General features: G+C 39.1%; 8 protein-coding genes and 1 pseudogene across 13 annotated transcripts; 4 read left to right on the top strand and 5 right to left on the bottom strand.

Moving 5' to 3' along the window:
* Positions 1-2,479: 2,479 nt before the first annotated feature.
* On the bottom strand, positions 2,480-5,045 carry LOC130713665 (uncharacterized). Its single transcript, XM_057563479.1, has 11 exons — positions 4,887-5,045; positions 4,530-4,797; positions 4,324-4,420; positions 4,123-4,207; positions 4,029-4,032; positions 3,901-3,985; positions 3,600-3,744; positions 3,356-3,495; positions 3,107-3,209; positions 2,798-2,986; positions 2,480-2,716 (listed from the first exon to the last, which is right to left on the bottom strand). Exons 1-11 carry the CDS (start codon positions 5,043-5,045, stop codon positions 2,480-2,482), a joined length of 1,512 nt encoding a protein of 503 aa, XP_057419462.1.
* Positions 5,046-9,010: 3,965 nt separating this feature from the next.
* Positions 9,011-12,367, top strand: LOC130731564 (elongation factor 1-beta 1-like; annotated as a pseudogene).
* Positions 12,368-14,836: 2,469 nt separating this feature from the next.
* On the top strand, positions 14,837-22,852 carry LOC130733340 (probable E3 ubiquitin-protein ligase RHC1A). 4 transcript variants are annotated; one of them, XM_057585485.1, is made up of 3 exons: positions 14,871-14,997; positions 15,478-15,538; positions 21,647-22,852. In XM_057585485.1, the coding sequence occupies exon 3, from the start codon at positions 21,677-21,679 to the stop codon at positions 22,676-22,678; it is 1,002 nt and encodes a 333-aa protein (XP_057441468.1). In that variant the 5' UTR covers positions 14,871-14,997; positions 15,478-15,538; positions 21,647-21,676; the 3' UTR covers positions 22,679-22,852. The 4 variants fall into 4 exon arrangements, with proteins under 4 accessions (XP_057441466.1, XP_057441467.1, XP_057441469.1 ...); XM_057585483.1 differs by lacking the exon at positions 15,478-15,538 and having other exon boundaries at positions 14,837-14,997; XM_057585484.1 differs by lacking the exon at positions 15,478-15,538 and having other exon boundaries at positions 14,843-14,997; positions 21,623-22,852.
* A 1,895-nt stretch (positions 22,853-24,747) lies between these two features.
* LOC130733339 (uncharacterized) lies at positions 24,748-31,962 on the bottom strand. 2 transcript variants are annotated; one of them, XM_057585482.1, is made up of 15 exons: positions 31,564-31,962; positions 31,405-31,445; positions 30,363-30,455; positions 30,015-30,089; positions 29,610-29,659; positions 28,982-29,071; positions 28,770-28,826; positions 28,064-28,133; positions 27,708-27,809; positions 27,585-27,637; positions 26,523-26,545; positions 26,407-26,453; positions 26,192-26,276; positions 25,516-25,644; positions 24,748-25,104 (listed from the first exon to the last, which is right to left on the bottom strand). In XM_057585482.1, the coding sequence occupies exons 1-15, from the start codon at positions 31,841-31,843 to the stop codon at positions 24,905-24,907; spliced, it is 1,395 nt and encodes a 464-aa protein (XP_057441465.1). In that variant the 5' UTR covers positions 31,844-31,962; the 3' UTR covers positions 24,748-24,904. The 2 variants fall into 2 exon arrangements, with proteins under 2 accessions (XP_057441465.1, XP_057441464.1); XM_057585481.1 differs by having other exon boundaries at positions 26,407-26,545; positions 31,564-31,959.
* Positions 31,963-33,242: 1,280 nt separating this feature from the next.
* Positions 33,243-37,420, bottom strand: LOC130733338 (uncharacterized). Its single transcript, XM_057585480.1, has 2 exons — positions 37,244-37,420; positions 33,243-35,321 (listed from the first exon to the last, which is right to left on the bottom strand). Exon 2 carries the CDS (start codon positions 35,299-35,301, stop codon positions 33,343-33,345), a length of 1,959 nt encoding a protein of 652 aa, XP_057441463.1. The 5' UTR covers positions 35,302-35,321; positions 37,244-37,420; the 3' UTR covers positions 33,243-33,342.
* Positions 37,421-38,391: 971 nt separating this feature from the next.
* Positions 38,392-43,169, top strand: LOC130733336 (uncharacterized). Of its 2 annotated transcripts, XM_057585478.1 has the most exons (7): positions 38,392-38,588; positions 39,960-40,185; positions 41,020-41,092; positions 41,208-41,301; positions 41,531-41,647; positions 41,720-41,777; positions 42,395-43,065. In XM_057585478.1, exons 3-7 carry the CDS (start codon positions 41,038-41,040, stop codon positions 42,851-42,853), a joined length of 783 nt encoding a protein of 260 aa, XP_057441461.1. In that variant the 5' UTR covers positions 38,392-38,588; positions 39,960-40,185; positions 41,020-41,037; the 3' UTR covers positions 42,854-43,065. The 2 variants fall into 2 exon arrangements, with proteins under 2 accessions (XP_057441461.1, XP_057441460.1); XM_057585477.1 differs by lacking the exon at positions 39,960-40,185 and having other exon boundaries at positions 42,395-43,169.
* A 78-nt stretch (positions 43,170-43,247) lies between these two features.
* Positions 43,248-44,380, bottom strand: LOC130733337 (ankyrin repeat-containing protein ITN1-like). The gene is made up of 2 exons (XM_057585479.1): positions 44,271-44,380; positions 43,248-44,193 (listed from the first exon to the last, which is right to left on the bottom strand). The coding sequence occupies exons 1-2, from the start codon at positions 44,295-44,297 to the stop codon at positions 43,558-43,560; spliced, it is 663 nt and encodes a 220-aa protein (XP_057441462.1). The 5' UTR covers positions 44,298-44,380; the 3' UTR covers positions 43,248-43,557.
* Positions 44,381-57,035: 12,655 nt separating this feature from the next.
* LOC130713406 (uncharacterized) lies at positions 57,036-61,193 on the top strand. The gene is made up of 4 exons (XM_057563198.1): positions 57,036-57,327; positions 59,133-59,402; positions 60,128-60,456; positions 60,528-61,193. The coding sequence occupies exons 1-4, from the start codon at positions 57,036-57,038 to the stop codon at positions 61,191-61,193; spliced, it is 1,557 nt and encodes a 518-aa protein (XP_057419181.1).
* A 4,992-nt stretch (positions 61,194-66,185) lies between these two features.
* LOC130731563 (uncharacterized) lies at positions 66,186-68,109 on the bottom strand. The gene is made up of 2 exons (XM_057583850.1): positions 67,906-68,109; positions 66,186-67,337 (listed from the first exon to the last, which is right to left on the bottom strand). Exons 1-2 carry the CDS (start codon positions 68,021-68,023, stop codon positions 66,850-66,852), a joined length of 606 nt encoding a protein of 201 aa, XP_057439833.1. The 5' UTR covers positions 68,024-68,109; the 3' UTR covers positions 66,186-66,849.
* Between the last annotated feature and the right edge of the window lie 1,323 nt (positions 68,110-69,432).

Below are 69,432 nucleotides of genomic sequence, written 5' to 3'. Positions count from 1 at the left end.
GTCTGCCAGGCTCCTGGATGCAGCTGAAATCACCAATGGGGGCCAATGATGTGTTAATATCCATACTGTACTCGGTTGTGTTAGGAGGGGGAAGATATAGGAATGGCTCAAGTGTGCTTGTTGTTGATGCATTGCAGGGTATATATAGGCAGCGAATGTGGCTTCTACCATTGAATCGAATTTTGAAACTGAGTTGATGAGTTGAAGCTGATTTCAAAAAGCACCATACTAACCCTCACACTAACTCTATCCTGGACCTATGAACAGTATAAAGCATGCATGTATCGATTGTGCAGAGATTTGTTTGTAGGCAAGGTACAGTAAAATCAGGAAATCAGATCAAGAAAGATCTCAAAGGATGGCTAACAGATGGAGGAAGAGGTACTGCACTACAAACTTAGTCATCATCATTGCAGCCCCCAACTAAGCAGCGTGAGAAATGGTGATAGGAGGCTCAAAGCTAGATAAGCCGTACTCTGAAATTGATTTTGATTTTGATTGTCAACTCCTATGAAACCAAACGCATATGGAACAACTGATGAAGGAGTTTTCCGTTGATAATGTTTCCATAAATAGGTAATGAAAAAAGCATTTCCCCTTTTATAGGAAAATTTCACACTTGCTTCACTACTAAACACTGGAAACACCTCTCTGATGGCAACTAAGGTAATGGAAGAGATAAGAACTAATGAAAACTCTACCACCAACTGGCAACCAGAGGGAAGATAGGCAATGGGCTGCAAACACATAATTAGATTTGGTGTCCTTTGCAGATTTGCACACGTAATAGGTCATATGAGGATGAGGATGAAATCTATATATTCTATATATTTAAATAAGTATATAACTATTTGTATTTACTAATACAATGAAGGCAATGAAGATTCTAGAAGCAATTTGGCATATTCAGTTTCGTTACAGGACAAAATATTCTGTTTTTACTAATGTATAATCTGGGTTTTATTATGAGAGATATAATAGATAATAACGACATTAGTTGGTTGAGGATTTGTCTAACTTTATTTTTCAAATAGATTCAAATAGATTGAGGAATATCTTGATATATTGAAGGTAGATTTAATAATGGACATTGTTTCTTGAGATTGTGATAGAGATAAGGATTCAGACTTGATATGGTATGATGCACTCACTTCATAACAACTAAATACATCAATATATTATATCAAAAAAAAAATTTGGCATAAAATATCAAATTTGTTAGGTCATACAGTATATAAATTAACATTTTAATTTGGATAAGTTTACTTATCTACTCCAATTTAGTAGTTTCCATTAACCCAACATGTGTTACATGCCATGTCCTTGTAAATTTGTAGATTTAAAGTTCTATTCTAGATTTTATTCTATCTACCTAGATATATACGAATTGTAAGGTACATGTGGTAGATATTTTTTAAATCAATAAAACAAATAGTTGGATGGCTTGAGAAAAAACCCACTATGATTTTTTTACTGAGCCAACCTAATGCCATACATGTATTTTTTCATTTCATATTAATTAATTATTATTAATTATTATTATATACAAGTGATAGATAAGAACTTCAAATAAAATAAAACATTAATTAATATTTAGAAAATCCAGACCTGTTTATGTGTACTTAGAACAATAAAATATATACTTTGTGAATGGTGTCAAATCTACTATCTTGATGCTGTCAAAGGGGAAACATCCAGCCATGACATGAATGTGGAAGAATGATGGAAATGGGGAGAAGAGAAAAATTCGATGGGACTGAACAGTAAATCAAGGATGATATATAAGGAAAACAAAGGAGCTTATGCAATCCAACTCACCTGTAAACATAAAAATGTGGGGACACACATGGGGAAACTTCTAGGTGTGGAAGAGGTTTGAGTTCAAGCCAGTATCCCAAGAAATGGTGAGAGTATAACAACAATATGCTGTGAATAGAGGCATATGAAGTTGAAGATGGCTGATGGACTTATATAATGGTGAAGACCTGTATTTATTGTGTCTAATTGTTAGGTGACAATATCAATTCTGTAACTCTGAGGTTGCGGTCAACCATGTTGTTGATCATAAATACTACACACTCCAAACCCATTGAACTAAACTATCATCCAGACAATCTACTATTTCTGGTTGGAATTCATGTAAACAGCAATATCATAAAGAATAAGGAAAGTACAACACATTGTAGCACATAACATTGATATTTATATTAAACTAATTGCCATGTTTTAGTTAGTTACATGACATTTTATACATTACTTCACAGGTGATGGCATACAACAAAATACTTTTCCCAAAACAATGCATCTCTACTTATGCAGGATAAACATTATACAACCAGAAGTTGATAAAAGCCAGACTAATTAAGTACTGTAGCAAATACATAACACCTACACAATAGAACAACACTAATAACATAGGTACTTAAAACAACAATCAGCATGTAAACACATGGGTACACCATCACCATATCAACGATCTTCAATCCATCTCCAATTTCACAGACCTAAGCTTCAATCTCTTAGCAGGATTTTCCAATTCCACCTTAACCCCACTAACTGAACCCTGGCCAGATGAGTGGACAACAGAACCATCACCAGATGAAATGTCATCAAGAGAAACCACATTATGACCTATTTCAGACAGATTTCCAGAATAGTCAGCATCCTTCTCATTGCTTTGCTCACCGAATTTTGTAAATTTTCCAGACCTGATGCACTGGAAGGTAACATTTGCTGTCAAAACAAAACCCATGTGTACAATCTGGAGAGGGAACTGAATTGAGCATATACTGCATACCTTATGTGGGGTAATCACCGCAGAACTATCGCTGAAAGACTCAATAACAGCAGTGTCAACACACATCTTCTTCACCTTATATGAATCATCAAATTTTGACCCATGATCAACTGACTTCTCAATCTTAAATAGAAGCTCTCGTCCAACTATTCTCTTCAACTCAATTGGATAATCATCATCTTTCTTTCCCTGCAATATAAATAAATTAAACAGATGATATAAAATCCTTATGGTAAGGCATCTACCATAAATTAAGGCTACACAAATAAATACTCTTATCTGAATAGATCCCACCTTAGAAGCAATTACCAGCTCCTTGCACGATTTATCCAGCAGTTGTTGGCAGTCTGTGTCAAACAGCACAAATGTAGCATATGAACCATTGTCCTCAACCTCTATCTTGACCCTGAATCTGTTTTGATAACAGTGAAAGTGATTAAGGGAACTTTCAGGGCTATATCAAACTTATTAAGCTGCAAATGCATAGGTAGATGCATTCGTAGACAAATAGAACTCACATAAATAAAAGGACGAATATACAACCTTGGTGTAACTGACAGCACAAAAATGCAGCACGCTCGACAGTAGTAGATATCGTCATCAGATGTGACATCCCTATGGCAGCGGCAAGCAGGATACCACCACTTTTCCCCTTCCATTAGACCAGCAACCCTCGCCCTCACCACAAACACCCCAACCTTCAGTTCAGCATTGGAAATCCATAGAGTAAGCAAATTATCAGACTTACATATATTGAGTCCCTTACAAAGGAAACCCACATAATATTTATACACAATTGTACCTCCTGCATATCGTTCAATTCTGAAATAGTCTTCCTAGGATACATGGATATAAATTCCTCATCTAATGATATCACATTAACATCATCAATAGAACTGTCAGGTTCAGCAAGATCCTTATCAGCATCAATCCCATTGAGAGCCAGCCTTATGTCATAACAAATAACAAATAAGAAAATATAAACTTAGCACAACCAAATGTGTCAATATTGCAATGCATTGATGTCCATTTCACCATAATTGCAATATGTAAAGTATTAAAATCCATAATCCATATATGACTAATTACTTAATACTACACACCGTTCACGGAATGAAACAACTTCAGGTAATGATGGATTCCAAAGGAGGGTGGTTGCATTCATGACGTTCTGTATAACGACCTCCCCTGCATATATTTATTTAATGGTAAATTAGTGGCAGCAGCTAACATGCCTACATCAACACAAACAATGTTAAAATTTAGAAAACAAATAAAAAGAGCATGCCTTTGAATGTCTTGATCTTCGCATATTGCAAAATTACAATAGGCATGCGATGGCAATTGGTTGACATATGTTGTTTCACGGCATCAACAAAATGACCAAATAATGCACAGCTAATTTTACCCCTGCATTAACATATATATATTGAGAAGGGTGAGCATTGTGATACATAACTATTTGAGAGGTATTTAGTACATTCATTAGGATTGGCATGTGATTATAAAATAGATTTAGGAATTACTTTTCATCAGTAAGCTCAAGTTCTACCAGCCTAGTTAAACTCCCTCCTTTAGTATATTGCCTCTCACTTGAAACATTAGTCACCAATCCAATCATATCTAACATTGCCATCAACAAACAAAAAATGATGAGAGTTAGTTGTGTTGACATTACACTATTCATCCTAATAACAGATATGTATGTAGATAATAGAATTAGTAACAATACCAATTATATAGTTGCATTCACCACCAGTAGCCAGGATCTCAGCTGAGTTCTTGAATGAGAAAGCATTCAACGGGATCATTGTATCTTCATCGAGAGTCATTTTTGTTTTGTCATTGAACAGAATCTTGTACTCATGGGTAGAGGCCATGAACTCACCACTGTTAGAGCCAACTCCAAAGTAAGAAAACTTATAGACCTTCCCTTCACTTAACTCAGTCTTGAGTTTGGCCATCATACCCTTCCGTGCAGTTGCTTCTATTTTGCATCCCTGTACATTTAACCAGATATTAATCAAAATAGATTCTTTCCTGTGCATCCATACAAGTAGTAACAAACAGGTAAGTAAATGCTAACAACCTCAGCATCGATGAGAACAACGTTCAGGGCGAAGGGCCTTGATGGTTCATTAACAGGGCAAACCTCCCACATGCGGACCACTCGGGCTCTGATTTTCCATGTACTCTTGCCAGTACGAATGCAGCGTAATGGTTGCAATTGACCACCAGTTCCTGCCATTGCCAGTGTGGAGATTGGTAACGAAATATGGGAAGAAAGGTTGTGTGGATGTTGACTATGGAACGGTATATATAGACCCATTCTGGACTTTAAAAGAATGGAATGGTGCTCACGGGAAGCTGACAACAAAAGGGAGTATAGGGTATAGATTGGGAACCTGTAGGAGAAGCCGAATAGCTGGAAATTGCATGTTGGAAGTACCTTAATAGTGTAGCATGGGCAGATGATAGGGGGGAAATGGCAGATAAAGGGAGATGAAGGGCGTGGATGACAACAAAAGGGAGTATAGGGTATAGATTGGGAACCTGTAGGAGAAGCAGAATAGCTGGAAATTGCAGGTTGGAAGTACCTTAATAGTGTAGCATAGGCAGATGATAGGGGGGAAATGGCAGATAAAGGAAGATGAAGGGCGTGGATGCTCCATGAACACGATGAGTACAAGGAAGCTTCAGATGATAGGAAGAGGAAAGGCAAATAAAAGCAGAGAGTACTGGTGAAATAGGTTACAGCTACACTACAGGAGACGTGTAACATAGGGAGAAAAAGCCTGAGCAGAAACAACCCAATAGGCCCAACAAACTTTAACGTGATAACAAAAAAAAAAGATGGCCATGAACAGTGAAATTGGATTTTGAAACTTAAGTTAGTAGATAAGGGTATCATGTAACTCTACCAATTCAAAATAACTGAGTGGATCTTTTAGGACCATGCTTAAATTCTTTATAAAAAAAATATTACAAAGGCTTAAATGCAATGTTTATATATGCACAGACAAAAGTGGTATAAATCACATAGGAGGAACTGAGGGAAGGATTGCAAAGACTTGGATCGGAGCTTACCGAAGCTGAAAGCTTTACAAATTTGTCTCTTTAGTCCTTTATTTTCCCAAATTTAGAATTCTCATTGCTTTAATTTAGACTGATGTATATGGAAATGACACAGTTGACTATATAGAATTATCACTGCTACAATTAGTAGCACCTTTGCAAGGCCTTCTAATTCTATAATAAAGACAATTTTGTGTAATTCATTCTCACGCAGTTGCACATCCTGGGCAAAATCATGAAGAAGAATCTTAGTGTGAGTGTTAAAAGTGATATTTCAACATTTGACTCCAAGTTCCAAAGATCATTTTGGGGAACTATCAAAAGAATGACACATTATGTGCAGTTGCAACAATAGTGGAGCCTTTTTTAAGACTTTTTGAGCATCATATTGTTGTATGAGTTGCATTGCATTTCCTTCTGAACTAATTTAAAATAATCTATATATTTCTATCTATACAATTGGGAGGTTGTTTCAGTGAGTAGTTGTTACATGTGGCCTTTTTTGTGCATTTGAAGCCTTTGCAATCCATATGTCTCTTAAATTGTATACCTAGCATATAAAATGATTGAGTTTACTGCTTTTCATTAAAACACATTGATATATAATCTATATTCATGGATGATTAAATTACATGGTAAAAAGCTCTCATGACAAAGAAAATTTTACATAAAAATAGTTTCATGTTAAAATTATAAGAAAAATTTTTTTAATAAAATTTCTTTAATTTAAAATATAATTTCATGTTTGAAATGTATATAGTATGCTTTCAATTTTGTAGAAATTAAATGATAAAAAGCTATTACGAGGAAGAACATTTTTCAAGAAAATACTTTAATGCACGACTAATAAAAAGTAAATTTTCATATAATTTAAATATATTTTCCATAATTTGTTTAATAATTTTAAAATCAAATATAAATAAAAGTATGAAAATTTGATAATAAACATATATTGTATGTGGACTAGAATATATATAAAGCGATGAAATATATATTTTACATAGTTAAAAAATCTCACAAGATGAAATATTTTACATCAAAGTATTTTAATGTTAAAACTTATTTGTAATTAAATTTTATTTCATTTCAGTTTCTTTTTCATTATTTTCTAAAATAATGTTAGAAGTATATATATATGTATATATATATATAAGTACGAAAATATGATGATGAAAATATTTCGTTGGAAAATTAGATAACATTAATATATAAGAATATTATTTGCTTTAATTTTTGTATAAATTACAAGATAAAAATATCTCACGGGGAGGAACTGTTACATGAAATGTGTTTGTATTAAAACTAATAAAAAATAAATTCTCATAAATATATATAAAACTATGATTTAATAGTAAAATTATGTTGTACGAGATAAGAAAAAAATTAATTGGTGCATATATATAATATGCACAATTGTTTTAATTTAAATTACATGTTAAAAAGCTTTTACGACAAAATATATTTCATGTGAAAACTAATATTTTTAAAAATTTAATATATTTTCAATGTTTTTCATAATTTTTTAAATAGTTATGTAAAAATCTTATTGAACTCGTGCATGGTCAAGATGCTATGACAATTTACAAGAGATTTGGATATCCTGATTTGTTCATAACTATGACATGCAACGCCAATTGGCTAGAAATCAAGTCGTTTGTTGAGTCAAGAGGATCTCGGTCAGATAAACGTCCAGTTAGTTGCACCGGAACATGAATATCCGAGCTCCAACTCTGCCTTGCAATCTTATGAGGATTCTGAAATCCGAGGTGAGTGATTTACCCTAGAATTTTGATCGACACTAAAAGTTAAAGAATATCTAACCACAAACTATTATTGAAAGTTGGTACTCCAATCATGTTTTTGAGAAATATAGACATAGAAGGTTTATGCAACAGAATCAGGTTAATTTGGATGAACTTGGTGAACATTTTATTGGTGCAACTGTTATCACAGAAACAAATGCTAATGATAAAGTGCATATTTCAAGAATGGACTTAGTTTCTTCTGATTCCAAATTTCCAATTAAATTCAGAAGAAGACAGTTTCAATTACACTATGCTTTGTTATGACCATAAACAAAAACCAAGGACAAACACTATCTTAGGTTGGGCTCTTCCTTCCGAGACATGTCTTCACTCATGGTCAGTTATATGTAGCTCTCTCTAGAGTACGCTCAAGAAAAGGGTCTTAAACATTGTATACTTGATGGGACGAGCAAACAACAGACAAGTACTGTAAATGTTGTGTTTAAGGAAGTATTTGTAAATGTTTGATGTAAACAACACAATTTCATTTATTTATTGCATTTTTCTATTTATATATTATTACACGGTAGAATTATAAATGATAAACTTATTTATAATTTAAAATTACAACTTAAAATTCCGTGCAACGCACGGGTTATCAGACTAGTAAATGAAATGGGTTGACGTAGTGGTTTAGCACTATGTCTCTTAAACAAGTGGCTAAGAGTTTAAATTTCAACTATTGTGAATGAAAAAAAAATTTATTGGTGAACCTCTTACTGCATAGTTTGCTAACCGTGAGGATACATTAGTTATTACAAAAAGTTTTTTTTTTTGAGTAATGCAGGGTTCCAAACAACATTTCTTGAGTATTCCAGGTATCCTAAGTAATCCTTCAGCTCACAAAATCACGTTGAAATCAATCCAAAGTGACTTTTGAGTAACATGAACTCTTCATAAAAGATATAGATATTTATGTTATTTTCGAATCATATAAATGTATCCAAATTTAAATCAGATCACTTTCAATCATTTTTTATCATAAAACTAATTTTGTCAGAATCAATTCTATCCATAATTACTTCTCCCAACACTAAACCAAAATTTCAACCATCATTTTACATTCTCTCAATAACTAAATTTACCACATTTATGATTTCAAATTTTTTTTTACCACATTTATGTTTGTGAGAATCAATTACACACCACATTTAAGATTGCAGAATAAAAAAAAGATACATACCGCAATTATATGTGCAAAAAAATGTCAAATTAAAGATACTATAAGATTGTAAAGAAATGGTACCAAAATTAATGCTCATTTGAACATCAAATCAAATCATGAACGAGTGTATCTGAAGAATAACTCACTACTTGAAAGGAGGACATAAAATTGAAGAATTTGAGAAAATAATCTTGCAGTCTTGGACTTTAGAGAGTGAGATCAGAATTAGGGACTGATCTAGGGTTCATGATTGTGCATGATATAAATATCAATATTTGAACATTGATCAAGTCTCTTCCTTTCTTTTTCTATCTCTAAATTCAACACTCTCCATTTCCACTCTTCAAAGCTCCAATGGCTACTACCTTCTCAAATCTACACACAGAGGGGGGCCTCAAAACCCTCGATGAATTCCTCTCTGGAAAGACCTATATTTCTGGGTAACACTAACATTCTCTCAATTGCTACTATTTTCTTAGAAAAAGATTACATTTTTGCTGTTTCTGAGATTTGGGTGATTCAATTTCCATGTGAGGTTTTTTTCCAATTCAGGGATCATTTGACAAAGTGTATGCAGCTGTTTTGGAAAAGCCAGGTGACTCTTTTCCTCATGCTGCCAGGTGGTATGATGCTGTCTCATCACATCTTGCTGCAAGGTTTGTTTTGTTTAATATTTTTTTTCACATTATTCATATTTTTTTCCCTTTTTTTTCTGCTTCAAATTTATATTTTATTTATATTTAATTTTGTTATTGTTTGCTAATTTTGAAAAAAAATTATTTGTTTAATTTCAATTTTATATGATTAGCTTCCCTGGGAAAGCTCAAGGGGTGAGATTCAGTGGCAATGCTGCTCCAGCTCCAGCTGCAGCTGCGCCTGCCAAAGCGGTATGCATGTGCCTTAATTGGTTTTTATTTGTTGCTTCATGCTTGTTGTTTGTTATTTTTTTTCATGAAAAAACCACAATTTGATTGTTTCATACATGTTTCCATTGTACACCAATAGCACCATGGTTTTATAGTAACAATGTGGATTTGAAATCTGGGTGTACCCTGAGTTGAATTTATTTCGGCAGTAGTTTTCTGAAAGAAATATAGAGTTTGATTTGAAGCTTGTGCTCTCATTATAGTATAGTAATGTAGGTTCTGACCTTTTGCCATGATCAAAGTGTTATCAAATCGGACCATCGCGGTGAGCCAAAAATCCGCTATTTCGGCCGCTATTTGGCGGCGAATAGCGGGAATAGCGCGCTATAGCGGGCAATAGCGGCGTCGCGATTAGCCAAAAATCCGCTACGCTATAGCGGCATAGCGCCGCTATAGCCGCTATTTGATAACACTCATCAAACATATGGGTTCAGATGACAAAATGGGAGTCAAATAAATTCCCAGTGTTTTAGTTTGGTTGATGTGAGGAGAGGTAAAATCACCTTTAGTTTCCATCTTTAGCGAAAATAGAAAGTAATTTATAATTTTACCCTTATAGAAGGTGAAGGAAAATAAGCTGCAAAAACCTTGATTGATATAGCTTGAACTGAAATTAGGAAACTCAGAGACTTTAGCTTGCATGATGTAAAAGTGATGAGGGTCAAAGAAGTGAAGCAACATTGTTACATTGATGATAGAGGGTTGTTAGGATTAATGCATGTAAAGAAATTTTGAAATTTTGAAGAAGCAACTTAGGACATTTTACTCAGCAGACTCTAGAAACCGAGTCATTTTTTTTCCTTCAAATCCCCAATAATAGAGAAATGCCTATATTTTAGAAGAAAGGTAGTTTTAAATGTGAATATTAATATTTATATCCCATTTTACTGTACTTCAAACTTTATTGCTAGAGTACTCTGTTTTCAATTGAGAAGTTAGTTTGACTCAAACAGAATTCCCAAGGAGTTTTTTTGAACATTTAAATGTGCTGAGCCTGAGGCTTCTCGGAGTGTCATTGTTTTTCACCTTTTCTGGTATGAATGATAGTTTTGAGAAGTTGGTTTGGCTAAAACTATCTTATGACGATATCTTTATTTTTTTTATTTTTTCTAACCGCGTTATGGTGCTGAGAGTTTATTTTGAGCTGGACTGATTTCTCAACATATGTCTATTTTTTTATTTGTGTTCAGAAGATGCCTTGGCTCAAACTAAGTTTTTGACGTAGTCTTGTTTATAATATTTTTTTAAAACTGAGTTGAAAAGTCAATTTGAGCCAAATAAGTTTTTCATTGCATATTGCATAGAAAGTGTTTTACAATGTGTTTGGTACCATGTCAAAACCCCATGATCAACCCAGAACTGCCTTTAGGGAGAAGTTTCAATATGTAGCTTTGCAGCTAACGTGCTTTAGAGTTTGTGCATGAAGTAAAAGTAAACACACACTTTGTAAATATTTTTTGGAGTGTAGCAAAAAGAAAAACAAATGAAAACAACAAGCTACTTCAGCTAATTTGATCATTGGCATTTATTTTTGTCAGGATGCTCCTGCGGAGGATGATGATGATCTCGATCTCTTTGGCAATGAAACAGAGTAGGATAAGAAAGCAGCTGAGGAGAGGGAGGCTGCTAAAAAGCCTGCCAAGAAGAAAGAAAGTAATGTCAATTAAAGTTTTTGTGTAGTCCTTTTTTCAATCTATTTTTTTGCTGAAAGAACTCATTAATTGGCATTTTATAGGTGGAAAGTCTTCCGTTTTGCTTGATGTTAAGCCTTGGGATGACGAGACAGACATGAAGAAGCTGGAAGAAGCTGTTCGCAGCATTGAGATGCCCGGTTTATTGTGGGGAGCATGTATGTTGAAATTTCCCATTAACTTTTTCCATGCATATTTGATGCATTTATGTTGTGTACAAATTACGATATGAATAAAATGATATGTTGCAATTGATACAGCCAAACTAGCTCCCGTGGGATATGGAATCAAGAAGCTGCAGATTATGTTGACCATCGTTGATGACCTTGTATCTGTGGACTCCCTCATTGAGGAACGTCTGACAGTTGAGCCGTGCAACGAGTATATCCAAAGCTGTGATATTGTCGCATTCAACAAAATTTAGGGTTTCGTGTTGGACTTGAATTCTAGCCATTTTCAAGCGGCTGATCATTCTGTTATTCCTGTATATACCCTCCTCCCCTTACCTTTCACCTTTCATTTTTGGTCTGTTCCAATGGTGGTTTTATTACAAGAATTGTCAGAAGCAAAAGAGATAGATATTTTAGTGTAACACCAAATGACATTCTTGTAAAAAACTTGATTCATTTGTGGGATTAACATCATTGAAGGATGTCCTTCCATTTCAATATTTTAAAGGTTTCACTTAACAACTCTAACTGAATTGATGGTGTGTTTGCTTTCGCGTGTTTTTCACCAAAAGCTAGTATTTTGAGCTTCAGAACAGAATTGATTCTGCAGAAGTTTTTTCAAACATGCATTGAATCCGTACATGATCCTAAACCCTAAACTCTGCATAATATGTCTTCAGACTGTAATATAAAGTCAGTTTGGTTGTATACTCATTGTAACAAAAATAACTTGGTGATTATATTGTTGTTGGTTTACATTTGTTCAAATTATTGAAGCATCTGTCCCTTTCATTATCACTTTTGTCCTGTGAAGTTATTTTTTTTCCTGGTTAAAAGTTGAATATTTTTTTATAATTTTCATATATGAAAGGGTGGAAGTGATACTGACTTTTGCAACCTCAAATATGAAATATGGTTGACTATTGCATTAGATGACTTGGGCATACAAAGAAAATACCTATATAAGCACCACTTAGGAAAGCTGACCAAATGAGGGAAGACTTCTTCTAACTAAAGAAAATGGAAGAGGAAAACCAAGGAGTTAATATATGATAGGGTTAGATGGCATTGCAATTTTTTTATCCAAGCTATTTTTTTTTCCTTCTAATGTTTGTGATAAAAATCCAAAATCAGTTTATTAACTGAGAGCATCTTTAACGATAATACCCATCAATGTTTCTATACTTTATTTTATATAATTCTTTAGAATTTTTCATATTGTCACATTATTAATATCACTTTAATAACTTTTTACTCAACCCAACAGCTCTTAAAAGTTTATCTAAAAAACTCCACAATACTATTTTATGATGATGTTTCATCTAAGTCTTCATTATAATAAATATTATTATGTTTACTTTTCTATTAAGATAGACTTTGTGTCTATTAGCAAATACTAAAACTAATTTGCGTATAAATTTGAATGTGCTCCAACCGTTGAGACACGGGATTAGAGACTTCACCCTTGGAAATCTCTAATATTATACAAAATTAAATCAAAATTTATAATTTATAATGCAAACAACAAACTTCATTACAAATTCATATTGAAAAAATAGCATTTGAAATATTAAAAAAAATATGTTTGGTTGTTGGTCAAGCAAATGTCCAAATCAGAAACCTTGACTTACATGTTTTATAGGGTGAATGAAGTTAGTTCGGAGGCCTAAACACAATACACGACAAATTAAACTAAAGGAAATAATCACTTGTCGAGGTTTTTAAAGGCCAACTCTTTCATTATATATTTTTGGTAGAAGCTGAGCTATCTACTTCGATGATCCAAGTTTTTTCCTAACTTCAACTTGGGTAGATAAATACATAATTTATGTTACTGGTGACATCCATGATCCAAGTTCTTTCCTAATTTAAATTTAATTCTTATGAATTCAATTTCTTTAAATAATTTATTATCAAACGATATACATTAAACTTTAATAGTAAAAACATAACATCGTGTAATGATTTAAAATTTATTTCAAAAAAAAATGATTTAAAATTAAATAATTATTCTAACTTGCTCAAATTCTTATTTTTATTAATTCAAATCATATTCCATATCTAATTTTTAGTCCAACTTTGAATGTATAAGAGAGGTGGTTCATTTTTGTTAATTTATTGCTCCTTGGGCTTTAACCCTCTTATTTCACCAAAAATTTGATTTCCAATTCCTATCCTATTTTACCCTATTTCAAAATCATTCTTTGATACAAATGCTTATTATATTCACACTTGCGATAGCTTAGCAACACAATTTTTTTTAAAGAGTTATTGAGTTCGATCTACGCAAAATACATTCGAAAAGGTGGGATGAAGAGTCTTAACTATAACGAGCCCGTTTTGTGGATTGGATATGATAGTATAATCATATCCTGCTTTAATCTGTTGTTTGTTGCATCAGCATAATGTGATAATACAATTCTGTCTCTTATCCTGTCTATCAAGTGTAAAAGTTAAATATAATTTTAATGTTTTTTAAATTTTATTATTTTTATCACTTGCCAAATGCCACTACTAAGTCAAACAATTGTTTTTTTTTTTTACATCGAAAAGATAAATTGCACCCGTCAGGATGATACTCCCCCTATCCAACTCATATGTCTCTAGCTCCTGCCACTTGAGCTATCCTACGGGGACAAACAATTGGTTAAATATATCGTTTTTATTTTTAATTAAAATAGGCTCCCTTCGGAAAAAATTAAAATAGAATAATTAATAAAAATTAATTAAATTTTAGTTAAATTTAAATCATAAGCTCATTTATAAAAATAAAAAAATTGAATTTAATAGAATAATCACTTTTTTGAAAAATTAAATTGATTTTTTAAAAATACATCATGGAATTTTTTATTTTAAGGGGAAATTACAGTTAGCTCCCTTGAGGTTTAACATTATTGCACTGACCTCCTTTCTAGTTTGCAAAATGTATCGACCTCTCCTCTTAATTTTCATTGTTTATATCATATCATATAATTATCATGTCCACTTCAAACACTTAACATGATAAGAATCTATTATACTCTTATCCTATCATGCCCTTATTCAACTTAGTAAATATTGTTGGTAGGTCAAACTAAGCTTTTAAACAGGGTAATCAGGACCAAAATTTAAGTAACAAAAATCAAAAGTTATCTACTTGTACCATTTCACACTGATGGAAATTTACAGCATAGTTTAGTCTTTCTTTAATGCAATTTCCATTATCTTTTCCTACCTAAGAAAGTGGTGAAAATCAAGAGACTTTTTTCCTAGGGACAACCCCAGGCCCCAGAACCAGGACAAACACCTCTTCTTCTCTCTCTCTCTCTCTCTCTCTCAGTCTCAGAATCTGAAGCTACTCAGCTCAAAATTTCTTGTTTTTTCCTTTGGTAAGTTCACTCTCATGAATCCTCAACCTCACAGTCTAATCCTATAGTTTTTGTTTGTTATCAATTTTTCTTTATATATATATATATATATATATATATATTCTTTGCCTTCGATTCTGTGTGATTTTGAGTTTAATCTGGTCCTTTGAGTAAATGGGTATTGATTAATTGATACCCCATTTTAAAAAATTGGTGCTTTAATTACAAGTGCTGTGTTTTCTTCTTACCATGATTTTGAGTTGGGGTTTGGTTGTGCTTTTTTTTCTCTACTGTTACTGTTTCTGAGGTTATGGTTACTGATTATGAGTGCTCTTTGCTTCATGCATGGATTTTGATACCCCTTTAGTTATCTTTGGTAAATTTCTTTCATCTCAGTTGGGAGAATTTTGATTTCATTTGTGATGATGATTATGCTCAGAAATTTCCTCCCTTCTGTAACTGTTGGACCTGATTTCTGGACTGTTCTTTGTTGTGTTGAAGGATGGAATTGTAGCTTTTTGTCTGGTAGAAAATGAAAAAACTCGTTGCAATTGGTTGTGGGGTAATTTTGTTCATGTTCATTAATTTTCAATGGATGATTTATATTTTGTAATGTGCAATTATGGTCAAATTTGTTCTGGTGTTCCAATTCCATGGTTTGATCCTGTTAGAAGTCCCACATTGGCTAGAGATAAGACCAATCAAGTGTTTATAAAGGTTGTGCAAACCTCAACTCTTGAGCTAGCTTTTGTGGTTGAGTATAGGCCTCCCAATTTCTAATATGGTATCAGAGCCTATCCTAGATCCATTTGTTGTGGAGACCACCCATATTTGGGCCACCCGTTGTTGATCCCACGTTCCAGTCTGTTCAATCCTGGACGTGAGGGGGTGTGTTAGAAGTCCCACATTGGCTAGAGATAAGGCCAATCAAGTGTTTATAAAGGTTGTGCAAACCTCAACTCTTGAGCTAGCTTTTGTGGTTGAGTATAGGCCTCCCAATTTCTAAATGATATAATTGACTTTATAGTAGCAGCTCCTCTGTTTGTAGTAGACTTCACTTGCCCTTTAGTCGGAAATCATGTAATTGTAAGGATTGTTTTTTATGTGGTTTTGTAAACTGAATACAGCCTTAGTAGAAACCTACTTGATTTATAATCTCCTTTTGTTATAGTTGAAATATTTGGTAATATTATTGATATAAAAAACTGTACAGGGATTCCTCTTCTTATAGAGGGAATTACATAATGTGATTGATCAAAGTCAAAGAAGGAAATCCTTGACTAAAGAGAGAATTAGGGAGAATGAATGAAAATAAGAAACTACCTAAAATAAACTAAGTACAAACAGGAAACAACATAATTATATACAAACAAAAATATAACTGCTAATTAAGAGCATTAAATGCTCTATTTCACAGTCTGTTGACACTCCCCCTCAAGCTGGCCTAAAGATATCCTCCATAGACAGCTTGCTAGTTATGTTGTCAAAGGATTTCTTGGGTAATCCTTTGGTTAGGATGTCTGCCGATTGCTCTGCAGTGGGAACATATGTAATACAAATCTGCCCACTTTCTATCTTCTCTCTGATGAAGTGTTTATCAACTTCGACATGCTTGGTCCTATCATGTAGGACCGGGTTGTGTGCAATAGATATTGCAGACTTGTTGTCACAATAAAGCTTTATTGGAGGAGAATTGAAAACCTTTAATTCCTGTAGAAGCTTTTCCACCCATAATGCCTCACAAATTCCATGAGCAACTGCTCTAAATTCAGCTTCTGCACTACTCCTTGCTACAACGGTTTGTTTTTTACTTCTCCAACTAACCAAGTTTCCTCCAACAAAGGTGCAATAGCCTGATGTTGATCTTCGGTCTGTCACACTCCCTGCCCAGTCTGCATCAGTGTAGGCTTCTACCTGAAGGTGCCCACGGTTTTTATAAAGAAGCCCCTTCCCAGGTGATCCCTTCAAGTATCTTAAGATTCTAAAAACTGCCTCCAAGTGTTCATGACCTGGTGCATGCATAAACTGGCTTACCATGCTTACAGCAAAGGCAATGTCTGGACGGGTGTGAGATAAGTATATTAGCCTTCCCACTAGTCGCTGATACCTTCCTTTGTCCACCATATTTTCTGTTTCAGCTGGTTGCAGCTTTAAGTTGGGCTCCATGGGTGTTTCTACAGCTTTGCATCCAAGTAATCCTGTTTCTTTTAAAAGATCCAGAATATACTTTCGCTGGTTCATAAAGATACCTTCCTTTGATCTTGCAAACTCAATTCCAAGGAAGTATTTCAATGGGCCAAGTTCCTTGATTTCAAAAACTTTAGCAAGTTTCTCCCTCAGATTTTTGAGTTCCAAGCTATCATCACCTGTCAGAATAATATCATCAACATATACAATCAAGATAGCAACCTTATTATCTGCTGAATGTTTATAGAACAATGTGTGATCAGCTTGGCTTTGGATATATCCAAGCCCTTTTACCACTGTTCCAAACCTCTCAAACCATGCTCTTGGAGATTGCTTCAGCCCATATAATGACTTCTTTAGTCTACACACCTTATTTCTTCCAAGTTCTTCTTCAAATCCGGGGGGAAGACTCATAAACACTTCTTCCTCTAACTCCCCATTCAGGAAAGCATTCTTTACATCCAATTGATGTAAAGGCCAGTTGTAACTTGCAGCAAGGGATATAAGAATCCGAACAGAGTTAAGTTTAGCAACTGGAGCAAACGTCTCTTGATAGTCTACTCCATAAGTTTGAGTGAACCCTTTTGCCACCAATCTCGCCTTGTACCTCTCTACACTTCCATCGGCCTTGCACTTAATGGTAAATACCCACTTACAACCCACCTGTTTTTTGTCACGTGGCAGGTCTGTTATTTCCCAAGTTTCATTCTTTTTCAGTGCACTCAACTCTTCTAAGACTGCTAAATTCCAATTGGGATCATCTAGTGCTTCCTCAATGTTTCTAGGCACAAACAGATCTGTTATTTTAGAGGTAAAAGCTTTGTGATTCGGTGAAAGATTTTGGTAGGAAACATATTGGGAAATGGGATGGTTTGTGCTAGATTTTTCTGATTTTTGGGTGCAGGTTCTGGTTCCTTTTCTAATAGCTATGGGTAATTCAATAGTAGAAGTGAAAATGTCAGTGTTACCTCGAATTTCTTGTGGTATTCTTACTTGGCCTTCTTCCGGGATTTCTGGTTGGCTTGGTGCAGAGATGATGGATTGGTCTTTGGTCCTTTTAGGATACTTCCGAGTATAAACATGGAACTCCTTTTTTGACTGTGGTATTTCTTTCTCTGTTTGGGCTCCACCTAAGTCTGGCATAAGATTTTCTTTAGAAATTTCAGAACTTGTTTCCACATGTTCTTCCTTGTTGCATTCATCAATAAAATTTGTATTCTCGGTGTCTACAATAGGAATGGGCAGGGGTTCATGCAAAAAATTGTCTTCACTCACATTATTATTCTCCCCCTGAAGGGAATTTTTTTGAAAAAAAGGTTGATGTTCAAGAAAGGTAACATCCATGCTAACACAAAGCTTCTTTGTGATAGGATTAAAGACTCTATATCCTTTTTGGTTTGGAGAATAACCAACAAAAATGCATTTTTCTGCCCTTGGGTCTAGTTTGGACCGAGATGTGGAAGGTTTATGCATAAAAACTGTACAACCAAACACCTTTAAAGGCATATCAGTATGTAATCGACATGCTGGAAAAATGGTTTTGAAATTTTCCAAAGGTGTGCGATAATTCAACACACGAGTGGGCATTCTATTTATAAGATAGGCTGCTGTTAGGACAGCATCTCCCCACAAATACTTTGGAACATTACTCTCAAACATAATGGCACGAGCTACTTCAAGGAGATGTTTATTTTTTCTTTCAGCGGTGCCATTTTGTTGAGGAGTATTTGGACATGTCGATTGATGCTGAATGCCTTTATTTTTCAGAAACTCATTGAGATTTTGATTGAAGTACTCAGTTCCATTATCACTCCTCAAAATGGAGATCTTTGTATCAAATTGAGTTTCTACCATTTGTGAAAAACTTTTAAATATATTAGGAACTTCAGATTTTTCATGCATAAGGTAGACCCAACACAACCGGGTGTGATCATCTATGAAGGTTACAAACCACCTTTTTCCAAATTGAGTTGTAATTTTTGAAGGCCCCCAAACATCACTATGGATTAAGTAAAAAGGTCTAGATGCATGATAAGGTTGAGAATAATAAGGAGCTCTTTGATTTTTTGCAAGAACACAACTTTCACATTCAAGAGAAGAACAATTAACATTTTTGAATAAATCTGGAAACAAATGCCTAAGATATTGAAAATTCGGGTGCCCTAGTCTGTTATGCCAGAGCATTATTTGGTCCCTAACAGAGGTGCAACTCATACCACAAAGACCCTGAGCTGCTTTATTTCTGAAAGTATCCTCAAAGTAGTAAAGTCCATCCTTCATCTTAGCACTGCCAATCATCTTCCCCGAAATCCGGTCCTGAAAAACACAATGAGTGTCAAAGAATGTCACACTGCAATTGGAATCTTTGCAGATTTTGCTAATAGAAAGAAGGTTGCAAGATAGTTTGGGCACATGTAAAACTTTTCCTAAGTCAATGTTATTGGATAAGGTAATCTTCCCCTTCCCTGCAATTGCGGAAAAAGAACCATCTGCAATTCTAATTTTTCCATTTCCAGAACAAGGAGAATAGGTTTTAAATAAAGGAGAAAGGCTAGTCATATGATCTGAAGCACCTGAATCAATGATCCATGGTGCATGAATATTTGAGGTGCAATTAAGGGAGCTAGGGGTAGAAAAATTACCTGTTTGTGCCACAGAACCACTAGGAGTACCAGATAAAAAATTAGAATTTAACAACCTTATGAGTTCCTCAACTTGTTCCTTTTTCAAGGAAGTCTTTTCTGCCTCATGAGCTGTAGGGAAAGATTTTTGATTTTTAGGACCTGACTTGCCACCCTTTAGATGTGCTGGCCTCCCAATAATTTTCCAGCAACTTTCCCGAGTATGACCGGGTCTGTTGCAGTGATCACACCAGCGGTTTGAGAAGTTCTTCTGGTTAGTAGAAGTCTTAAGGGCAGCAGTTTCTACAGCAAGAGCATTGGTCTCAGAAGGAGGTGCATCCGTTTTGGTCTTTCCCATCATCACACTTCTGCGAGTTTCCTCTCTTCTAACTTCAGCAAAGACCTCACCCAATGAAGGTAAGGTTGCTCTCCCAATGATTCTGCCACGAACTTCATCTAGCTCTTCATTCAGACCAGCAAGAAACTGAAATATTCTACCTTCTTCCACGGTTTGTCGATGGTGTTTGGCATCCTCTGCAGAGTTCCACTTGTAAGTGTTGAAGAGATCTAGATCCTGCCAAACTCGCTTCAAAGAGTGGAAGTATTTTGTCACGTTATTACCTCCCTGCCGAATTTCTCTGACTTTCAAGGTGAGTTCATAGATCTGAGATTTGTTCTCAAGATCTGAATACATTTCCGTGACACTATCCCATAGCTCTTTGGCTGTGGAATAACACATGTAATTGCTGCTAATGTCCTCCTCCATGGAGTTTACCAGCCATGTCATCACCATGGAGTTTTCAGCGTCCCAAACAGCATATTGTGGATCAGCAATATCTGGCATGGGTTTCTCACCAGTGAGATACCCAAGTTTTCCTCTGCCACGAATATACAACTGGACAGATTGGGACCACCGGAAATAGTTCGACCCATTGAGTCGAAAAGTGGTGATTTGGACAGAATGAGATTCACCGAACAGGACTCGCTGCTCCTGCCTTGGAGGCACAGAATGAGATTCGCCAAACAGGACTCGCTGCTCCTGCCTTGGAGGCTGCGAGACTTTGGGAACCACAATCTCCTCCGTATTCTGATCATCGCTGGCTGAGGAACTGTCAGCCATGGATGCAAATCAGATGCGCAGAGATCTTTGCTCTGATGCCAAGTTGAAATATTTGGTAATATTATTGATATAAAAAACTGTACAGGGATTCCTCTTCTTATAGAGGGAATTACATAATGTGATTGATCAAAGTCAAAGAAGGAAATCCTTGACTAAAGAGAGAATTAGGGAGAATGAATGAAAATAAGAAACTACCTAAAATAAACTAAGTACAAACAGGAAATAACATAATTATATACAAACAAAAATATAACTGCTAATTAAGAGCATTAAATGCTCTATTTCACAGTCTGTTGACAGTTATTAAAAGTTAGTTTTAGATAGGAATATGCTGCTATCATTTGCCTGCGTCCCAATCTAGCCCTTGATCTTATTTTGGTCCCTTTGTCAGTTTACTCAAAAGCTTGACCTCAATGTGATTTTGTCAGCCTGTGTGCTTCTAAGAATTTCACCCAAAGTCCAAACATGTACTGATGATGAAAAAACATGTTAGAGAAGACCAAGCATATACCAAGTTTAGCTAGAGATAGCCTGTTCCGGTTTCACTCTTACTAAGTTACCTCTGGTTAGTTATTCATATCAGGACTAATCTAGCATAGCTAAATGGCATATTGAATCTTCAGGGCTTGTTTCATTTATTGATTTCAACTTTATAATTGTTTTTTGATCTATTAAATATTAGTTGTTTTTCTGAATATGTATTACATATTTGACGCAGAGGAAAAGTTGAATTTTGGTGCAGATACTTCTATTTGATTGTTAAAGCGAAAGAATGTCAAGTGGAGCAACACACTGGTGTTATGAATGCAGTCAGCCAATTGTGCCTGAAGGGAGGGATGCCATTTGCCCTTACTGTGATGGGGGGTTTGTACAAGAACTCAATGAGTTGCAAGGAGGTGTTGCACCATCGCAGTCGGGGGAGTTTCATCAAATGCCTGACCTTTTTGATGCTATACATGCTTTTATGGGGCAGAGAGGTTCTGAGCCGAGATTTGGGCTTATGGATGCTGTTGATAATTTCATGAGGCATAGAATGGCTGGAAGGCACCCAAACTTTGATGTTAGAGGGAGGTCTGGTCCTGCTCCTGCTCCTCCTCCTGAACAGAGCTGGGGTGTTTACAGTTCTGGTCCATATCTAATTTTCCATGGTCAAGTTCCTGGATTTACGTTCTCTAATGGCGGCCCAAGAGGTGCTCCCCGGCGCGCTGAGTTCGGTGACTACTTTATGGGTCCTGGACTGGAAGAACTTATAGAACAACTCACCCTGAATGATCGGCGTGGTCCACCCCCAGCTGCGCGATCTTCAATTGATGCAATGCCTATTATTAGGATCACACAGGCACATCTTCGCTCTGACTCACACTGTCCAGTTTGTAAGGAAAAATTTGAACTGGGCTCTGAAGCTAGAGAGATGCCATGCAACCATATTTACCATTCTGACTGCATTGTTCCTTGGTTGGTTCAGCATAACTCGTGTCCTGTTTGCCGCGTCGAGCTGCCACCTCAAGGTCATGTTAGCTCTCGTGGTGGCCGAAGTTTGGGAGGAAGGAACGTGAACAGCAGCACTGACGGCAATGATAGCTCCAGGGGCAGGGAGAATAATAACCATCAGAATCAAGGAAGGAGAAATCCGCTATCATTTTTGTGGCCATTCCGTTCTTCTTCGAGTTCTTCAAACAATAATCGTTATGCTGAGACCAGAGGAAGCAGCTCTTCAAACCCTCCTGACCAGAGTAATGGAACAAGTTATGGTGGATGGCCTTTTGATAACTAAAAGCTCCATCTCTTCTGCTCTTTAATAATGGTTGTGATTTAAAATGAGAAGGAAAGAGTTTCTTAAAATTGTACTGTGAACTTAATCTCATGGAAGGAAGATGGTAGATAGAAGCTTGTTAAAATCTTTGTACATGGATGCAGCTGTTTGGTTAAGATGAATATCTCTTTGAAACTTTCACTTGTCATTATACAATTTGATTGTTTCTTGCTGCTTTTGGTTCCCTTAGGGGGATTAGCAGCAAGCACAAAGTGCTAGAATTAGGGGCTCAAGTGTGTTAGATGAAGCTTTTAACCAGTGAAGCCTTCGTTAGATAACAGCCTTATCAGAGTATTTGGTTAATTGTGCCTGATGCGGGTTGCACTTGAAAATGTTGTCAAGCTAATGAATATCAATGCATGTGTAACTAACTCAATATAAATTATATTTTTGGTTTGATGAATCAATATAAGTTATATACTGCATATAACTTATAGAGTTTAATTTGTAATGTTTAGTACCAAGCTTATATTAAGAGCCTGTTTGTGTGAGCCTTCCTATGACGCGTAACAAAATAAGCGCGTATAGTGTGGGCCACCGCTCACACATACAAGCACTAAGTGTGTGTTTGAACCAACGTTTGTCACAATTGATTTTGCTGAAATTAGTTATAGTAAATGTGAGTTGAAAGTGAACTTATTAATGTTTAGATACATTATGAAAAAGTGATTTTTGTTTGGGTTGTAAAATTTAATTGTAAAATCTCACAATTGATTATGTTTGACGCATAAACTACTCTTTGATTCTACCATAATTGATTGATTTTAAATTTGGAATCTGTTCTGCAAAATGAATCAAACATCAATATTTTCATCTGTAATTAATTTTACTTAGTCAAAATTGACATTAGGTTTCCCAATGAGAAATCAAACATACTAATGAGATAAGTTACAAATGATGTGATTTGTTGCAGATGATCATGAACCAAACTGAGTGTGTTTAGAAAATACAAATGAATTCACATTTAATAGAGATCTACGTCAAATTGAAGTAATAAATAGTTGTTTTTGGAATGGTAGATCCATGTCTAGTAGTGCAGACTTAAAACCAAACATACTCTTAGTATGTACCTACCTAATGGTATGTAGAAGAACCCCCACTCAAAATATACTCTTCTTCTAGCTTTTTGTTACAACTTTTCAACATAAACCAAGCATGCACTTTTTGTTGAACATCAGGATGATTGAGTGAGTATAGAAATGTCAGGACTAGTGTGTATTGGCATATTAGTTCACACAGGTGCAAAGCATGTACTTGAAAACAAACAAAAAAAAGTTAATGGAACTCTTGTTGAGATATAAGTTTGATTCTCAATTCACTCAACTATATTTAAACACACTTATTTAATTATTTGATGGAGTCCTAAAGGCTAAACTCCACTGAATCAGTGTCAGCTCATAGCATGGATAATCAATGATGTGGACCAACAAGAAAAAGGAAGAAAAAACATAACATGTAGTGGGGACCAATCCCTGATGATGTTGCTTTTGTGATTTTTGTCATATATGGAAAAAGAATAGAAGCGGGACATGTTGGCATGCTTGCATTATTACTATGCCATAGAGTCACAGGTAACATCATTCTCTCGCGTGAAGGGTTGTGTTGTGTTACCTGTCCCATAAATATAAACAAATAAGAAGGGTCCCTCCTCCATAAGTATTTTGGAAACTACTCAGAGAATTTTAATTTTATTTATCTTCTTTTAAGTAAGTGAGGAAATACATTTTAGCTGATAAAGTGCAAAAATAATTAGTTGAGATTATCAATAAATATATATGAGCAAAATGTTACTAGCTAATAGCTGTTGTTACAAGATTCTTGGAGAAATTATTGGTGGGAGAAATGATTCTTGGAGAAGCTCATGCTAGTAGTAACATTTTTGGGGAGCAAAGTGAATCAAGAAGGTTGCATATTTGGTTTGAAAACCACGTTTGGTGCATTGGAAATCGAGATTGCACATTACGAGGTGTCCAATGTGAAAGGAAGAAAGGAGCTCCGTTGGTATTAATAGAAAGCCAAACATTTAAAGGTGAGATCAAACATGCACTGGACAATCATTAACTTCACAGCCACATAATCTGAGGGTCAAAAGGAAAAAATTGGAATATGTACACAGTAGAACTAAAATCCTTCAATGATAACTAAAATACAGAAACACAGGTGAATCAAAATATCCATGTCACATTTTCATAGGTGCTGCAAGTTCTCAATTAATTCAGAAACAATGACAAATCCTGAACCTCCAAGCACAAGTAGTAGGGTTATCCTCCCTCCTGGAACTAGTTCAGGAAGTTTCACAGATGATGATGATGATGATGATGATGATGAATTTGAGTTCCTATCAGACCAGGACATTGCAGCTGGAATAACTCCGAACAACACCAACACTATTATTTCAGTGACACAAAACAATGAGAAAAAGTGGCCAAGTCAAAATACATGTTCAATCTATTAAAAATTAACATGGTGAAGAAAATAATGAGCAATCAGCACATGCAGACATTGTAACGGATCCGGCATGGCTGCAGTCAATTTCTGGTGCAGTCACTGCAGTTATGGTATCTCAGCCATAGGATGAAGATCGGAGTTTGGATGGTTCCAATTTCAGTGTAATCAAACATATGTAAAATATGTTCGCATAATCTGAGCCGTCCACTTTTCATCCAATGGCTGAGATTACTTGACTGCACCAAATATGTTCTCATAATCTGAGCCGTCCACTTTTCTCCCAATGGCTGAGATTACTTGACTGCACCAAAATTTGAATACATAGAATCAATTTTTCTTTGTAACTATACCTCCATATGTTCCAGCGAAGTCCAAGGCTTTAAAAAATATTTCTGGATCCAACAGTGAGAGCAAAAGTGGTGGAATTAAAGTCAGTATGTATGGCAGGGGCTTATTCTGGCCAGTTGGGAGATTCAGCACTGAAAATCAACACAATTAGGAAAAAAAAGGTTCACTTCTGTATTTACAAGGTTTCAGACCAACAAATGACCACCTTATGGACCTTATCCCTCTGAAATCTGAATACTTGGGAAATCATTTAATAATTAGAAACTATAAAGAAGTAACAGAATCATGTCAATTCATATCTTTCAAATGTGCAATATACTTTTTGGTGAAGGGGCATATCAAGTGAGAAGAATTTGTATTGTGAGAGATGAGAGTATTAAATCCTGACTGTACAACCATACATGAATGATTAAGACTAAAAGTTATTTAATGCGCACGTGATGTTTTGAAAAAGTCACGTGTCTATATGTTTTAATCTTTATCTCTCACGATAGGAGGTCATTTCACCTGATACAACCGCATAACAATAGATCATTAATTAATTCAATCAGATTTCAGTATTATCTTTGAATTGAAACTATCACAGCTACCAATTCACAGAAAGTGGGATGAGATGGCTTGCATCCTAATGCAAAAAATTAGTTGAGGTTAAAGAAAGACAGTGTAAACACAACTTACAGTCTGCAAGGAAGTCTGTCAAACCCAAAACAAATCCAATGAAAGATGTACCAATTGCAAGAAGTGAGAAGGCCTCAACTATAGGCTGCAGAATCAGGTTGAGGAGGAGAAAACAAATTAAGAAAGAACATTGTCTTTAAATAAATTTCTCCTTGGAAGTTTGTATCTTTGATGCAGTTGTGGCTCAAAAATACAAAAGGGTGTCATGAACTTACTCCAATTGTTCCATTCGTAGACCGCAATTGCTGTATTGGATCTAGACCTGTTACATTGTCAGTGACAGTTCCCAGGATAACACCATTCCAAATGAGAAACAGACCAAGAGGAATACCAGTGCCTAGTATTATTGCACTCCTGCAAGAAAAAACCAGATGATATTTAAACCTCAAGAGAACTTCAAAATAAGAAATACAACAAATATTGGAAGAGATATCATATAGAGCATGTCCTAGTTCACAAGAGGACAGAGACATAGTGTGTTTGGTTTCCGGTTAGGGAACCTCAGACTCAATTCTCATCGAGTTTGACCACTTTTAAGTGACATAATAGATGTTTGGGAATCATGGAGAATTGATTTCAGTCGCAAAATCAATTCTGGTAGAAGCTAGACGGAGTAGCTTTTGAGTTGAACATAATCAATTGTGAGATTTTACAACTGAATTTCACAACAGCTTTTTTTTTTTTTTTTTTTGGTACAAGAATTTCACAACAGTACGCTACATAAATCACATTTTTCATAAATCCACTCATACATAAACCTCTTAAGTTTCAACTCCCTTTTACTTATCTAGAATCAATTGTGACAACGCTGATCAAACACACACCTAGATAACATGAATGTACTAAACCAGACTGACAGAACAACAAAAGAAGTTGAGTTTCCAAAATCAAAATATCTTATATGGTGTTCCATGTGCCCTTGTAATGCATTGATACATGTTTGAAAGCCTAAGCTATCCTAACAATATACCTTTATATATGCCAATGAATCATTGAAAGAAAGATGATCAAATTTTTGAGAATATTACTCAACAATCAACATAAGCACAAAAGTTTTGCCACTAAAAAAGGAAGATAAGACATTTGCTATAGTCACTAATCTTTGAAACTTCACAAGCAAAAACTTGATCAAATTTAAAGGCATGTGTGATGGCAGAGCAAGATTAATTATTCTATCCCTGGAAAGTATAGATCAGGCATAAAAGGTTATGATATTTGAGGATCTGCTGATTTATCGCAATATATTTATGGAAAAACATTCTTCTTTTTTGCTGTTAAATTCCTTTGGAATTTTAACAAATATCAAAATCACAACTACACAAAAAGATATTGAAAGAACAATTCCAAGGGCAAGTGGAAATACTTATTAAAGAATGATGATGAGATTTGTCACCTTACTTTTAACAAGTCTCCTTCAAGATTTGTACAAAGAACAGGTACCACATTCTGAAGAGGCATATCAAAGTGTTAAACCGTGTATATTGTTTCATCAAATGGCATTAATAAGTGATGTTACCTGGTAAACAAATGACAGTGCAATAATGGGTAAACTCATAGGAGCCGCTTGGAAGTTGGCTTTCAAAAGAGCATCCAAGTGTATATCTCCACTTGCAACTGCCTAATATAGAAAAATTAACCAGTCTCAGCATGAACAAGTATCCTACAAAATATTTTAGATTCCCTATATCTATGTGACTACCATTATTTCAAACACCATAGATGAGATGAAGTAAACCAATCAAAACGGTTACAGAAACAAAAGTAATTCATTTTGAAAATTAACTCCTCCGCCGACCAAGCCAAACGAGAAATAAGAGTGAAATGGAACAGAAGGTTAAGAAAATTTCATGGTTGTTGACATCAAAATCTTACCACAAGAGCTGCAAAAGAGCTGATGATTCCAAATACTAGAACCCCATTAACTGCACCAATGAAGCGCTGGCTACAGATCAAAATTAAGTCTTGTCAATATGAGCAGGAAGAAGTTAAATACTCATTCAAGCTCCATTAATTTTTTTTTCCTTTGTTTTGGATAAGCCATCTACATATCTTTCATGAGGTTATATGCTGTAGATTAATTTAGCTCTTTCAAATAAGAGTTACTATATAGTGTGTGTATACTTTTACATTATGAAAAATGTACTGTATGTCATGAACCAACAACCCAAAAGCTTATGTTGGGTAAAAACACATGGCTTGTTTTACATTATACTTCTGATGCGCCCCCTCATGCAAGAAACGATTGCGCTGGAATTGTGGACTCCAGACTATTTTGTCATAGAAGCTCTTGTACCATGTTAAGATTTAAGTTGTTGGATAAAGGAACGTGAATGATTTTATATTATAATTTTATCATTGTAAGAGTATAAAAATTGTTGGACAGTGGAACATCAAGCAAGTATCATATACATATATAGAAATATTATGGCATGCAAGAAATAAGATTCATCTCAGTTGGAAACTATGTTTGAACTTTCTTATGAATAACTTTTTCACCTAAATCATTTGATCTATTAAAAAGATATAACTTGGAACAAGGAAATTTAATTACATAAAGTATGAAGAAAGACAAACCAACCTTCCAAAGAAGCATATACCTCCAAATATCAATGAAAACAAAGTTGCACTTTCCCATCTGTGACAAAAAATGCTAGTATTAGTGCCAAAAAACTTGCCATGGTTTACTTGGAATGAGAAAAGTATAGTTGCTCAGCCACATAACAATGGAACTTTGGAGTAATAAGTTCAGTAAAAGTTTACATAATTTAAGGCAGAGTTAGTGGCTTGTACATGGGAATGCCAAGAAATTTTGTCAAAATATCTGAAGAGCGAGCGATATAGGCAACAAGAAGGGCATAATGGATGAATATGTATGACCAACTGCGAGAAAATGACAGTCATTTTAAATATCAATAGAAATATAGAATAATGAAGTAACTTAATTAATATTCTATCATTTATCAAAGAAATAAAAAGGCAGGGCTAACAATGAAAGAGGTTTCTTAGTAATCTAATCAATTCTTTGGTGGAGCTAAAGGAAATTGTAGTTCTAACTTCTACGTGAAGTGACTTTATATTTATAAAGCATTGACCACTTCTGCAAACCCTCTCTTGCACCATTGTGTTTCTGTGTTTCACAAGAGTCATGCCAGTAAGGAAGTGTTCCTCTTTACCATTGAACTAATGCCTCCTTAAGTGGATGTTTGGAAATTCTTGTATTGTCGCTTCTAATGTCAAAGTCAAAATCAATTATGAGGAGAAATTTTTGGATGTGAAAATTGATTATGAGAAAAGAAAAATTGATCCAATCAATCATAGCGTGTTTACTCAGTTCACCTGAGTTATAAGGCATATTATGCATATGGATTTCCCACAGTTCACATGCAAAATACTTTACAAAGAGGACTTATGAACTTACCATGAAATTTGAACCCCTGCTGCCCCTAAGGTTCTTCTGGCCATTGATACCTTAAGTTAATCTAGATCAAGTTAGTAAGAACCTAAATAGGTAGAATATAAAGCTAAAAAATTTCAGAAGAACAAAAACTCCATAATAGAACACACATGTGTATGTATTCAAACTTCCTATGATCATGTATCCTTTTCCACATGTCCATATTTCTGCTATAATTAATATATTACACATATCCAAGATCATGATAAAAGGAATCCTTCACTAAATAAGGATTCATTTGACATAAGTTAGGAATCAGGTTGTTTTGGTCAAACACAGGTAATTAACATAAGTTAGGAAAGATTCTTACTTTTAAACAAGTAAAACGTATGCAAGATTCAAGCAGGAGTAAGCAGTAGGATGAGTTACCAATGATACACCACCAGAACCTAGTTCACACATGGTGCTCACATTTACTTCAGCAACGAGCAAACCAGTCACAACCTGCAGGAGTTCTCGTTAGATGTGTGTTATGTGTGTTGATTTTTCAGCAGTGCAAACAAAGCAAAGTCTATGTACAGTTTTCTTTTTTATGCACACTAGATGTTGTAAAAGATTGTTTGCTTGTAAGAGTAACATGGGAAGTTTCTAAAAGCTAATTTAGCGGTCATTGTTACCATGGCTAATCTTGGTATCATATAGCTAGGACATGCACTTCCTCTCTCAATTTTGAGTGGTATTTTGTGGAAATAATACATAGTAGATGATGATAATTACCATGAATGCCCAACAAAAAATGCAAGTAACTGCGGACGCTAAAAAGCCTGCTTCTTGTGTCACTGCTGGAATTGCAAGTATCCCTGCACCCACCTGAGATATTTCTTTGCATTTGAGGGAAATGATAGTGAAAAGCAAATGCATAAATGAACATAAATAAACAATGATCAGGAAAGAAAGGGGGCAAGTTGTCACAAGTTTTGCAGCTATAAATATTGAATAGTAGAATTTAACAGGATGGACACAGATTCTAACCTTCAAAACAAAGGGCATATCTTAATATTTACATGATTACATGAAGATTAACTATGCCACAAGTTTTTCTTGATAAATCACATGAATTGTCTTATATCTAACAAAGACTGATATGTGAGAATCAGTGCTCAAATTTGTAATTAACATGAAGACTGATATTAGAAGTTACTAATCTTAGAGGAAACCCGCAACTCAGTCTTTCAAAGATCAGGGTGTCACGGCATTAGTCCTCTGAAGATTTTTGTCCCCACTTGAGTCTTTCAAAGATTAAAGTGTCACCATATTAATTGTCCAAAGAAAATTTCACCACATTCAAGTATTCAACACACTTGTCACCAAATTAGTCCTTTTGTATTTCCACTTTAATCCTCCCTATGGACAAAATTAGTGACAATTGTGTATTTTTAAGGGGACTAATTTGGTGAAAAAAGTTCTTGGAGACTAACATGATGACAATGTAACTTTTTAGGGTCTGGTGATAAAAATTGTAAGAGGACTAATATGACAATGAAAAAGTTTGGGATTTACTCTTAATTTTAAGTGATAGTTGGTCAGTTCTACTCCATGTCAAACCTAACCACAATTTAGCATATGCCCCATAGGATCACTCATAGCATGTTCGGATGTGAAATGCTCTAAAATCACTTCTGATTAAAGCTACAAAACTTAGTTTCTGTACAAAGGTGCTTTGTATTCTGTACAGATCATGAAACTAAACATGTTATCACCAAGATAAAGTACGAAAATTGTTAGTATATATAGAAAGAAAGGAGCAAAACACACGCACCGTGGTGCCTGCCACCAGGAAAATTGCACTGGATAAGCTTCCTGGCAATATAAACACAAAGAAAAACATCAATAAATTAAAATTACAGAATGGGAGGACTTTACTATGGCGAATGTAAAAGTAAAACAAAAGAGAAAAGAGGGTGTACAATGCACCAACCAGGCTCCCTCTTCAAAGTGGCTTGGTTGAGGTTTGAGAACAACCTCTCAATTTGAGATTTTTGCTCTAGTTGTTCTTCTTCTTCTTGGGACTGCTTCTGTGAGAAGCATTTGTGGAGATTTCTTCTCACATGACATGGAAGATGCAAAGAAGTGGAAAAGGTGGATTGAAGGGTGGTTTGGTGAAATTGAGGAACCTTCCAGAGTAGCTGCTGCTGGTTTCTCTGTTGGATCACAAAAGTTGGAATTTGAAAGAAAGGAGAAGATGACAACATCACCATTTTATATGTTTCTCTGCCTCAAATCAACATTCTTAAATTTGAACAAACAACACAACAAGTACATGAAATGTAAGTAATAGTAGTTGTTAAGCTGGGGTTTGTAACTGTCACTGCAGGAATTGAAAGGCTATATCAACCTCTAGTTCCATGGAGATAATGTGGGCCATAGTCCATGAATGTTGGAGAAGCTAATAACTAAAATATATACTTTCATGTGAAATTTTTGTATTTACTAGTTTACAACTATAAGATCATGGTTGAGTTTAAAATAGTTTATTTAAATTTGTAATATTTTGTAATATAAGCACTAAAGCAAATGCTTGCTCAAGCAAAATAATTTATAACTTTTTCATATTAGCTTATGAACGCGTGAACGACTTGAATCCTTTTGAATTTGTAAGAAATCTCACATTTACTAGATATATGTATATAATAGTTTTTATAAATTGTAGAACAACCTTCAACTCTTGAGACAACTTTTGAGTTGAGTTAGGCATCCCAAATTCTAATAGAAATTATTTTAATAAACTACTTAAATCAGCTTATAGATTAGTGCTAATGTTATCAGTATTTGATGACATAAGTAAAGTAAGCTATGATGTTTACCCAGACACCCAAATATGTGAAAGTAGCAACCTCAAATGTTTCACTTAGCAAGAAAGTTGGGATTGTTTTGCAGTTTGAAAGCTTGAATAATGCATTAAAGTCATTCTTAAGAAAAGAAAAAACGTCCTAACAAAGCTTGATTAGCCAGGGATGAACTAAAATTCAGATGTAACTTGCGAGATGAAGCATATGCAGATATCGTGGACCTTATTTACATATCAATGTTGTGCTCTCGTAATAACTTAACAGACAGACAAACAAGATTTCGCAGAAGAAACTGATTAAGATCAGCAAAATGGATATGTGGAAACAAGTATTAAACTTAACCCATCAAGGATCTCTGTTAACAAAATGATGTTTTCGTAGATGTGCACAATATTTCTAAGAATTTGAAAAAAGATTAGAGAATCAAACAAGGATATCCATTCCTTAAATTTCACTTTATATCATTTAACGGTGTGTATTGTTCATTGATAGTCTCCTTCATATCTGCCTAAATTATATACTAATCGAGTGATATAGCGTTTGTCCATTAATGCAGTTAGATCAACATTATAACATAAAACTGCTGCAGCAACAAAACTTGTCACAAAAACAAACTTAGAACAGCGCAGAGTCATTGGATTTTAAATCAGACTTATCAGCTATCCAATGGCTCTTAACTGTTTGAGTTTGTGACTTCACTCTTGTGGCTACAGCATTACTCAGAAATTAGGGGTTATTAGCGCAATGGGTTAGAAGGTGGGTGAGTAGCGAATGTAAATGTGAATGTGCATGTGAGTGCCAAAGGCAGTGAGCAAACATGAACTGTAGAATCATAAGAACCAACAACAGATCCACACACATTTCTGGGTTTCTTTCATTTTATTCCATTCAATTTCTCTCCTCTCATTCTACAGAGAAGGAGAAGAAACAAACTGTCTCGGTAAACTAAAAAGATCTTTCCCTTCAAACGGAGAACTCCAATCCCGAGAACCAGCAGCAGATGCATCGCCAGAAGCTACTCCGCCATCTTGCGATCCAGGCATGGGCACAATGCTCCCATTTGAGGGCACTGATCTCATTGGCAGTTGAGCAGCAGCACCAGAAGCACTTGAGTCATACGTATGAGCACTGGTTTTTGAATAAGGTGAAAGCCCTAACCATAAAGGATTTGACCTTGGCGAAGCTAAACCTCTATCCAAGGACCAGTCTATGCTGGTATAGTCGAACTGCACCGACCCACCAGTGCTCCAGTCTACCGGAGAAGATGCCCCTGAAGTGGCAGCTGATCCTATCCCGGAAAAAAGTCCCAGAGAAGCAGCGGCAGCAAGCGTTGGAGATGCACCAGTTCTATTCCAAATGTTATTCCCTCGGCTGGTTACTTGGGGATCCACTGAATTACTGTTGCCAGCAACAAAGGGTTGTTGAGGGTGATACTGAAGTTGGTGGTACATTTGATTAGAACTGAGATAGTTTGGACTGGGGCTCATAGTGCTAGGAGGATGAGATATAAAGCCATTAGACCTCATAGCTTCTACACTGTTGGTTGGATACCAACTAGCAGCATTGCCAGGAGGTGATGAACTCATGCTTGTGGCTGGTACCTGCTTTGCATTTGCAGTTTGGGGGCGCTGCATCACAACCATCGGGTCCCTAGCTGCTCCCGGTTGTAGGTTTTTAAAATCACCTCCAACAGACATGTAAAGAGCTTCACTCTTAGCAGGTGGGGCTGACACCTGCAAAGGCGATGCCAGTGAATAAGAAACAGAAGGATTAGCTCCTGCACTAGGCGGCCACCTTTTGTCAGCTGGTATAGTAGCTTGTTGGGGCCTTACCCATTCAGACTTGGGCTGTATTCTCTTTAGAGGCTGCATATTTTTATTACTAGATTCTGAAGTTACGCCAATCGTAGTTGCTGCTTTTGTATAGTTAAAATCTTTTTCGTCTTTTCTGAGTTGATTTGGAGAAGGAATAGGTTTTGTTTGTGGCCTTGGGCTCTGACTCACAACTCCTGACTGCTTACCATTGTTAATGATAAAAGGGTCACCAGTTTCCTCAGGCTTTGGTGGAGCAGATGGTGGATCATGTCTCGCTTCTCTCAAGGTCTCTGCAGCCTTATCAAGATCGCCTTCATAGTTCACAATCACTCTTTCAACCTCCTGTTTCGAGCACCCATACCGGGTTTCCATGTCTGCGACCCGAGCAAGTTCTTCTGATATGTCAATTTTCAGATTGTCATTGAAGTTTTTATCCTTGTGACTATCTGCTTCTTCACTACCTTCAAACAGCCATGCTACTGATTCTTCCACCCTACCTTCATTCATTATCAGTGCCATTGTTGCCCGTTCATGAGAAAATCCCATAGCCACAAGCTGTTGAGCAAGTGCCTCAAGTTTCCTTGACATAAGATAACCACAGCACTTCTCATGCAACTCTTGTGCTCGCCTTTCCCTCTGCCGTTGATGTTTCCTTTCATTTTTCTGCCGGATCTTCTCTCGCTTGTCATTATCAGCTCCAGGTAATGATTCCAACCGAACAGCAGGATTAGAAGTTTTCTCTTTATGGTCTTCAGACTCACCAGACCAACTACCATTATTAGAAACAGAATCATACTCAAGACCAGCTACCACTGAGCTCCCAGGATGTTCATCCGTCTCATCTATGTTCCGAAAACGGCTATTAGAATGTATTGGTGAAGTAGCAGGTGATGGTGACATGTCCAGAGTATGGAATGTTCCTAACAATGGGTTGTATCCACTCGTTGGAATACCAGCTACTGCATTACCCGATCCTGTAGGCTTTGCAGAAGCCTTCTGAGCTTCCTTACAAGCCTTCTTGTCTTTAGACTTAGAGCGGGATGCAGGAGACATTTCCTAAGTAGACAATGGGCCTGTAACATTCAAAGAAAATGAAGTTAATTGTTTTCTATTTTTTCTGTAAAATAAGCAGAGTATTACATGTGTCAACAACGTCAAAGGAAAAATCTTTTGGCCAAATATCATTCTGTTCACATGTAATCCAAATAAAAAGCCTGATCATTACATTTTCATAACAGATGTATGGATCTATTGGCAAAACACCAAGCACTTATAATTTAAAGGAAACTTAACTTCTCCATAATCAAGACAACGAGAAAAAAAACTAACTTCCATTCCCTAGCTCAAAGCATAATAAACTACTAAGAGGAAAAATAAATGAACAACAGCAAGAAGAAAGTAAGCTAGCCAACGATGATATGGATACAATTGTACATGTGAAGCCTACATTCTTCATATGAACAGGTACAACATGATATGGATGCAAGGAAACTTTTAAAAATAAAATCAAGATATGATACAATCTATGGTCTAGATACGTTAACACCAATATATATTATATCAAATTTGGAGAGAGACAAATATATATGATTAAGACACCCATATTAGTATGTGGTGATCACAGTTTTCAAAAAAAAAAAAAATTACATTTGATACAACAAAAAGCATAGATACTTCTTCCCCATATGCAGATCAAAATATAGAGTTCCCCATAAACATGGCATAAAAATTACATACTTTTTCACCAACCTAAACTAGAATGTCAGTTAAAAACATCAGTCCAATTTAAAAATCTAGCTCTATATAGTATACAACTGCCAACTATTTACCATCTAATACTAGTTGTATCATTTCCACCTCCCCCATTCCAATCATCCAAAAAAGCATAACTTCTAACGTTGGTTCAACACGAGACAAATCTACTACTAATTCAATATGCAGGGGTAATCACATGCATATGGGTATCAGACATGACACAACACTAATACTTTTTTCCATTTTGAAGTATTTGGGCTTCATCTGATAATAGAAAATGTAGATCCTCTTCAGCAACAGAAGGGCACGACACCTCATCAAACTTGAGAAGGATTCACTCGAATTTGACGTGTAGAAGGATGAATCATACAAGTTGATAAATTATGAAACGGTTATTGAGAAGATGAAATTGACATGCAAGTATCAAATCCAAGAATGCAGTTAACTTTTGTTTCAATGAAGCATACAACAATATTGAAATTTAAAATATACAGAAGCTAAAATAAAAAGGAAAAACACGAAAACAAAGCATTATAAGAATATAGCAAAGCCAATATGTCAATCCATTTCAATTCCTTCGACCATCCACCATTCTTCTTCTTCTAAGTTAATGACCTTAGTTAATACAAGAACGGTCTTCTATAGACAGGCATAGATAACTAAGTTCATAGTCTAACTCGAAAATAAGAGTTAACATTCTTCCATTCCACAATGTCAATGACTCTCTCCCAATTTCTCACACTTATCAGTCATCATTCCAAAACAGAAATTCAAGTTCCCGGAACGAACCATGATACCATAATCCCAAATTCTCAAACTTAATAGTCATCATTCCTAAAAGAAATTCAAGTTCCAAGGATGAACCATACGATTTGTAAACCTAAAGAACGAAACTTCCCCCCTATCTGGTGTAAATAGTGCTCAATACATGAAACCTAGAAATCCGCATCAAATTCAAGAATGAAAAACCGCAATCAAGAATCAAGATAGAAAGAACATCATGAACCACCACAAGGCTAATGCAATTCGCATTCAAGGATCCATGAACAGAGCCCATTTCCCCAATTCCCCTGAAAGCAAAATGCAGAATTCGAATCACTGAATTCCGCGATTGCCCAAAACCCAAAACCAAACGCAAAAGGATACTAACTGCCAGAATCAATCAACAACGTGCCCAATGAGATCGAAAAATGAGAGAAAACAGAGAAACAGAGGAAAATGAAGAAGAAGATGAACCAACCTGGGGTTTCAGAGAGAGAGAGAAGCGTTGTTGATGGTGGTGGCGGTGGCGGTGGCGGTGGTGGAGGGATCACCGTTGAATGGGAAAATCGTCGATGGAGAGAGAGAGAGAGAGAGAGAGAGAGAGAGATAGGTTTTTCGAGGCTGAAACTGAATTTGGCAGAATTAGGGTTTTGAAGAAAGAGAGAGATCTGAAAATGCGAAATAACAACCAAAAATGAATAATAAAAAAGGGAAAATAGAAAACAATGTTTCTATTTTTGTAAAATAGATTTCATGTTAAATTGGAAGACAGCCATATTCCTATTTCCTATACCAAAAAAAAATACAATATGCAGTTCAAATTGTATTACTTAATCACCTTCCACTTCATTAGAAAAATTAAATATGAATTATATATTTTCTAAAAGAATAAAAGTTCAAATCAAATGATAAGGATTAGGTATCTTCCTATGTTTCCAAAAAAAAATGATAAGAGGATTAGAAGCAGCATATGGTAACATTCTTTGTCATAGTTTATTGATTCAAGTTTTATAAGTTGTATAGAATTCATGTTGAGTTTGAAGAAAACAATATACTTATAAAAAATTACAAAACAAATTCTTATTTTTTGATCTTCTCTTGTTTCATCTCACTTATATATTATTAAAATTAAAAAATCATTTTCATATAAATCACAAAATATAGTTAAAATCATAGTGTACATCTATTATTTAATCATCTTCTAATTACATAAGACGGTGGATGAATATATTTTATGAAAAAATATGAAAAGAATAAAAATTCAAAACAAATGATAAGGATTGGAAAGTGAAAAAGATTGCATTTATTCAATTCATATCGCTAGACTAATGTTAGAGTTGTGTTGTCAGGCAATTTATTAACATTTCTATCAACGACTAGTGATCTCGAATACATATTTTAACCCTGTGATAATAACCGAAGGCCGAATTCACGAAAATTTTTATTCATAAAAAAATGAAAACAGATAGATAAGGAAGAACATGTACTATTTAATTTTGTTGTGCTGACAGTGAAAGGGAGTGGTCAAACACAATCCTAATATTCAAAACAAAAAGCGTGCGTGCGTGCGTGCACGTGCCGCAGGAGGGTCCTAGAATAACGGTTCGTGAAGCACACGCACAGAAACAGAACAAAACCTTAATCTATCCAAAAAGACAAAAACAAACCTTTGCCACTTTTGCTTCCTCGTCTTCTCCAACGTTTCAGCCACCACGTTCATCATTATGTTGTTTCCATTCACTTTATAAAAACCAATTTCAATTGCTTTTTTTTTCTTCTCCATTCACAACATGAGGAAGAAACTAGATACTCGTTTTCCTGCTGTAAGTTATTTCTTTTCTCTTCTTCTTGTTTTCTTGCATTCTATTTTGTTTTGTGTTTTTGTTGTTTGTTAATGTAATTATCATTCGGTTTGTTGTTGTTGGTATTGGTTATTTTCCCTGTGTGATTGATGTTTCAGGCTCATATGGGAGATGGGTTTCTCTTGGTTTTGGAATTTCTGTTGTTTATGTTTTGGTGTTCATGATTGCTTGTTGGGGTTGGGGTGGCTTTTGGCCAGAAATTGTTGACTTTGTTGATGAACTGGTTGGTATTGCTAGTCTGTTGAGGAATTGTATGTGGAGTAACTAGATGAATTGGTTTTTTATGCTATTAGGGCTTATGTTCGGAAAATTACATGAAAGTTGATTTGCATTCAAATGATATCCAAACACATTCTAGGTTAATCTTTTGGCTAATTCTCTTGCTGTGTTTCCCAAAGTTAATATCTTGCTGGTAAAGTCTTGTTTGGGAAACACCCATAGATGTTGTTTTAGATGAAAATAAAGATTTCTTTTTGAAAGAGAAAGAAGAATGGCGAGCCTTATTTTAATTTTGGGCATTAATTTTCTCAACATCGCTTTACATTTTTATATCACCCTCCATTTTGCATTTTTCTGCAAACATGTTTGCGGAATGTATGTTTTGTATTCCGCACTTCTGTTTGAGGACGGTACTAAAATCAATGCCCTTAATTTTGGTGTGATCATCGGTGCACATCTGAGATCTTCTTAATCATAATCACGCCTAAGTTGGAGACTTCCTTAGTATAATTTGTTTGCAGACACGTATTTTCCTTATAGCATCTATGTGCTTTGGTTCCTCTAGAATATCGATTATCAATCACAGGGTGTAGCACATTCTCTATTGTTTGACATTGCCTTAGACTTCTGTAGAGTAGCAAATGCTAGAAACTCATATAATGTACTGAGTATACTCCCACATACCGCTTATTTGACCAAGTAATTTACCTTGCCCCAAACCAAAGATTACCACATATTAGGTGACTATGGATTGCCTTTTGTATTGTGAGCAGGGTCATCATGTCGTGTAGTATGGTGTGAGGGGCTATGCTCCCCCTTTTTTGAATCTAATGTTTGTTATGTATTTTGTAAAATATTCTTCCCTCAACTTAGCTCCTCTCTGGTATTTTTTGCGGTATAGCTCTACCACCACCTGTGAGAGATGTAAAGCTAAGCTTGCTTTGTAAGTCTTGTGGTGTGCAAAATTACTTTTGATTCTAGATGTTATCATTGGCCTTCTGAGAATAATTGCTTATTCCTCTATTGAAACTTTTGTTTTCATGCTTTTCCATGTTATAACTCTAGAGGATACTGTATCACACAGCCTCAAATAGAATATTTTACACGTTTTAGGGGGATAAGCAGCGGGAATTTTGACTATATGTACTTCTAATGGAGTAGGAGAGACCAGGGTATCAAATTGCGGTCCGCATCATGTGATGCAGCCGCAGTATTGCACTGTGATTCAGGTTCACCTGTTTCAGCCGCAATAAATCCGTTTTCCCCCCTCAACATTGCCGTTTTTGCCCTACAGCGGAAGGAAGCGACCGCCGTTGCCGCTCCACAGGCTCCGCTAACGGTAAGCTCAGAAACCCTGACCTTGCTTTCCTTTCTTGCATGTAGACGATGATCTCCCCGGTAGTGGAGATCTGTCTATGATCAGAGGCGTCTGGCTGATCTGGTGGCTGGTGGCTTTGGCGGATGGTGGTTGGGCTGATCTGGTAGGCGGTGGCTCATGGCTGCTTTTGTTTGGCCAGTCGGTGAAGCTTTCACGGAGCTGGATGACAGAGGTGAAGGTGTTGCCTGTGAGCAATGAAGAAGAGGATTAGTGATAGAGATGAGAGGAGTGTGAGGGTTTATTTTGTCGTGAGGGAGATAGAGATGAGTGGAGGGTGAGGCGAGGGCTTATTCTGGGGAGGTGATTCAGGTGATGAATGAAGAATAGTGAGAGGCAGGGAAAGCCGGAAGGGATCGTAAATGAAAGATTGTGATAATTGATTTTGTGGCATTAATTAGAGGAATGAAAATAAATCTGGTCAGAATGTGTGTATTCTTTTTTTTTGGTATTAGAATGTGTGTTTATGATTTGTAGGATTGTGATTTTAATTAGAATGATACAAATCTTTGAAAAGTAAATAATTACAATAACTCCAGATTTTTCTTTTTTACACATTATGCGAGTGAAAAATAAATTCCCACAACAACACGCATCGCAATGCCCGCAATCGCAATTTAACAACATCTTAATTTCTTTCCCTTTTAGTTGGTAATTCTTTTTTTTTTTTTATCTTTTCATTGTTGCAGTGAAATTTCACTTGCTAGTTGCATCAGTCTGAATGCTAATTATCTTCTGTGATTTAGTTTTGATATTTTAATAATGATTGTGTAATATAATTGAACTGATTATTGACAGGCTAGGATTAAAAAAATTATGCAAACTGATGAGGATATTGGGAAGATTGCACTGGCAGTGCCTCTTCTAGTTTGTAAGTAGTCTTTGTTACATATGAACTTTTTCCAAACATGGTTATTTTACTTGCTTTTAGAAGCCTGTAATTAGTTATCTCTGGTTTATGATAATGTGTGCGAACGTATTGGCAGCTAAAGCGCTAGAGCTATTTCTGCAAGATTTGTGCGATCGAACATATGACATAACACTAAGGAGGGGAGCCAAGACCATGAGTGCTTTTCATTTGTAAGTGAAACTCCTATTATTTTATTTTGAGCTCAAATTGTTGTTTATGTCTGGGCTGTAAAAGGTAGTTATATATTAGAACATTAATCCTGCAAGCCTGCAATTCTAATGCAAATTTGTTTAAACAAAATATGTGGGTGATCTTGCTTTTGGAAGACGTACTTTTTATTTCAGTGTTTCCTCCACTACTCTAGATTTTAATAGGTTGAGTTATTTGTGGCCTTTGCAGAAAACAGTGTGTGCAGAATTGTAATGTCTTTGATTTTCTGAAAGATACTGTCAGCAAGGTTCCTGATTTAGGTGGTTCTGTTGCAACTGGTGATGATCGTGCTGTCACAAAGAGGAGGTTTGTGTTTGTTACATACTCTTGTTGGTTTGAGCAAGATCTGTCAGCTGATTTTTGTTTATTTAATATCAGGAAAGTTGCTGAAGGTGATGATTATGACAGTGATGAGGAGTCCAAGAGAAATAAGATGGTAATGTATCACCTGTTTTCAACCTAGTAAAATCAGTGATTACCTCCAGTTTTTTCTTGTGTGACTGTGATTAAACCTTTTACTGAGTTATCACACTGTCCACCACTTTGCTTCTCTTTTATGCTGTGTTTGTTGATAACAAATTTTTTTACTTGATTCATTAGGGAAGTTCACTAGTGGCTTGTGAATACAAGTGCCAGTTTCATAATTCATAGTCTTTAAAGCTATCCTCATTTCAATTTTGAACTTAAATCATACTAATTGAAGAATGAACTATTTGGTTTTCTAAAAGTTTTGATAGAAATTGTTGCAATTATCAACGGGTGGCTGCATGCTTGATTCCTCTTAAGAAATGTCTCAGGTTCAAGTCTTGTGTATGGAAAAAACTCCCCTAGGAGAGCTAGCCTCACTAGGATGTGGATGTTTCAGACTCGACTAGGGTTGCCTCCCTTGGGGATACTTGTATTAGACCCCAAAAAATTGTTGCAATATAAGAATCTTTGGAATCAGCACTAACGCCTAATGTGGAATTTTTGTGTGATGTTGTGCTCTAAAGAACCTGGCTACTGGATGATGTTAAACATTATCTGAATATATTTTTTTCATGATTTGTACAGCCAGAGCCTGGACATACAAGTGGGAGAGGAAGGGGTAGGGGCAGAGGAAGGGGTCGTGGAAGAAGAACAATAGTAGATCAAGAGATGACTTCACATGCCAACTTGGAAGATGATTCTGATATGTTGGAGCAAAATGACAAGCATACTCAAAGCAATGAAAGCCCAGAAAATATGTCAAAACCTGAAGAAGCTGCACCGAGTTCTCCAGTTAGCAAACCGGCTAAAGTGGTCATTCGAAATTTTGACTTAAATATGAACCCAGATGAGGACATGGATTTGTTATCAACACCAACTTTGGTGCCGACTAGTTTATCTCCAAAATCAATCTCAGAAGAGAAGCAAGAAGAATACCCTGGATGGTCCTTGTCTGATGTGGAAAAAATGGCCATCGATCCCATACAACTGGCTAACTTGAATACAAGGATTGATGATGATGTGGAAGATTATGATGAAGTCTAGATAAACCTGTGTCAGTTCAACTATGACTTCTGTAGAAGTTCTGATGGAGAATTAGAATATAGGTTTTTTTACTAGTGTTAGACAGATCCATAGTGCATGGTTAGGAAGTTTAGGAGGCATTGAATGCTCTCCTTATAGTTTAGACTAAAAATGCAGATATTGTTCCATTTAAAAATAGCCGTGGCATAGTAAATTTAGAAATTCTAATCTAATGTAGGTATTGCATATGGTGATGCCTCTCTTAGGCAGTGCCTTTACAATAATTTTTCTTTGACTTTGCTCTCCATTTAATCACAATTCATAGATTTCACTTCCATTTGTTTGGGCTTGGAACCTTGTTGCAATTTTGGTTTGATTTGTGTTTCTGTGAATGTGGCTTTTGTTAATGTATTGCGTGATTAGTCTCTAACCAACTCTCTTATCGTATGAGGTCTTAACGTGTGCATTTTGCCAACATATGGGTCGGGTTCCGCAGCTGCTCTCAAAATTCTCTTTCAATCAGTGTGATTGAATCTTAATACTTCACTGCAACTTGTTTATGATGCAGAGTGAAGCGATCTCAATTAGGCAGCTGGTTCCGCTCTTCAGTCAGTTCTGCAGTGCTTTCGAAGCTGTCATAACTAGAATATAAATTCATACACTACAAACATAACATCTGTAAATCAATATACTGCTTGCAAATTCTAGTTACTATAGAGGCTGAATTAATCTGACGATTCAGATCCAGACACGGGTAAATGTGGCAGAAAATTACTAATTCTATGTGCCAGCTGAATCGTACCGACGATGATGTACCATAGACATGGTTTTATATATCTTGAGAAAAGGCTAAGTTGAAGCTCAAGAACAAAAATTATTGTGAGAAGCCCGAACGAAGTCACTACATATGCAACCCACTTGTATATATGACCAAATATCAAGAAGGAAGCTGCAGCAAAAGCTATGATCATAGTGACAACGGAGATATACAGCAGCTTTTTCCCAATAATCAAGTTTGGATATAGTGAGAAGATGAAATCACTTTCTTCGAATCTCGATGAAGTGAAAATTGACAAGAAAGCGACGATAGATAAAGCAGATGTGAAGAATGCAATTGTATTTGCCATGATGAATACAGCAAACCAAGCGTTGTTCTTGTCACCTGGAGTAGTGAGAGCTGCAGCAAATGCGACGGTAACAACAAGTGCTGCCACAACCATACCAGAATTGGCTACTGCTTTCGCTGTGTCTTTAACTTCGTTAGATAACTTCCTATGATTTGCATAAAACATATCCCTTGGTGTCTTGCCATCTTTGTTTCTCATTGTCGTTAGCTCAGGAGGAACTCTCTTCTTCATTTTCTGTATATATGAATTAACATTAACAAAGAAATTATACATTCTCTATAAAGAAATCAAAGAAGAAAAGTTAACTTTACCCTATACCACTCCAGCTCTCTTTGCATTCGAATGTCTGGTCTCAAACTTATCAACTGCTTGTATAATTAGTTTTACATTCGGCGCCCTACTTAATATGAAGTCGATGATGCTATTTTGTCGAAATAAAACAGCAATGTGCAGTAGGTTCTGTCCATTTTCAGGGTCCTTTACCATCACTAATTCACGTGCATCATCATAATTTATGAGAAAAAGGCTTTCCACAACAAAAAAGTTTCCTGATTTTTGTTGGGATTGGCTCATATCTTATCAGTTAGTTGAATTTGATTTAAGGGGATTGTGATATTGGGTTAGAGGGATTCTATCTTATGGGTTTAGATAAGACTTATCTTACAGGTTTAGATAAGACTTATCTTATAGGTTTAAATAAGACTCTATCTTATTTAATAGGTTTAGATAAGATGTTTAGATTATCTTATCTTGTAATACTAGTATTAGTAGTGTCCTATAAATAGATAAAGTCCCTAACCCCAATGTAAGTACTTCATAACACATTGAATGAAAGGAGTTATAGCTACTCTATAGCTGCAGAGGTAGGCTCAATTGGCCGAACTGCGTTAACAAACGTTCTTGTCTCTTAATCGTTCTTATTGTCTATTACTTCGTTGTGATCTATTGTAACTTTGAGCAATTCCACGGGGGTGCCTACGCTAACAATTGGTATCAGAAGACTACGATGGCGTCGACAGGAACCAAATTCGAGGTTGACAAATTCAACAGGAAGGGAAACTACGGATTGTGGAAACTTCGCGTCGAGGATTTGTTGGCAGCACATGGATTGCAGAAGGCGTTCCGCGATGAGATACCGAGGGGAATGGAAGAGATCGATTGGAAGGAGATGAAGGCAAAGGCTGCGGGAGTGATTCGTTTGTGTGTTACAGACGAGATCGTGGTCCACATCCAGGATCTAAAAACTCCGCAGGAGGTTTGGACTAAATTGGAGGCCAAATATCAGTCCAAGACCATGATGAGCAAATTGTTTGCACAGCAAAAGCTGTACAGTCTGAAGATGCAGGAGGGAGCCAATTTGGAGAACCATCTCAACCAATTCAGTGGCATAATTGATGATTGTGCCAGGCTGGGGGTGGAGATCACCGATGAGGCGCAAGCAGTTATCTTGTTGTGTTCGTTACCGCATTCCTATGATCACTTGGTGACTACTCTTACTTACAGGAAGGACTCTATCAGCCTTGAATCCATCGTTACTACATTGCAGTCTCACTCGGAGAGATCCAACAATGTAGGGGAAGGAAGTTCAGGTGATGGATTGTTTGCTAAGGGAGGTCAAGATCGAGGAAGGAAGAAAGGTAAGTCTGCTTAGAAGAACGCCGAAAGGAAGAAGCGTAGCAAATCAAAGCAGAGGAAGAGCACAGAGTGTTTCAACTGCAAGCAGGTGGGCCATTGGAAGAATGAGTGCCCTAATTCTATAAACGTCGTTCAGACTGATGATTCCGGCAGTGAAGCATATTTGCTTTCAGTATCGACTGCAAAGGGCACAGAGACTTGGATTCTTGATTCTGGGTGTTCTTATCACATGACTCCGCACCGGGAGTGGTTCAGTTCGTTTCAGACGTGCAATTTTGGACTTGTGTATTTGGGTGATGACAAACCTTGTGACATCAAAGGCATCGGACAAGTCAAAGTTGCAATGGATCATGGTGGCTCGCGGGTGCTGAATAACGTGAGATATGTTCCAGAACTGAGTAAGAATATGATTTCCTTGGGTACTCTTCATGCGAATGGGTATTCATTCCAGGGTGAAGGAGGGAAGGACATCTTAAAAGTCACTAAAGGTTCAATGACAGTGATGATTGGAAAGCGAACTGCAGGGAATATTTACCGCTTGTTGGGGAGCACTGTTGTAGGTGATGTTGCATCAGTTGAGACTGACAATGATGCAACAAGGCTTTGGCATATGCGTCTGGGTCATCCTAGTGAGAAAGGGATGATGGCACTTCATGAGAGGAATCTTTTGAAGGGTGTTCGTAGTTGCAAATTGGACTTCTGCGAGTTTTGCGTGTTGGGCAAATAGTGTCGTGTTCATTTCAAGACCGGGAAGCATGTTACGAAGGGGATCCTTGATTATGTTCATTCAGATGTGTGAGGGCCTAGTAAAGAGGTCTCTATTGGTGGATCCCGGTATTTTGTAACTTTTATTGATGATTTTTCTAGGAAAGTCTGGGTGTATTTCATGAAGCATAAATCTGAAGTCTTTGAGAAGTTCAGGTTGTGGAAGGCTGAGGTGGAAAATCAGACATGGAGGAAAATCAAGTATTTGCGGTCAGACAACGGAACAGAAAACTCAAATGCAAAGTTCAAGAGGTTTTGTGAGTAACATGGTATCCAGAGGCATTATTCAGTCAAGAAAACACCACAGCAGAATGGTGTTGCTGAGAGGATGAATCGATCTCTCACGGAGAAGGCAAGGTGTCTTTGATTGCACGCAGGACTTTCTAAAGGTTTTTGGGCTGAGGCAATGAGCATGGCTTGCTACTTATTCAACAGGTCTCCAAGAGCTTCATTGGATAAAAAGGTTGCTGAGGAGGTGTGGACGGGTGAACCCATTAATTTAGAAAATTTGAGAATTTTTGGGTGTCCAGCTTATATGCATGTTTCCAGTGATGAGCGATCCAAATTGGATCCCAAATCCAAGAAGTGTACTTTTCTTGGCTACCCCAAGGGGGTGAAGGGGTTCAGATTGTGGGATCCAGCCTTGAAGAAGGCAGTTCATAGCAGAGATGTTGTATTTGATGAACAGTCTATGTTGAAGAAGGTGGATTTAGAAAAGGAGTCTACTTCAGAGGCTGAACCTTCCACTGCTGGGAAGATTCAGGTTGCAGTTAAGCCATTAACAGAGAGTCCAGTGCAGGTAGTACACGAGGAGCAATCCAGTTCAGGTTCTGATACTGAAACTGAAGGAGAACCAGTTGATTCAGGTGGAGCACATGAGTACAGTCTTGTGCGTGATAGAGAACCTCGTCAGATAAAACCTCCAGCCAGATATGGGTTTGAAGAAATGGCAGCTATGCACTTCTTACTAGTTCTGGAGATCCGTCTACTTTCCGTGAGGCTATGTCTAGCCCGGCGAAGGAGAAGTGGATGGGTGCTATGGTGGAGGAGATGGAGTCCTTGAAGAAGAATCAGACTTGGGACCTAGTTCAGCTTCCTAAAGGGAAGAGAGCCATTGGATGCAAGTGGATGTACAAGAGGAAACCACCAGTACAAGAAAATGAAGGGGAAAAGTTCAAGGCTCGTTTGGTTGCAAAAGGGTATTCACAGCGGAAGGGGATTGATTATGATGAGATTTTCAGTCCAATTGTCAGACACACTTCAATCAGGGCAGTTTTGGCCTTGGTAGCATTCCGGGACATGCATTTAGAACAGATGGATGTGAAAACGGCGTTTCTCCATGGTAATCTAGACAAACAACTCTATATGCAGCAACCTGAAGGCTTTGCTATTTCCGGTCAGGAGGGCTTGGTGTGTAGATTGAAGAGGTCTTTGTATGGTTTGAAACAGTCACCAAGGCAGTGGTACAAGCGTTTTGATTCATATATGCTGAGGATTGGCTACATGAGGTGTGAGTATGATTGTTGTGGCTATGTGAAGAGCCTTGATGATGGTTCTATTATTTTCTTGTTACTGTATGTGGATGATATGCTAATTGCTGCTAGTCATTTACGTGATGTGAATGATTTGAAGACCAAGTTGGGTAGGGAGTTTGACATGAAAGACTTAGGAGCTGCTAAGAAGATTCTTGGGATGGAAATTCACAGAGATAGAGGAGCTAGAAAATTGTGGCTTTCTCAGAAAAGCTACGTTGAAGGGGTGTTAGCCAGATTCGACATGAGCAAGGCAAGGGTTGTGAGTACTCCATTGGCGAATCACTCTAGGCTCTCGGAGGAACAGCGTCCAAAGACAGTTGAGGAAGTTGAAGAGATGTTGAAGATTCCCTATGCCAGTGCAGTTGGTTGCTTGATGTATGCTATGGTGTGCACTAGACCAGATTTGGCACAAGCTGTGAGCCAAGTTTGCAAGTTTATGCCTAAACCGGGGAAGCGTCACTGGGAAGCAGTCAAGTGGATACTCAGGTACTTGAAGGGTACACCGGATCGTGGTTTGATGTTCAATGCTGAACAAGTTGATCCAAGAGTTGTAGGATATGTTGATTCCGACTATGCAGGTGATGTTGACAATAGAAGGTCTACAACAGGGTATGTCTATACTCTAGCGGGTGGACCAATTTGCTGGAAGTCATCAGTTCAATCCATAGTGGCCATGTCTACAACTGAAGCTGAGTATATGGCTGTAGCGGAGGCAGCAAAGGAGGCATTGTGGCTTACAGGGCTAGTGAAGGAGCTGGGTGTTGTGCAAGGTGGAGTTAGGTTGCATTGTGATAGTCAGATTGCCATTTTCTTGGCAAACAATCAGGTGTATCATGCCAGAACGAAGCATATTGATGTGAGGTTTCACAAGATCAGGGAGTTGCTTGCATCTGGGCAAATACGACTTGAGAAGGTTCATACTTCTGAGAATGCAGCTGACATGTTAACCAAGCCCGTCACTAGTGACAAATTCAAGCACTGCTTGGATTTGTTGCATGTTTCACAATGTTAAGAAGGTGGGGAACACAATCCCGGAAATCAGGATTCAGAAGCTGAGCAGTTGATCTTCACGAGGGTTCGAGAATTCGCCAAGGTGGAGATTGTTGGGATTGACTCATATCTTACCAGTTAGTTGAATTTGATTTAAGGGGATTGTGATATTGGGTTAGAGGGATTCTATCTTATGGGTTTAGATAAGACTTATCTTATAGGTTTAGATAAGACTTATCTTATAGGTTTAAATAAGACTCTATCTTATTTAATAGGTTTAGATAAGATGTTTAGACTATCTTATCTTGTAATACTAGTGTCAGTAGTGTCCTATAAATAGATAAAGTCCCTAACCCCAATGTAAGTACTTCATAACACATTGAATGAAAGGAGCTATAGCTACTCTATAGCTGCAGAGGTAGGCTCAATTGGCCGAACTGCGTTAACAAACGTTCTTGTCTCTTAATCGTTCTTATTGTCTATTACTTCGTCGTGATCTATTGTAACTCTGAGCAATTCCACGGGGGTGCCTACGCTAACAATTTTAATGCATCAAACAGTACTATTGAAGGTTCAGTTACCAGCTCCAATCTCTTATTGGCGGGTTCCAATTTTTAACTTGAACCCATAATAAGAGAAGCATTTTCCTTTGTAAAAATTCTTCCATATGGTTGTTCTTTTCTGGAGGCTTTCGTGCCAGCATATGCAAAGCTATTAGATTCTCTTCATCATCTCTTGCAATGCCTAGAGGCTCTGAATATAACTCAAGTAATTTACTTGCTACATCTGTTGTGCATACACACACGACATGTTAAAGTCAATATGAATCGTATTACTGAAACAATAGAATAAAAAACAATCTATCTATTTATAATATAGGAATTGTGAAGCGGGCGCAGTGATACGTCGACAACTCAGTGTTTTGATACTCAATTCTCTTGCCATGTCAGTATATTTTCTTACGTGTCCATCCCCTTCTTTGATCAGGCTATAGAGCTCCACTAGATGTTTCTTTAATCTCTAATATTTTGCTGCCAACCGATACAGTCATTTATGCTTTTCTCAATCTCTAATACTGCTAGCTGTTACAATCATTAATATTCTAAACTTCAGTTTTCACCTTTATTGACTCCAGGACTTTTTGACGGTTACATCTGCAGTGACTGTTACATTTGCATCAAGCTTTAATCTATTCCTAGCTTTGCATTCTCATTCCAATCAATTTAATACATATCCCACTTGATTGAGATTTCTAATCCCTATAGTCGGAACATAAGAAAGTTCCAAGCTTTCTTTCTCTTCTGCATATTTTCAATAACTAATCAGATTGGATTTTTTTATTGATAATTGAACTCACCTTGGTATAATTTGTCATCACGCATGCATCTTAATCAGCAACACTTGCTATTATCAAGCACCTTGACCCCTCAATAGAGCCAAATTTGTCTCCTCTGGTTCTGTGAGAGTGATTTATTGGAAGGGACTCGGGAGCTCAGTAGAGGGTGAGAACCTAAGGAGCGGAATCTTGAGGCTAAGGCTCCCCAAGCGAAGTACCACAAACATTCTTCAGAAATAAGCGTAATTCTCTTGCGGTGTCTGAGCGTCGCAATAAGCAAAGAGCTTTAGAGGTTTGGTCGTTTTCCTTTTCACTGGTTGCCATGAAAATAACTTATAGCTCTAGAAGTTCTGAATGTCTTCCTTATTATATGCAACCCAAAGGTGAATTCTGCAGTCTAATTACATATTTGTTGGTCTGGTTTCAACACAATTTAATTGAAAAGTTAGTTATCAGATCATATAATTGCCCAGATTCAACATGCAACATCCTTTTAAGAAAACAAATATATTTGATAATCAACATCACATTCGATGAGAGGAGGGGATGCTCATGCAATACAAAAGTGAGAAAGTAACCACAAAGCATGAGAGACCCCTATATATGTATGCACAAAGACGCACTGCATAGATAGCAATTGTACCAAGCCAATCGATCAAGTGCCAGTATATCTATAGTTTTCCGTTCAATCTATGTTATGTTTTTTACAAAAGCAGATATATGTCTATAATTTCTTTGTGGAGGGGAGAAGGGGAAAGGTTAGGGAGCCAATGTGAGAATATTTTCTAGCGATCATAAAGAAAAGGTACGCAGTCTATTCCATTTCCTATTTCCAATTTGGTGTTTTATAGTCATATGTCACTTAATTCTTATAGTCAATCCTTTTCACAAGAATAATAATACTTTACAAATTCAGAAGCATGGTCATATGTAAATTTAATTAGCTATTTATTCACAGTTTTAGCGGAAATAAATGAAAAAAACAAAACAAAACTATTTTCACCAGGTCAAATAAAAAATTCCTATAGTAAAGGATTCATGATTTTGTCCAAAGAAAATAAAGATTGTTTATGAAACAAAATTGTTTACCATCTAATGGACCACCAATTCACTTTTTTTTTACATTGAAAAACTAAAATAGAAGACAACAAGCACTAAGGAACAGCTATAGAGTCCCTCAATAAAAGAGTCTCTAATTTAAAATAATGATCATGTAAGCTACGGACACCTCAAAGTGGAAAAGCGCACCTAACCTAACCAACCAATATGCTGCCAAATTGCAAGAGCGGGGGATCAAATTCAGTGACACTACCTCATCTCTGAAAAGTAACGACTTGATCTCCCCAATAATAGAAAAAACCTCACACTATCAGTATCACCATCTGAACCTAAGATACGAGGGTAAAAAAATGCTAGATATTATCATGGTCGTGACAAGTGCGTCGCCAAGCCTCATGTGTTGTCCAGGAAGACTTCTTACATATCATGTTGTTACGTCATTTCTAAAGACCTCACATACACTTAATTAATCTCAATATAGCTAACACCTTGGCTGCGAAGCCAAACTAAAAGGTTCAATATTTATTTTAACATTTCTAAAATTTTATTTATCCCTTATTAATTTAGCAAAATCATAATATCATTTTTCTCACGATGCGCGGGTTCGAGTCTAGTAATGTATTTAATTTGCAAAGGAAAGAAACTTTATGAAGCCCGCCAGAACCTTATATAATTTAATTTGTCACAGCATCATGTGCTTGCTTGGAAAGCATTATATATAAATTGTAAACAAAATTTATGAGATTTTGTTTTCATTCCTTAAAATATACTGGTACTTCCTCTGTTCCTTATTAACTGTCTACTTCGAAGGAAAAATTTTGTTCCTGTATATCTGTTCACTTAGAGTTTCAAGAAAACACCAATTGATGTTTTTCCAAGAAATGTCCTTACATAAACAATAAATGAAGAAAGATAAAATACATTCTAAAAGGTGATATAGGAAAACAAATAATACTTTTATGAAAATCAACATAATTAATTGACTTCCTTAATTTGTGTGAACCTTCTCTTCCTGGACAGATAAATAAGAACTGGAAGTATCTTTTTTCAGCACTGAACTAGCTAGTCAGCGTGTAATCAATCTTTAATTCTGGTTTATGTTGATTTTGAGGTTGAGCATGTCTGTTTTAACTTTTAAGTAGTCAACGTAATTAGATGTGGAGAGATAGTATTGTCTTGTACTTCCTCCGTTCCTGATCTTTTGTTGTTTAAGGTTATGCACATTGTTTAAGAGTGCAATTATTGATATATTTGTTGACATAAACATCCCTATGTAATGTTGAGTTAAAGCGAGGAAAGAGAATGATAGTTATTGGTTAAAAAACTTGTTATGATTTTGATTGGTGAAAATAAGAGGTGATAGGTGAGAGATATAATATTAAATGAAGGTATACATGGAATAAATTGAGAAAAAATGCATTGGGTTTGTAAAACAACAAAAGTTTTGAAATATAGACCAAAAGTTAAAACAACAAAAGATCAGGAACGGAATGAGTAATGGACGGGGGTGGCGGTTGGTGGGGCTTGAGCCTTGACCTTGAGGTAAGGGATGCAATGCGTGTAGGTTTTTTTTTTCTTTTCAAATACACAAATTAAATGTGACATTTAAAGATGATGTGCCAAGAATTCAAAGCATGAATGCCAACTAAGCTCTGGTCAATGTCACCTCGTCCTTTCATTTAGAAATTTGCCCGAATTTCAACAAAAGGACTCAATTTACCCACATCAATAAATTTTGAGACTAAAATTACTTATTTTAAACATAAGAGACTCAAATCATACAATCATGTTAGATTGGGGATTTGGATCCCGCCATATCATTTTTTTTTTTAGGAAAATGTTAGTAGTTTTTTTTTTCACATGACCATATCATAAATCTCAGTTTTTAATTTTAATTTAATGAAATCTGATAGTTAGTATTATTTTCCACATAATTTTAATTTTCTCTCTCTATATATTCATTAAGGGCTCAGATTTCATTAAATTAAAATTAAAAGCTGAGATCTTCACATGATATGGTCATGTGAAAAATAATATCATGTGCCGCGGGAGAGTAACAGTGCAGCGGATTTCTTGGCGAGACAAGCCTCTCGTGAAGGTAGTCCAAAGAGAATGTGGCGTTTGCCGCCGTCAGCAGTCATAGAATTTTTATGTCTGGATGTCCTTCGTTTAGTTCACTTGTTTAGCACTTTTCCTCTTGTAACAAAAAAAAATTCCTAACTCAAGAAATCTCATACTGCAACCCACCGCCACCACATCACCCACCCTCCTCCTTCCCCTCCTTCCCCACCGATCTCCACACTTCCTCTCTCTCTCTCTCTCTCTCTCTCTCTCTCTCTCGCTCTCTCTCTTAATACGAACATGGAGAGAAGGGAAAATGACCACCAGAAGTAACCAACCACCACAACCAAACGGCGACCGACGACAAAGACCACCAACACCAGCCGCACCAGTGGTCTCGGCTTCTTGAAATGGCTACCACCAGCATCACCCCCTGATAAGGACACCTTCTCGTCCATCTTTATCGGCGTCGTTGAAACTTGAAAGGTTTTTCCTACTGCCTCTTCCTGCTACTGTCGTTCCTGGCACTTCTTGCGCTGGCGGTGGTGCTCGTCATCATCCTGGCGGTGAAGCCCAAGAAGCCACAGTTCGATCTTCAGCAAGTTGGGGCTCAGTACGTGAACATGGAAGCAGAGTCTTACCATCAAGCAAAATAAGCAGAAAGTTCATACCTTTAGCACCAATAACCCCAAACCCAAACCCAGAACCAAGAACCCAATCTCATAAGTCTCAGGAATCTGGATAATGGAATTGGAACCTCAAGTTTTTCCTTTGCATGTGAGTTTTTCCTCATATCTGAATCTCCCAGACTTTGGTTTCCATCCCCTCGTCCATTGAGATCTAGGGTTCCGAAGAATTTGGGGATTTTGCCACTGTTGTGATGCGCGGAGGAGGGGCCGTTCTGGGTCACGACGGCAACGGTGGTTGCCCCTCGAGCTCCTCCTGTAACCACCGTCCTTTCTTTTTCATCACCGGCGTCCGTTGTGGGTCCTCGAATTTTTAGTTGAATAAGTGTGGTTCCAAAAGAAGAAGAAGAAAAAGAAGGAGAAGGAGAAGGAGAAGATCTGGTGGTAGTGGTGGTGTGAGAATAATATGTTTATAGGATAATGTGAGAACAAATTACGCCATTAGATCTCATCATCAATACTCAAGATTAAAATAATATTTTTTTTTACAAAGCAAAATATATATAATATATATGAAAAGTTGAGAAACATCTCTCGTAACATGGGTACAGTACCTTACCAGCATAAACCTCGACAAAACCCAGTCACTATAACAGAAAAAACCTTCCTATAGACCCTCTAAAAGCTCCAAATGCACAAAAGTGTGCAACAATACATAGCAAAACCTCGGGAGACTAATCTATATAGATCTCAACTAAAATCGAAAAATGGAAACAAGTTCAACCAAACACGGGACTTGTTTAACCGCTCGATACCTGCAAATTGAGACCCAACCAATATGAACAAATCCAAACCCCACCAGAAAATACCAGACTGCTATAGAGCTGGGACAAACAACGACCCACTACGACATCAACCAGCAACGAAAAACCAAACACTCCACAGAAAATCAGAAGTACACATTGGTAAAGAAGAAAAGAGGCATCAAACTAAGAATCCTCGGCATATCCTCTTAACCCATAATTCAAAAGGACCGATCAAGATTGCTTTCAAAGATAATGAGCCATAATGGTGCCCAAATTAATGGGAATCATGCGGTTGATTACCGCAGCGGAATAAAGTTCCCTATATGAGAAGATTTTGCAAAAGGCATGTCTCAAAGTTCATGTTATAATCAAACACGTAAAAGGGTAATAAGGATTACCTCTTGAAGACAGTTTGGGCAAACAAAGCACTGGTAGCCTCGTCTCTACAGTAGTCCACGCGAACTCTCCCACTAGATCTCCCTTGCGGCTCCTTGTACTAGCAGAGGCAAGAGTGTGTAATTTTTTGATCTAGGGTTTGCGCATCTCATGCTCTATTTATAAGCACTCACAAGGAAGCTAACCCTAATTCTTATTGGAGCCTTATTGGGCTTATCCAATGGGCTGGTCCAATAAGACATATTTTATAGTGGGCTAATTCTATGTGTGTAATCCTACAGGTATCTCTTATATATTTAGGTTGTAATATTTAAATATAAATATTAAGCTACTAGTGCATATTCCAACACAAATTTGCAATAAATGATATGAATACCCAATTAAAACCCATTGTTGACTACTTTCTACAAAAACAGAAAGTTCAAACCCTTAATCCACTAACTTGGATCTCTCCTCACCGTCTTTTACAACTAGTTCTGAGAATCACCATTGAAATTTTGGTTCTCGCACATGACAGATGTTCTACGCGATGCTGGGACAACCGGTTCGACAATTGCACAACAGGAAACAATACCAGCATAAAATAAACAAAGCAAAACACCAAAGTTTTTAACCCAGTTGGGTGCAACATCACCTACATCTGGAGGGCTTCGCCCAAAGAAAGGAAATCCACTATTTCAAGATTTAAGAACTACAGACACTCATGAACACCTCAGCTCATAGTTCTTTTCCTATTCTACCCAGTGTTTTTCTACTTAGTATATCGACCTAAGTATGAGAGCCCCTCTCACTTTCTCTCAATCACTGCCACAATGATTGGTAAAACCAATAAGCAACGCAGGTTTGAAGAGATTACAACTCAACTAAAACAAACCAACTCTATGTCATATGATAATCAATGGAGGCAGTAGAGTGGTGTACAAATAACACAACAAGGACTCACAAAACACAACCCTAAAACTCAATCCTTGGGTGCCCAACGCACACTTAGCAACTAGGGTTAAGCCTCCTTAAATAACCGTTCTTCAGGTCTTGATCTTCAATGGGCTTGCACGAAAATAGAGTCCACAAAACAGATCTGGAACAAATCTTTTTAAACCAGTAACAAATCTTATCAAATAAGATTTGAACAAAAGATAACAACTTTCACAATTTAAACCAAATCAAATCTTCTTCAGCAGATTTGATTCCACTATAATATATTCCAGATAGCACACAGAAGCTTCTTCAACAACCCTAGCTTGTTGATCACGTAAAACAATTCAAAACTTCTAGAACAAACATGCAACACACAGCACGATGTCACAACATATGCTTCGACATTAGGTTGTTTTTGACAAAATGCAAGACAACCACGAGTAACAACAACCATCACCCAAACCAAACAAATAACCCGAACACCAATGCCAATACCAGTATGCAAATTTTTCTCAGTTAAAAATCACAGAACCTTCGCTTCAATCTGACTGACTATCACAAGAGGAGAAAAGATCCTATAAAATTGGGGAAACGCTCTGAAGGGTTGATCTGATCCACAAAGTGTACTTCTGGAATTGCAGTTTCGGTTAACAGATAGACCAAAACTGAGTCAAAATGAAACTAACCCCCTTGCCGCTTGATGTCTCTGACGAAGGGATGTCGAGAAAGGGAGCCGCACCAGCAATTGAGGGTGGGTAACACCAAATCACCAAGAACATAACCCCACCGCAACATCAACCATTCCTCAGCTTCGTCTAGCAAGAGCCGCCACAGGCACCACGACTTATAGGATCGGCCCAAGACAAAACCCTAAAACAAACCCATCAACTACTGATATGGAAGGACACATATCTGCAGAACCTTGCGGCCACGGAGATCGGCGGACGAGATGACAGAGGATCACAAAGCGCGGAGTGAAGAATGTCGGCGAAGGGATGCACAGAGAGACAAGAGGCGAGCACGATCCAGGTCAGCTGAATCAAAGCTTCGCCGCCGTGGCAGGAAGGGAGACCAGCAAGAGCGGCCCGCCACTTTATTGGAAGCTAAAGAACCTAGCGCCCCTCACCGCGAAAGAGCAAGGATACCAGGTCTCGGAAGGGGCGAAAGGAAAGACAACGAAGGGAGTGGCCGCCGCGCACAAGGGCGGCGCAACGGCCACCCAAGAGAGCTAGGGCAAAAGTGTAACAGAGGGGAGAGGAGGAGAGAGGGCTCAAGATTAAAATAATATAATGCACTTCAAAAAATAAATCTCAAAGCAAACCAAACACAATAATTTTCAATGAAAAAGTTTAAGTATCACATATATACTTGATTATTTCAATAATCTCAAAGCAAACCATACCAGTCACAAATCCAAGGATAACCTTGATTATTTCACAAGCACATCATAATTTAAAATTAGGGAATGTACGTACGTATAAACTCTAATATTGAGAGAACCCCAAAAACGGTTACTCCATATGAAACCCACTTGAAGTGTGTGTTATGAAGTATCAAGAACGAAGAAAGAATAAAAGCTGATCGGGTGGATCACGAGAGTGGGGCTGCCAAGTGAAAAAGTGAAGCCGGCGTGCTGGGCTGTTGAACGGACCCGGGAGGGGCTCCTGCAAGGGACTCCAATGCCAAAGTGAGTAGGGGAATCGAGTAAAGGGGTAGCTGAAATTGGAGAGAATAACGTACCTTAGAATGAGTGAGTTGTACCCCTTATATACTTGTTGGAGTACTAGGGTTGGAGCCATGCAACGTCATGCATGGCCCGTACTGGTGGGTTATGGGCCGTTGGATCCTCCTGCTCCCTCTGTGGTTTGCAGTGATCCAACGGTTTAGATTACTTAGGGGGCCCACCATCCAACCACCCTAGTTCCGTAGGGTGGTTGGCTTAGGTCAACCCCTAGGTGGTGGGGTCCATATACTCGGGTGACTCCCTTCCTTGGTCGTCCCACTTGGGCCCTACTCGGGCAACACCCTTACCTGGTCGTCTCACTCGGGTGAAACCCTTCCCTGGTCGTCCCAGAACAGTAGCCCCCCAGCTCTAGTCCACTGAGGTAGTGGGCTAGAAGCTTCCGGTCAGGTTCGCGTGAATTTCCCTACGTCCTTAGGGTCGGTTCCTGCCAACCCTTACTGGAACAGTTGTTGCCCCCCAGCTCTGCCTCACTGCATGAGTGAGGCGTGAGCTTCATAATATGTACGTACGGTCGTGGGGACGATCGTCACACCCATGATATGGGACGGCCGGCACCCCCCATGGACCTTGGGACGGCCTAGGGGGACGGGCGGCACATTCATGGCCTTGGGACGGCCTAGGGGGACGACCGGTACTTCCATGGCCTTGGGACGGCGAGGTGGTCCCGAATTCCAAACGTTACGTAACAGTAACATGAAGCGACGTTTTGGCAGCGTCATTAATGCGTCTGACAAGAAATGGCACGCGTTACGTCGTTTCATTCCCCTTGATGACGTGGCAGAAGCTGATTGGATGATAGCCTTCCCGCCTCCCCTAGCGTCATCATTACAGATGTAGGGTTTGGTGAAGCGTCGCTTCCCATTCCTAACTTCCCTTATAAAAACGGGGGCAGAAGGGGCTTCATTTGCGTTTTTCCCATCCTTCCGCACCTCAAGCTCTCATCTTTTCATCCTTTGAAGCTCTCTATTCCGACGTCGTAAGGCGCAGCTTTCCAGGCGGTCGTCCTTGACTTCCCGGTGATCATCCTCTTCTTGTTACTTGGTGAGTTCTTCTCGACTTCTTCCGCATTTTATTTTCTTCTTCTTCTCCTCGTCCCGTCCTTTAGGAGTTCTTAGGGTGCGTCTTTTCGGGTGGGAGAGAGCTGCCTCTCCCCCCCGTGCGGCGGAGGGGCGGTCCGTGGGCCGGTCCTCCGGCGCTGGGTTTGCTCTCCCTGCCAGGGACAAAGGCGGATCCTATTGGTTTTCCCCTTTGAGTCGTGGTCAATAACTTGAGATATTGAAACGACTTTTTCCCCTTGTGCAGGTTTAAGTATGGCCGGAGCCGAAAAGAAAAAGAGCAAAGCGGTCGGGGGAGGTTCCAAGCCGAAGATGAGCAAAGATGCTCCGAAACGGAAAAAGATCGACCGAGAAAAGTGGCCTCATTTGGAGGGTGAACGAGTGCATTTAGACGATTGGTGTCGGGAAATACTGGGGATCGAGTCCTGTTACGCTAATGAGGACGAGGGGCACTTCCGGCGACAGTATTATCTGTCCGAGAAGCAGATCGGTCCAGGGCATGACGTTTTCGCGCCTGGCAAGAAAGAGAGGCTCCCGCAAACCCCCCCCCCCCCCGTTCGGCATCTACATGCACATTTATACCATGAAGAAGGTGAAGGTACGGATGCCATTAACCGACTTTCAGGTTTCAGTGCTGCGGCATATGATGGTGGCGCCCTCCCAACTTCACCCCGGGGGCTGGGGTTTCGTGCGCGGTTATGAGACTTCCTGCGCGCTTTTTGGGCAGGTGTCGTCCCTGCCCCTCTTTTTCCACCTTTTCGCGGTCGCCCATACCCAGGGTCACGGCAGTCACGGCATGGTGACTCTGAGGACGGTGTTCCCGATCTTCAAAGCCTTTGCCGATTCGTATAAAGACTTCAAGGACCAATTCTACCGGGTGGCGCCGACCTCACCGCCTCCGTTCTGGTGGTTCGAGCCGGGACCGACGGGCGGAATGCGGGCGCGGTTCCCACTGGCCTGGAACGCGGCCCACTATAGAGAAAAGGTCACCTCATTCAGTTTCTCGGACGAGGGGGCCCTATCGGGGGCCGATTTGAAATTCAAGCGGCTGTTGATGGGCGCCGTCCGTTATGTCATGGAAGGGGACAAGAAGGTCCCGATTCGTCCCCTTCGATGCTATGATCTGTGTTCCTACAGCGTTCGAAGGAACGCTAAGTTTCTGCGTAAGCTACTTACTTGTGATACCTTTTCCCGTTGCTTTTTCCTATTTCGAGTGCTAATGTTGTTTTCATTGTTGGGCAGGTGGCATGGCGGACATTGACAGGACCTTGTTGGACGCGCTCCGAGTTGAAGACGGGCAGTCCACGGATGAGGAGGCGGAACAAGAGACTGATGCTGCCCAGGGGGAAGAGGGGCATGCTGAAAATCAGCCCCAGCCCGACCTGGAAGATGGGGGAGGGGCCGTAGTTGGGGGGACCTCCGATCCCGTCCAGGGGAAAGGACGGTCGGGTTCCGAGGAAGAGGATACTCGGGGTCCGGCCTCGAAGAAGCGCCGAGTGGATGACCCTCAAGATCATGCTGATGGTGAAGTGCAGGGCTCTGAGCCGGAGCGGGCAGTGCCCGTCACCGTGGTACCCCCCCCCCCGAAAGGCTTTCCATTTGGGGTCCTAGGGCCGGCAACTGTCGGAAGCACCTGGCGCAGATCGACGAGCTCGTGCTGACGGAGAGTGATCAAAAGTACTTGGGTGATCGGGAGCCTGCTGGGCTCCTTAATTATGTTCTCCGGGCCTCGCTCAAGACGACATCTGCTGTCAGGTATCTCCAGTTGTCGACCCTTCCTGAACTGGAGGAGCTCAGGGAGAAAACCGATAAGGACGACCAGCTAATATCCTCCATGAACAAGGAGTTGGAAGAGGGGTGCTCTGCTATCGAAGAGCTAAACAAATTGCTGGACAACCTGAAGCTCGAGAATGAGCAGCTGAAGAAGAAGGTTCAGGACGGCGATGCGGTTCGTGAAGATCTGGAGGGGCGGCTGAAGTCTGCGGAGGGGAAGGCTGAGACCGGCGCAACTCGTTTGAAGGAGGTAGAGGCTGCTTTGTTGAAGGAACGAGAACAGAGTTCGGCCGTAAAGAAAGAGTTTGAGGCCAGGATCGCCTCTCTGGAGGCTGACAAGAAAAAGCTGACGGCCACCGTGTCCAAGATTAACAAGGCTTCTTTCAACAATGCGGTGAGCCAGCTTACAGTTGTCAACCCGGGTTTGGAGACCGGTCCGGTCAGGTATCGAAAGGTGGTCTCCGAAGGCCGGATCGGGACCGTGGATTCCAATGGGAAATTTACCCCAACCTTCCCGGAGGAGAATGCACCCTGAGGGGGTTGTAATTTCATTTTGTTCTAGTCTCTGTGTTTTTCTTTTTTCCTTTTTGTTTAAGTGTTCTGAGCCGTGCTGGGCTATTGTAATCGGTTGTAATGACAACCAATGTTAATGGATGGACTACTCGGTTTGTTTTATTTCCGATCTATATTATTTGACGCGCCCGGTCGGGTCTTGTGATTGTCCCGGTAGGACTTTTAATTTTTTGTGTTACGCGGGGTCGTAAGGTTATGGCGCCCCGAGGGCTTCTAGATTCCATGCCCGTGGGTCCCTTCGTGCCCGATAGGTCTTTCGATTTGTTGTGCCCGGTGGGTCTTTTAATTTTGTGCCTGGTGGGTCTTTTTGTTTTGTGCCCGGTGGGTCTTTTTACTTGTTGTGCCCGGTGGGTCTTTTAGTTTGGTGCCCGGTGGGTCTTTTTATTTGTTTCGATCGGTTCCATGTGAAAATAACTTAACAAAACGCTCCTTCTTGATTCATTAAATAACGCAAGTATGCCTGTCGGTTACAAGAGGAGGGTTGGAAGTAGTTCCTTGATTCTAGACTTAAGAACATAAAAGAAAAACAAAAACCGGTTCCAAACGTTTGATTGGCAAAGCTAGCTGTAGTAGCGGTTCAAGTTGGTGGCATTCCAAGTGCGGGGGATTTCTTCGCCCGAGAGCTTTTCCAACTTGTAGGCGCCGGTGCCGGTTGCTTCAGTTACTCTGTATGGGCCTTCCCAGTTGGCGGCCAACTTGCCTTGCTCGGTCCCTCGGGCCCCGATGCTGGCGTTGCGGAGGACTAAGTCCCCTGGTAGGAACGCGCGGTGGACGACCTTCTTGCTGTAGCGGATGGCTGCATGCTGCTTCGCGATCAACTCCCTACAGTTGGCGACGGCTCTCCTTTCGGCGAGAAGGTCCAGGTCTTCATTGATGAGTTGGTCGTTCTGACCCGGGTCGTGGCCCATGGTACGAGCGCTCGGCTCTCCAATCTCTGCTGGGATAACCGCCTCGGTGCCGAAAGTTAGGCGAAATGGGCTCTCCCCAGTCGTAGAGTGCGGAGTTGTGCGGTATGCCCATAGGACATGATCGAGTTGCTCTGCCCAATTTCCCTTAGCGTCGTCCAGTATTTTCTTGAGTCCTCTAAGGATTACTCGGTTCGCCGCTTCGGCTTGTCCGTTCGTCTGGGGGTGTTCCACAGAGGTGAAGTGGTGCCTGATGCGAAGTCCGTCCACGAGCTCCTTGAACCCTTGGGAGGCAAACTGTGTGCCATTGTCGGTAATCAGGACTCCAGGTACCCCGAATCGGCTGATGATGTTCTTATAAAAGAAACGTTGTATGCGGGCCGAAGTGATAGTTGCAAGGGGTTCTGCCTCAATCCACTTGGTGAAGTAGTCTACCGCGACGACCAGGTGTTTCAGCTGCCCTGGTGCGGTTGTAAAAGGTCCCAAGAGGTCCATTCCCCATTGGTGGAAAGGCCAAGGGGAGACCATAGTCGAGAGTTGTTCGGGCGGGGCTAAGCGGTGGTCGGCATGTTTCTGGCATGGGTCACAGCGCTTAACGTGGTTGGCAGCGTCCTTCTCCAGGGTGGGCCAGTAGTAGCCGGCCCGGAGGACCTTTCTTTCCAGAGAACGCCCGCCGGGGTGGTGGCCACAGCTGCCCTCATGGATTTCGGCGAGCACATACTCTGCACGTTCCTTTGATAAGCACTTAAGGAGAGGGGTGGAAAATCCTCTCTTAAAGAGGTCTCCATTCACCATGGTGTACCAGGAAGCGCTTCTAGTCAGCTTCTTTGCTTCCGACTTGTCGGGTGGTAGCCAGCCCGTTGTGAGGTTCTTAACAATAGGGGTCCTCCAATCGTCGTCCGTGCCAATGCTCAAGGTGTTGACTCCAGTGGAACGGTCGGGGCCTGCGACGTAAGGGAGGGCCAGTGTGCCCTGAATGACTGTCCTGTTCAGGCCGAGTTTCCCGGTGCTAGCCAGCTTCGCTAGGGTGTCCGCGCGGTCGTTTTCAGTTCTTGGGACGTGGCGGAACTCCACCTTACGGAAGGTGGCGGCCAGCCGTTTCAGGTGGGAAAGGTATTGTTCCAGAATTGGGTCCTTGGCCTGCGCTTCGCCGTTAGCCTGGGAGACCACAAGTAAGGAGTCGCAGCAGACAAGTATGTCCTGCGCCCCCAGGTCCCGCGCTGTCACCAGACCGGCAATGCAAGCTTCATACTCAGCTTGGTTGTTAGTGGCCGGGAAATTAAAGCGTAGCGATTGTTCTACGATCATCCCTGAGTTGCTTTGTAGGACGATCCCGGCGCCGCCCCCCTCTTTGTTGCTCGAGCCATCCACGTGGACGACCCAGGAGATTTCCGCCGGTGGGTCTTCCTCGCTCGTGAGTTCCACCAGGAAATCTGCTAGGACTTGCGCTTTGATCGCCCGTCTGGGCTCATATCGAATGTCATGCTCGGATAGCTCGATCGACCAACCCACCATTCGACCGGCTAGATCTGGTTTATGGAGGACTTGTCTGACCGGTTGATCTGTGCGGACAACGATGCTATGAGACTGGAAGTACCTTCTGAGTCGCCTGGCCGTGGTTAGGAGAGCGAGTGCAACTTTTTCGAGCATCTGATATCTTAGCTCAGCTCCCTTGAGCGAGCGGCTGACGAAGTAGACCGGAAGTTGGGCCCCCGCCTCCTCTCGTACCAGCACGGAGCTCACAGCCTTGTCTCGGACAGCTAAGTATAAGTATAGGGGTTCTCCTGGCTTTGGACTTGATAGGATTGGGGGGGAGATGAGAACCTCTTTCAGCCGGGAAGGGTTTCACCCGAGTGAGACGACCAGGTAAGGGTTTCACCCGAGTGAGAAGACCAGGTAAGGGTGTTGCCCGAGTAGGGCCCAAGTGGGACGACCAGGGAAGGGAGTCACCCGAGTATACTCGACCGCGAGCGGGACGACACTCACCCCTAGTCCGAGGACATGGACCCCACCACCTAGGGGTTGACCTAAGCCAACCACCCTACGGAACTAGGGTGGTTGGATGGTGGGCCCCCTAAGTAATCTAAACCGTTGGATCACTGCAAACCGCAGAGGGAGCAGGAGGATCCAACGGCCCCTAACCCACCAGTACGGGCCATGCATGACGTTGCATGGCTCCAACCCTAGTACTCCAACATGTATATAAGGGGTGCAACTCACTCATTCTAAGGTACGTTATTCTCTCCAATTTCAGCTACCCCTTTACTCGATTCCCCTACTCACTTTGGCATTGGAGTCCCTTGCAGGAGCCCCTCCCGGGTCCGTTCAACAGCCCAGCACGCCGGCTTCACTTCTTCACTTGGCAGCCCCACTCTCGTGATCCACCCGATCATTTGGCGCCGTCTGTGGGGACCGAGTAAACTTTTCCTTCACCACGTGCCGTCAGAGACAAGTGCAGCAGCAACGAGCAATGGTAGAAACCCGACAGACCTCTCGCCGTTTCAACCGAACCCCCGAGGGACATGTGGAAACTCTGGACGAATCCGCGAACCACCAACACTCCCCCCGGCCCCAGAGGACTACCCCTCCAACTCCACCTCGGGGACGATCCCCGGAGGCAGGGATCCTTACCCCCCATGCCGCGCACGAAGCCCTGTGCAGGCTGGAGGCCCGAGTTAGGGCGATGGAGGAGGAACACCCTCCGGAGGAAGGGCAGGAGCGCAATGTCCAAGCCCGCAACACTCGGGACGAGATCCGCGCCCTTCGAGCGCGCCTCCGTCAGCTGGAGGAACTGGAGGAACTCTCTAGACAAGAGCCGACGTTCTCTCAAGAGGGGGAGACGGGAAGGAGGCCACCTCCCCCGTCGGACTATCACAACGATCATGGCCAGGAACAAACCACCGAAAGGGTCGTGAATCAACCCCCCCATCACCGCAGGTTCCACTCCCCGCGCAGGAGTTACTCCGGACGGAGGAGCCCCATTTCCACCAGGGAGCCCCTCAGGGACCCGATCCGCCCACATGGCACCCTGGTGGCCCTACCTCAGACTATCAATGGTCCTCTCTCTCCAGACATCATGGCGACCCCTTTCCCCCCAGGATGGTCAAGGCCCAAAATGAAACTCTATGAGGGTGACTCCGACCTGACGGAGCACATCAACTTCTTCGTGGGAGCCATGCAGTATGCCGGGGCTACTGACCCGATCTACTGCCGCTGCTTCCCGATGAGCTTGGGGAAAGGCCCAATGAATTGGTTCCAAAACCTCCCCAACAACCCCATCCACAACTGGGAAGGAGTTATGTCCAACTTCTTAACCCAGTATTCCTCCGTGAGAAACATTCCGAAGTCAGAAGAAACACTGGCCCTGATCAAGCAGGGCGAGAAAGAATCCCTGAAGGCTTTCCTTAACCGCTTCAACAAAGAAGCAGGAGACAATCCGGACCTCCTCCCTCAGGTCCGCCTAATCTTGGTACGACAAGCGCTCAGGCCAGGCCCTTTTTTAACTTCTTTGGATGGGAAGAAAGCCAGGACATTGGAGGAATTCCAAACCCGATCAGAGAAATATATTAACATGGAGGAGGCGGCAACATTAAGGTCCACCAATCAAAACCCAGGCCATAGGCCCCCTGAGAAAACCCGGGACCCGGGTGAACCTAAGCGCGATCGCGAGCAGCGACGGAAGAGCCAGGATGAAAAAAAGCAGAAGCGGAAGAAATTCGATAGTTACACCCCCCTGAACTCTTCCCTCTCCCGCATCTTGCGGGAGAGAGCCTCTACTGACCTCAGGGACAAACCCCCCCCCCCCACTACTCACGCGGGAGGATAAGCTGGATTCCAAAAGGCTTTGCGAATTTCATGACAGCCCCGGTCATAACACGGACGAATGTCTGAACCTGAAAGACAAGGTGGAAGAACTGGTCAGAATCGGGAGATTGTCAAAGTACGTAGCCCTCTCCTCAGGCAACCTCCCTCGTCCGCATTCACCACCTCCTAGACGATCACCCACCCCACCCAGGGCCGGTGCCCGGACCCCTCCCAGGAATCGCGCACGTACACCCCCTCGAGAAAGGAGTCCCCGTCATAGAACCCCCGACCGACGCAGGAGTCCCGAACGTCGTAGAAGTCCGGATCAGCGCCGATCTCCAGAACGGCGGGACCAAGATGACGTACGACGACGACACGAGACCAATCTGGTCGACGTCGGATCGATTGCTGGAGGATGGGCAGCAGGTGGACCATCAAACAACAGTCGGAAGAAGAGCACTCGAGTTATCATGTCAGCCGCTGGAAGGCCTCGTCCTAACTCCCTCCGTACACTGCAGCAGAAAGTTCTCATCACCTTCACGGAAGACGACTACGGCACGGACACCGGCGAGGAGGACGACCCGATTGTCACGGAACACTTTTACCATGTGACTCTCTCTCACTCCCCAGTGTCGTACACGTCAGATTATTAATCCACCTCAGCCTTCTTCCGTTAGCAAATTGACAAAATGACTAACGTTGCTCACAGAGTGTTAGGTGAGGGACGATTTATGTAATTAAATTAGGTGAGGGACCAAAATCGTGACTTTTGTAAACGTCAGGGACCAAAGTTGCAATTAAGCCTTTTAAGAACTAAGAGCTCCTTGTCAGCACCTCCAATGGTAAAGTTCTTAGTTCTTAGTTCTTAACTCAAAAATAAGAACTAAGAACCTTACATTGGAGATGCTCTTAGAGAATCGTAGTCTTACCATACATGCTGCAATTAATGGCCATGAAAAGGAGTCGCTCAATATCCTTGAGCTGCATTCTCTGAACTAGATTCTCAGATGTCAAATCTTGCACAATTTCATGGTAGCACGTTAAAGTGGCCAAGTGAACTGGAAGCATCTTGTCATCGTTCCTAGGGATCAATGGCAACTTGTCATTCTTTTCAATCATAATTTGTAAAAATTCACAGCCTCCTGTAATTGCAGCCATGCAAAACGCCGTGTTTGCCTCTGCATTTGGTATTTCCAGGTCTCTTGGGGTCAAGTGTTCAAACTTCACAAGCTTTTTCACAAAATCAGTGTTGTTTGCGCTCACGGCAACATGAAGAGCTGTATCTCCACTTGAATTCAAGGGAACACGTACCATATCAGGAAATTTATCATAAATGGATTTTGCTTGGCACCACATATTTTGGAAGGCAAATGCGTACAATTCTCGTTTTAAGGAACCTGCAGCAATCCTTGCAAGCTTTACATCATCACATGCCCCTAATATATTATAAAGAAATTCTAGCAACACTCCTTTTTCAATTCAACATTTACTAATTGGTTAAAATTTAAATCGTGTGGAGTACACTAAAAATATAAGATCCATATAAATTAAAACTAATTAATAAGAGAGTGTTGTTAATCCTCCTCTCTACTCTAACTATATACACAGGAATCTTATCATGTTTATCTACCCTGTACCAAGAAATTAAAGAGTTTTTCGGCAAGTTAATTTTTTTGTCATTTGGTCACCAGTCTCCACGAGAAAAATGGTCCCACGTGACTAATCTGACTCGGGATACGATAGTGATGTTAGCAAGTTAATTTAGCACATAATGATCACATTGTGTGATTATATATATAACTTTCTATTTAGCTTTTCACAATTAATGACCTTACTTTTGCCTTAATTTTGAATTTTTTTTAGTTAGTGGACCCTATATATAAGATTGTTCAATGTGATAGTTTCAACTTTCAAGTATATATTAATAAGTTAGGAAATTTAAAAAGGGTGTATATATAAACTTACTCTGTTCCGCCCCTGTGTGAACTATTGGCTCCTGAGTTTGTGGGGAAATACGATCTGATGATATTATAACTTCAATGTTGGAGGTATCTCCATTCTCAATGAAAGCTCTTCTAAACATTGCAAGTGAATTTGAGTATTTGACCAGCAAAATGAAAATGTTAATTTAAGTAGCAATATATGTAAAACAAATGCTGATTTGGTGCTCAAACTCTGTAAGTTCTCCTACTCTTATAAGTAATTGTACAACAAAACTTTTATATTGGGTAGAGAGTGTGGATCATGTGCGTTGTGAACTTTTGTTTTCCTTCCTGCGTCAACGGTTCACACTTCCATTTCCATGCATTGTATATTGCATTTGACAACTGCGTGGAAAGATGCTGCAGCCGACAAGGAGAAAAAGAAAAAGCAAAGGACCAGGTGAGTTTTGCGAAGCAACAGAGAAATTACGCACGAAGAAAGACACTGCTGCCTACGCGCAAAAGGAAAATAAATTACATACAAAAACACCACAGTTTTTTATTGGCACTTAAAAAAAAAATCGTAACAGCTACTTTGGTCAGCTGAAAAGACAGACTAACAGACAGTAGCATAGAAAGAAGAACGGTCGAGTCGTTTGGGCACAACATGCAGAAGCGGCTGAATGAAAATAAGTGTGTATTTGGACAATTGGTTTGTGGACAAATTAACACTATGTTTGGTTGGAGCTGAGGGGAAAGAAAAAAGAAAGAAAACGTGGAAATTGAGAAATGAATTTAGTCTGAGGTTAAAAATAAATTCATTCATCGATTTATGTGTTTTCTTTTTTTTTTTTCTCTTTTCCCCCTTTCAACCAAACTTGGGCAAAAAGGAAGAAGATATTTTGGAGCTTCTAGAATATTTTCACGAAATAACCACGCATATGAGAAATAGAACGTAAATTAGTGGTTATGTGTTCGTCAAGTGCTATAGTTAGGGGAGGGTCGACATTTGTAAAAGATAGACAACTCAAATAATTAATGCAATCTACAAACTTCTCGCATTTACCTTTGTCAATTTACTTTCCTGCCTTTAATCTTTTAACACTTTATTTTATTTCAGATATCTTTACCATCTTTCGGCCTTTATTTTCATCACTATTTCAGCCACTTAAGTTTTTATTTATCTATTTTAACTGTTCCCTTTAGTTAATTAGACATATTTTGTTTTCAATCTCTCAATAGCAATCACTAAGAGCTTTTTGAAGTGACAATCTGCATTTATCAGGAATATAGTCTCTTCCTCGAGTAATCACTTAATTAGAGATTGTTAGTTGGTTTTCAGTAGTGAACTCACACACCTTATACACAAATGTATTTGAACCAACACAATTATAATGAGAATATGTTTAAACAAGGATGGTCTTGCTTTTGGAATTGAAGACCTGCTTTTTGATGCAGAGAACAGTGTATTCAGAGTTTTAATGTCTTTGGGTTTGTGAAAGATATTGTCAGCAAGGTTCCTGATTTAGTTGGTTCAGTCACAAAGAGGAGGTTTATGTCTTGTTCCATA

The sequence above is a fragment of the Lotus japonicus genome, chromosome 1 (genome assembly GCF_012489685.1).
Source record: "Lotus japonicus ecotype B-129 chromosome 1, LjGifu_v1.2".
NCBI lineage: Eukaryota > Viridiplantae > Streptophyta > Magnoliopsida > Fabales > Fabaceae > Lotus > Lotus japonicus.
Note: the sequence above shows the minus strand (reverse complement) of the source record. Positions and strands in the feature narration are given on the sequence as shown.

Excerpts from the sequence above, each read along its gene's own strand:
- LOC130713665 (XM_057563479.1), bottom strand. The coding sequence starts at position 5,045 with ATGGCAGGAACTGGTGGTCAATTGCAACCATTACGCTGCATTCGTACT. Across the intron at positions 4,208-4,323 it reads CTTGAGCTTACTGATGAAAA|GGGTAAAATTAGCTGTGCAT; the intron begins GTAATTCCTAAA and ends ATGTTAATGCAG. Across the intron at positions 3,745-3,900 it reads GTTGTTTCATTCCGTGAACG|GCTGGCTCTCAATGGGATTG; the intron begins GTGTGTAGTATT and ends TTATGACATAAG.
- LOC130733340 (XM_057585483.1), top strand. The coding sequence starts at position 21,677 with ATGTCAAGTGGAGCAACACACTGGTGTTATGAATGCAGTCAGCCAATT.
- LOC130733339 (XM_057585481.1), bottom strand. The coding sequence starts at position 31,843 with ATGGTGATGTTGTCATCTTCTCCTTTCTTTCAAATTCCAACTTTTGTG. Across the intron at positions 31,446-31,563 it reads CACTTTGAAGAGGGAGCCTG|GAAGCTTATCCAGTGCAATT; the intron begins GTTGGTGCATTG and ends TTATATTGCCAG. Across the intron at positions 26,277-26,406 it reads CTACGAATGGAACAATTGGA|CCTATAGTTGAGGCCTTCTC; the intron begins GTAAGTTCATGA and ends CTGATTCTGCAG.
- LOC130733338 (XM_057585480.1), bottom strand. The coding sequence starts at position 35,301 with ATGTCTCCTGCATCCCGCTCTAAGTCTAAAGACAAGAAGGCTTGTAAG.
- LOC130733336 (XM_057585477.1), top strand. The coding sequence starts at position 38,556 with ATGAGGAAGAAACTAGATACTCGTTTTCCTGCT. Across the intron at positions 38,589-41,019 it reads TAGATACTCGTTTTCCTGCT|GCTAGGATTAAAAAAATTAT; the intron begins GTAAGTTATTTC and ends GATTATTGACAG. Across the intron at positions 41,648-41,719 it reads CGTGCTGTCACAAAGAGGAG|GAAAGTTGCTGAAGGTGATG; the intron begins GTTTGTGTTTGT and ends ATTTAATATCAG.
- LOC130733337 (XM_057585479.1), bottom strand. The coding sequence starts at position 44,297 with ATGCAAAGAGAGCTGGAGTGGTATAGG. Across the intron at positions 44,194-44,270 it reads GAGAGCTGGAGTGGTATAGG|AAAATGAAGAAGAGAGTTCC; the intron begins GTAAAGTTAACT and ends TCATATATACAG.
- LOC130713406 (XM_057563198.1), top strand. The coding sequence starts at position 57,036 with ATGACAGAGGATCACAAAGCGCGGAGTGAAGAATGTCGGCGAAGGGAT. Across the intron at positions 59,403-60,127 it reads GCATGACGTTTTCGCGCCTG|GTGGCATGGCGGACATTGAC; the intron begins GCAAGAAAGAGA and ends ATTGTTGGGCAG. Across the intron at positions 60,457-60,527 it reads GGGCAGTGCCCGTCACCGTG|ATCGACGAGCTCGTGCTGAC; the intron begins GTACCCCCCCCC and ends CACCTGGCGCAG.
- LOC130731563 (XM_057583850.1), bottom strand. The coding sequence starts at position 68,023 with ATGTTTAGAAGAGCTTTCATTGAGAATGGAGATACCTCCAACATTGAA. Across the intron at positions 67,338-67,905 it reads TCACACAGGGGCGGAACAGA|GTTCCTTAAAACGAGAATTG; the intron begins GTAAGTTTATAT and ends GGATTGCTGCAG.